Genomic DNA, 71,853 nt, shown 5'->3' on the forward strand with positions numbered 1-71,853 from the left:
CCTGGAATGTGCCATGCAGCAACACCTGGGCATCTTCGGGCGTCTCTGTCCAACCATACACAACACATGAAGAAAAATTGTCGGGTGGGGATTCAAGATGTGACCAAACTGCAGGTCTGACGTAGGGCCAGGGGTCCCTGACCCAATGAGCCACTGCTCCAGGTCAGTCACTTGTTATCAGAAAGCTTGAGGTAGTGTGGGCAGCTCTAGACAATTAGTGGCCACTACCTGGGACACACCTCACTAGGACCAGAGGGCTGGGTGTCTAAATGTTGCCGGGCACATCCTAAGCAAGATGGGGTGCAAGGGGCTCCAGGGAGATGCTGTTCAGGGGCATCATGGGGTTCTTTAACCAAGTGTGCTTGATGCCTGCTCCTTTGGATCTTTATGACCTCAGAGGGCATTCTCACTGGCAAATACTCGCTTGTGTAATTTTGCTAAAGATTTAGTAAAGAAACAACAAACTTTATACCTCGTCTTGCCATTTGGGAGTATGGAGTCATGCAAACATACCACTCTGTGAGCAGGAAGCTTGCACACACACTGCCTGCTTTCCAGGGTTCTCATCCAGATGTTTTGGGCCGAGGACCAAATTTAGAATGGGAATTGCTCATAGTTTTAGGATTTTCAAATGGTCCGTGGTCAGAAATCACTTGGGAAACATTAGGTGTGTCATCTCCAAAGGGGAGAAGATGCTCAAGTAGCACTTGTAGAAAAGTCAGCTTCTCATGCTTAAATGACATAGAAACTCTTACAAGTTAACGCCATACACTGCAGGTGGCAATGGGAATTGCTCTGCCCATGTGAACATTATCTAGTCACGTGGAGAAAAATTTAAATCACTCACAGTTTTGTTCCAGAAATTCTGCCTGTACAAATCTATTCCACAGAAATAAAAGTAACAGATTGCGAAGTCGTACGTATAAAGATGTTTATTGTTTGCAGTGGTGAAAAACTGGAAACAACCTGAAGGTCCATCAACAAGGAAATGATTAAGTTAACCAGGGTCCATCTGTACTGTGGAATATTACACAGCAATGTAAAAGGATGAGTTGGCTAACTAGCTAGCTGTTGAACTGGAGAGAGGTTCTTGAAGCAGGGTGAAGTTACAGAGGCAAATTGCAGAGAAAGAAATGTGATCTGTATGATTATAGTACTTTTAAAAGACTTAATCAAACAAAAAAACTCTTTCATATATCTGAGCACCAAGAAAGTGCAGGCGTCATCTCAGGCAGAAAGGAGGGGGATTAGGGAAAGTAGAGGGGGAGGCAAGACCAAAAAATCTTAGGAAAAAAAAGTTGAGGGAAAATTTAGTATATAAATGCTGACTTATATTATTATTGAAAATATGTATATGCAAATGAATAAAGGCTAGGAGGTTATAGAAAAAAAAGAAAAACACTGACTTAATCAGATGCTAGGATTGTGTTTTGTTTGAATTTCTGTTGTAATTTTAATGTCACAATAAATGTTTTTTAAAGTCAACACTAAGAAGGAACAAGAAAGCAATGGTTGGTGAAATTATTCTCATTTAAAAGGACTCTCAAGAATAATTCAGAAGCTTTTCACAGTGTCTAGTACATAGTAGGCACTCGGCAGTCCTTTGCTAAAATGAAGAACCAGGCTCACATAGCCTTGGCTTGACCTCATAATTCATAAACATGAGCAAGGATGTTCAAGCACATACAGTTTTGATTAAAAGCTCCATAAATAAAGATTGCATCTGAATCACCATGTACAAATTCATTTCACGCCCCGCTTAAATCTGAGTTCTGGGACTATTAAAGAAATGAGAAATGACAGCAATTTTAGAAAATGTGCTACATAAGGGCTAACTGTTTTCATATCAGAAATGAAGTCATTTTGCTTCTGTGGCTGTGTGTGCCCTTGTAATTAAACTCAGGAGAGCCTGGACCTGAAATTTCAACATCAGCTTATAAGTAATTGTTCTTTCTGTCTGGATTGTTATTGTTATTATTTAGAAAATAAAACTTTTGTGGTCAGTACTTCACTGTGAAAGGATTCAAGAGGACACGGGAAGCGGGTGGTGAGCGAGGTGCTGGCGGTATGAGAACCAAATCCACCTTGGAGGGCCTCTGCCGTTTCAGTGCAGGGTGGGCATCTCCCCGGGGCAGGCTGCTCCCCTGGAATGCCCCGCCCCCACGTCCTCCACCCCGTTTCTATGTTAAAAGCTTTCGAATGTATCTTTGAGAAGAACATAGATAACAGTGGGGGCTCAGAACAAGAGGTACCCTTATCAACATTCATGTCCTAAAAGACTGCATATAAACTGTCTGATAATGCACTGTTTTTTTCTCTTACAGACTCTCTTTATAGGAGAGTTGATAATATTCAGCAGCTGTTATCTCCAAATATGGTTCAACAACTCCCATGGGTCTCTGAGAGTATCCCAGAGGGCCTCTTAGAGCATTCGATTCATTATTTTTATTGAAGCTGTATTCATATTTTAAAATATATACTTTAAGCTAAAATTAACAAATAATATTTTATAATATATATATTTTAACTAATAAACAGATAAGAAGTGGTGGATCTATTCTTGCTTATGGCATGGGTTAATTATTTTTTAATTTTATTTTTCAATGACAGTTTACATCCAATATTATTTTGTATGAATTTCAGGTGTATAGTATAGTGGTTAGAGTCTAACCGTTAGACAATCATATACTTGACCAAGTGGTCCCCCCGATTTTTCAAGTGCCCACCTGGCACTGTGAAAGTTATTGCAATATTATTGACTATATTCCCTATGCTGTACAGCATGGATGAATTCTTTATTAGGTCTCCCTAAAGTTTCTTTTTAACCTTTTTGGCTAGGAGGAATTATTTTTTCGTAGCGATAAGTGGTTCACAAAAATGATGGCCTGTCCCCAAAGTGGTGGTGAAAATACTGCTAGAGATTGTGTGGAGTCCCTGGGTAAAGGAAGGATACTTAAAGACGCTCCTACACACGTCCCTAAAACCATGCACAGAGAGTCAGGAGGGTATTAGAAAGCAAGTATGTTACTTAAAAAATATTTTCTTAAATACATGGACTGTTTCAGAGATGGGAACAGCAAACATTGTTCCTTCTTGTGGGGAAAAAATCTTCATGTGACAGACAGATCCTGCCGTGGCTCTAGTCTGCTCTGGGAATCAGCCTGGCAATATTTCCTTACAAGATCATCTCTGGGCTTTTGTCTAGTTTTATTCCTATTTTAGTTTAATCCCTTTGTTACATTTTAGTATCATGAGAAGAATTAAATGAGACCTCCATGTAAGAAAGGTATCAAACCACATGACCATCAGCTCAGGTCTTCTCATATTTCTAAACCTGGAATCTCCAGTTTAATCAGAGATACATTTGGATGCGGCCTTGAGGGCCATCAGGGATCACAGGACAGCCCCGGGAGTGCCCAGAGCCCAGAGCCCAGTGGGCAGTCAGACAGGCCAGGGTTGAAGTCTGGTTCTACCACTTTCTGGCTACTTCACCTCTCAAAGCCTCAGTTTCCTCTCTGCTATGGGGATAACACTACCTCTGAGAATTGTTGGGAAGTATTGCGAAGTGCTTGGCACAGTCCCTGATGCGTTTTTTTTTTTTTTTTTACCAGTTCACCAAACACTTATTGTGTAATACGGTGTGCCAGGCACTGCGCCAGGAGCTGAGGATGCAGCGATGAGCGCGCGCCCTCGGACAGCCTGCAGGGGACTGAGACGCGAACACTCAAATGCAAGCAGACACCCGGGTGGACGCTGGGGAGAGCTATGGGAGCGCTGAGGAATCACTGCTCTTTGGTACCTTCAGATCATGGGGTGGAGACCGGGGGGGCAGAGGATCGGGGTAACTCTGTGGTTTGCTCGCCCGCTTAGCTCATCTCTGCGGCTGCCCGCCTGCCTGCAGGCTTATTTCACAACGAACCAAATGGCAACCAGCAGGCAGAGCATCGCGGGCTGGTCCACGGTGACCCAGAGACCCGCTCCGTTTTCCAACCAGAAATCGCAGTGCTTGACGGAGCAGAGCTCCCGGACCAGCCGCCACAGGATCCGCCGGTGCAGCCTGTTGTCCGGTCTCTCCTGCGACAGCTCCTCCTGGTTGGCGGCCTGGGTGGCGTTGATGCAGCCGCTGACGAACTTCTCCTTGGTCACGTTGGCCTCGGAGCAGCCGTTGTAGTGGATCTCGTCGGGGAACTGCCAGTAGTTGGCCTCGTAGTACCGGTTGGCCTCGGTGCCGAAGTCGATATCCAGCTTGCGGCCGTGCTTGACGAAGGCCCCCGGGCGCAGCTGCATCTCCACCCTCTGGGCCTCGGTGACCTGGGAGCTACTGGGCGGGGCCTTGCGGTTCCACTTGATCCGGTGCTTTATGCCTCTCGCCTGCACGGCGGCGAGCTGGCTGAAGAGCAGGGCGCAGGCCAGGGCCAGGCAGCATCCCCCCAGCTGCTTCCCCATCGCGTCAGACTCTGCAACGGCAAAGGATAGGCAGTCACTTCTCCCGCGCGGTCCCCGGCTCCCCTGGCCCCTCCCGCGTGGAGACTCTGAACAAGGGGCGACCTCCTTGCCCCATTTACATAATTGTTTTCCCACGCTTGGGCCGCGCAGGGTTAGGCCCATCCCAAGTTTTTTTGCTTTGGCCGGGAACCCTGGCTTTCCCAGACAAGATAAGAAGCGGCAACTGGCAATTACACAGCCTTTGAATGAGCATGGGAAAGTGAGTGAGTGCTGACTGAATACATACGGGTGTTCTCTGGCGCTCCCAAGTTTTTCAAATCAAGGGGTCCCTGGGAGGCAGACAGTGGAAGAGCGGGAATCAGAGGCTTCTGGGCACAGACTGTATTTTTTTTTTTTTAAAAAAAAACACTAAACTTTGTTAACCAATGTTAACACATAAAATGAATCTATACACTGCCAATCAGAGCAGCTTACATAATGAATAGGCTGTGTTTTTATTGTTGTTGTTATTTTATGGCTGACACTATTATATAGGCTGTGTTTTTTATCTTCCCTCTTTATTCTGTATTGCTCTGAGCTGGCACTGGCTTGGGCACTTTCTGCCATCTATTCTAAGAAAGTCACTGGCTGCTGATCCCGAAGGCCTTTAAGGTAGGGAGAGAGAGAGAGAGAGAGAGAGAGAGAGAGAGAGAGAGAGAGAGAGAGAGAGAGGAGATGAGTGTGGGGAGGGAGAGATGGGATGTGCGGGGGTCCCTGCCTCTCCCTGTGTCCAGGAGTAATCCTTTCATGTTTCGTCTCTAGGGACAGGGTGACCCCATCTGACTCTCCCAGCTAGCTTCTTTCACACCTACTATGTGTCAGCCTCTGACACTGCCTACCTAACTTTCCCCATGGGAAAGGTATAACATTATCCCCATGATATAAAAGTTGTTCCGGGAACTAGAGAAATTGGGTAATTTGCCAAGGCCGCACAGGTTTGAACGCAGCTCTGTCTGACACTGTTCCCACCATGCCCACTGCCCTTCTGGGCTGCCCGAGGGGCTGGTGCTCAGATTTTGTGCTTTTGACTAACTGGGCATGAAGAGCAGTCCAATGGGCCCTAAGCTGAGCAAAGAGCTTGGGAGGCATTTCAGAGGAAATGGGATGATGGAGAGGAGAGGAGAGGAGGGCCAGGGGAGCGCTGAGGTGACCCTAGGGCATCTGGAGGGCTGCTGATGACATCATGGAATGCCCCTCCCTTCCAGCCCCACAATCCGGGAGTCTGTGGCATCCAGCTCCTGAAACTACAATAGTTATTGTGGAAATCCACCTCCCAAGGTCAACCATTCGGGGCATTCCAGCACCTGGACCTTTGTCCGTGGGGAGCAGGGGCACGGGAAGTTACTACAGCGGAGCGTGCTTAGGCTGTCTCCTAGATAAGGCTTCTTGTAAGTTCGTGAGTGCCAGAGCTCGAGGAGGTTGGAAAGTTACCTTGCTTAGCTCCTAACACAGCCTCCACCATCCCCTTGCAGTATTCCTAACAGTGGTTAGTACACCTCTGTTAAAACATTCAAATCTAGTGAGACACTGATCCTTATGTAGAAAAACAGGGAAAATCAATCCAAGTGTTTTTCTAGCCTCTTCAGGGGCAAAGAGGCCTCTGCTAACATTTCTTAAAGTGCAGACATCACCTGGCTTCTGCCCCAGGGTGGGCATGAATGTGCCCGCAGCAGCCTATGCACCTGGCTCAGCACCCCACACAGTGAGTTCAGAGCAGCTTTCTCCAAAGAGTTTCAAGCAAACACCAATTAACCTCCGAAATAGGGGCCACACCCCATGTCATAGCCCTGACTCCTTGGGAAGAGAAATCTTAAATAAGAATAATAACATCAATTACAGGCACATTAAATTAAATAAAAGCATAGAGTTCTTGAGAAAGAAATTAGTCTTTCTAGGCAAGGGCTTAAAAGCAAGAGAAAATCCCAACCAGCCAACCCTACAATAGCATTTTATTATAGCACCGAAACATAGACATGCAGCACCTGATGACTAACCATTCTCACAAGTGTCCCCTGACTTGCGACCCATCCCTCCCAGGAGATGGAAGTCAAGTTACCATTGCGTGGTTTGCAGTCTGATTAGAAATGAGCAACCCTGACCACAGAAATGGAATCATGCACAAACTCTGCCTCCCCACCTACCTTGGACTCTCCCTGGGAACGTGCCTCTGGAGCGATGGCCACACTGTCCTGGAGCACACCCTCTTGGCAGCCAGGCCTTCCCAGCTAAGTAGGAGCTGGAGAGGGAGTGGCATTTTGCTTCTCTCCAAATATGGCAGCCTCCCCTCCCTGCAGGACCAATCGGGAGTCCCGGGAGCTCCTTTGTCTTGAGAAGGATGGAGCTTCTCATCACTTTCTACTAATACGCATCACAGGAAGATCTTGATGAAGTTCAGCAAAACTTGAGAGTTGCCTTTTATTGTATTTATTTACTTACTATTGCCAGTTTATTATAAAGGATACAGATTAACAGCCAGGTGAAGAGGTGTAGAGGGCAAGGGCTGGAAACATTCCAAATACAGGTGCCCCAAAGAGTTTGGGGCGCACCACCCTCCCAGAATGTGGATGAGTTCACCAACCTGGAGGTTCTCCGAACCCCGCTGTGCCAGGAAACCGGGGACAAAACTCAAGTATTATAACAAAAGCTGCTCCTTCCTATCACCCCTGCCACTCAGGAAGTTACAAGGTTGTAGAAGCTTTGTGCCAGGAACTGAGGACAAAGATCAAACATATAGTTCTCATTACATGAGAACGTCACAGCTGGACAGATGGGTGGATGCGTCTGTCCAGTTGAGGCTATTTTTAAGACTGGTATTTTTAGAGGTGCCCTTTAGAATGGAAATGAAAAGTGTCAGAAGGAAACTGCTTTCCCATCAATATCTACAACTGAGGGTGGCTTAAACAGGCCTTGCTGGATATGCATACTGTCCTGCACCTCTAGACCAGCCAGAGCAAAGGGGCGCCCTTTGTGGGAAGGGGCAGGTCAGGAAGAGGGCGAGTGTTCAGCTAGAACCCACCGGGAGTGAGGGGCCGGGCTTCCGTTGGGTAGCGGGTAAAACAGGACTAATGGTGGGTGGCAGGCCAAATCAGAGGACTTGCCTGCACTGTGGGCTGCTGGGGTCACGTGGGAAAGCTTGAGCCACTGAATTAGTCCAAATGTCAACGAGTTGAAGAGCTGTGACAACCCAGGGACAGAGAGAGATAGGTGGCGATGAAACAAACACAGTGTAAAGATGGTGGGGCTGAGAGCGGGTTTCTTCAGAGTGTCTCTGTCTCTACATGAGGCCCAGTGTAGCCGGGAGGGGAGCTAGGGAATCAGTCACTCCTTGCATAAGGGACGGTGCATAGATAGCTATTACCACCCCTTATACAAAGGGTCTTGTTCAGGTGTCCCTGCTATGGTCATTATCGCAACTTGAAATAAAAAGTGAATTGTGGATGCGTGCATGGAGTGAGATGTGCCTGTAAATAAAAGATGACGGTCAGCCCGAACATGACTCCATCTATGTTCTCTAGATTCACTTCAAAACCCTTTTGTGAACCAAATTAAGCGATTAATTCTAAATCGACCAGCAGATGGCGCTAGAAGAGTTTACAAAGACTTTTCACCCTGGAGGTAGGAAAGCCCCCAGCTAACGCTGCCCTTGTAGAAGCTTCTGTGCTCCAGTTGGATTTGGGGCCTCCAGTTGGACCTTCGTTTCTCCTCTGCCTTTTCTTTTTAAGTTTTATTTCATTTTCCTCTTCAAGAAAACACACCAATTTCCTGTTTTTATCTAGAGTCAGATAGTTGGTCTTGTGAACACAAACACAGTAGTGCAAACTTAGAATAATCTATTTGCAAAATGCAGAAGAAAAAGAAAAAAGATCTCAACATTTCACTATCCAGAGACAAGTGTCAGTACAATTTTGTTCATTGTGTAGATGTTTAGGGTTATAATTAGGGTTTGGGATGTTCAGAGCTGGAAAGAACTCAGAATCCTCTCGTCCAGCTTTCACGCTGTGTGAGGTCATGGGACCCAGATAGGCCCAAGGCCACCCAGCCAGGCAGGCTGTCCCTGCAGGCCCACTGCCCTGCTCTAAACTGTGTGTGCTGTTCACCCTGTCTGTCCCCATCTGGAACCATCACCTCCCGGCTGCCTCCATCCCTTCCTTTCCATCCCTTTCTGAGCAGGACTTTGCCCAGAGCACAGTGGGAGGTTGGTTTAGAGCTGATGAGGCTGCAGATTCTTCTTGTGGGGGAACAAAGAGCTGTTTTCGGAGGCACAGAGGAGTGAGGAAGACAGAAAATGTTCAGAAGAAGGGAGGAGCTCTGGGAGCTGCAAACGAGGCAAGAAAACTATTAAGCAGATGCAGAGAGTACAGAACTGCTCCAATCCGCCCTGCAAAGAAGAACAAACAGCCAAGGAATTAGTGGGAGAACATTAGTCTCTTTAAATGAGCTGAGCGGCCAGGGCCCACTGAATTGTGTCTTCTGGCACCAACGATTATATTAGGAATATATAATTTATTTATCTTGGTTAATACTTGCCCGAGGATATATTTACCATTGAGATTTAGAGAGAGTGGAAGTGAGGGGAAGAGACAGAGAGAGAAACATCCATGTGAGAGAGAGACATTGATTGGTTGCCTCCCACATGCATCCTGACTGGGGCCGGGGGTTGAGCCTGCAACTGAGGTACGTGGCCTTGATTGGAATCGAACCCATGGCCGTTCAGTCTGTGGGTCGACCGTCTAACCACTGAGCAAACCAGCTAGGGCTAAGAATATAACTTAATCTTGATCATGTTTATGAAAACAGGAAGAATGGGATTGATTCCACAGGGCTGGGTGCTCTATGATGCAAAGGACTATAATATATTTTGCACAAATGGAGAAACAATAGGAAATTATGTGGATTAACCAAAAAAGCAACAGGGAGAGGCTAAGTTCTAGAATGCACGAGAGGTTAAGTTCTAGAATCCCCTCCACAGAGCTCAGACCTTTGGAGAACATTTATAAATAAAATAAATATAGTGATTGTTAATACACAATGTCAAACTGTACCCAGAAGGGTTAGTGTGTGGGAAGATCACCCACCATATCTTGTTTTTTTTGAAGATTTATCAAGAGTCTGTTATGTGCTTGGGACCATGTTGTGCCAAAGAAGGCAGAGCATAGAGACAGATAAGGCAACTAATGGAGCTCCTGGTCTAACGATAGAGAAATAATTGAAATGGGTTTTGGAAAATAATACTTATTAGAAAGCTGTGTAGCTGTCCAAAGAGCCATACTTAATGTTTTTTTTCTCACAGAAAGCTACACATATCCTAACTGTACAGCATTATGTATTTTTACAAACTGAACACACCCATGTAACCTACACCCAGATTAAGAAACCAAACATGACAGTATCCCCAAAGGCTCCGTATGTCCCTGTTGGGTCATTGTCCCCTCCCCTATACTGTCCTGACTCCTCCCACCATAGGTTAGTTTCGCCTGTTTTTGTACTTCATATAAGTGGAGTTATTTAGAAAGTAATCTTTTGCGTCTGTCTTGCTCAAATGACATCTGTGAGATACCCCCACATTGTGTGTAGTTGTAGATTGTTCATTCGTTGTGAGACTACTAACATCTCCGTCACCCTGTTGGTGGGCCTTAGGGTGGTTTCTGGCACAAACAGTGCTGCTGTGAACATTCTTGCACGTGCCCTTCGGTGGATGTATGACCGCCTTTCTGTTGGATGTGCTCTCTGAGAGGTAGCCTTGCTGGGTCATAGAATATGGGCCACGTTCAGCTTTCATAGTCTGAGAAGATTGATTATTGCTTTGTGAAAATCTCAAATGCCATCCAGCATGCCCACACTTCTTTTTGGGTCCCACAGCATTTGACACATACTGTTCACACACCCAACTGAGCTCACAGAAGCTGAAGGACTGTGTTTCTTTTGCACCTGTTTGCCCATCACCTCACCCAGTGCCGAGAATCATCAAGACAGGCCCCAGTCAGTGTGGAAAGTGGTGAACAAGTCCCAGAGCCAACCGAACTAGAAATTGCCGGGTGAGGTCACTTCTTGATATTGATGGCTGCAGGAATGAGATCTGGCAGCTGATGGGAAAGGGGGACCCAACATTTTACATAAATGCTTTTATTGAAATACTAGAGGCCTGGTGCATGAATTCGTGCCCGGGTGGGGTCTCTTGACCTGGCCAACGATTGGGGCCAACTGAGGGGTCTGGCCTGCTGTATGGAGGAACTGAGGGAGGTTGGCCTGAGCAGCAAGCTAACCAATGACCAATTCTGCGAGGAATCGGGCTCCCTCCTCCCTCCTGTCTGAGTCCGGGGTGTGGGTGAACCAGATTTGGAGCTGGTAGGGCCCCAGAAACAAGTTCTGGGTCAGTGCAAGTCATAGCTACCAGCCGGTTGTCTGGTTGTTCTGGTCATTCAATCATAATGGTCACTTAGGCTTTTATATATATAGATAACTAACATGCACAAAAAAGTCCACTTTTACATGCACAATTCAATACGTTTTCACAAACTGAACAACCTTATGTAACCAGCAGAATATTCAAACCCTCATGCCTGATTCCCACCCACCTGAAGAATACCTACTGTTCTGACTTCTAATGCCAGTCCAGTTTCACCTGCTTTTGTATTTTATACAAACAGAATTATGCAATATGCGCTCTTTTGTGGCTGGCTTCTTTTGTTCACCATTATGTTTGTGAGATTCATCAATATTGTTGCCTGGAGATGCTCTTTTTTCAGTTCTCATTCCTGTACAAAGAGACCACATTTATGTATCGATTCATCACTTGATGAACCTTTGGGTTGTTTCCCATTTGAGGCTGTTATGAATGTAGTTGCTATGTAAATTCTTATGTACAACTCTTTGTGAATGTAAGCTCTCATTTCTGTTGGGCAAATCCTCAGGAGTGGAATTGCTGGTTCAGTGGATAGGTGACTGTTTAGCTATAGTAGAAATTGCTAAACAGTTCCCCATAGTTGTTCAACCAACTTAGATTCAGCTGAGTGAGAGGATGCCAGTGCTCCCCATGCACCTACTGTGTGCTGGCCCCTTTGTGTTGAAGACTTCTTTTTTTTTCTTTCACGATTTTCTTTTCTTTTCTTTTTTTTGAATAAATCTTTATTGTTCAGATTATTACAGTTGTTCCTCTTTTTCCCCCCCCATAGCTCACCTCCACCCGGTTCCCACCCCACCCCATGCCCTTACCCCCCTCATTGTCCTAGTCCATAGGTGTAAGATTTTTGTCCAATCTCTTCCTGCACCCCCCAAACCCCTTTTCTCCCAAGAATTGTCAGTCCACTCCCTTTCTATGCCCCTGATTCTATTATATTCACCAGTTTATTCTGTTCTTCAGATTTTTTATTGACTTGGTTTTTAGATTTACTTGTTGATAGATACATATTTGTTGTCACTTTGTTGTTCATAATTTTTATCTTTACCTTTTTCTTCCTCTTCTTAGAGAGTACCCTTCAGCATTTCATATAATACTGGTTTGGTGGTGATGAACTACTTTAGTTTTTTCTTGTCTGTGAAGCTCTTTATCTGACCTTCAATTCTGAATGATAGTTTTGCTGGGTAGAGTAATCTTGGTTGTAGGTTCTTGCTGTTCATCACTTTGTATATTTCTTGCCACTCCCTTCTGGCCTGCATAGTTTCTGTTGAGAAATCAGCTGACAGTCGTATGGGTATTCCCTTGTAGGTAACTAACTGTTTTTTTCTTGCTGCTTTCAAGATTCTCTCTTTGTCTTTTGCCCTTGGCATTTTAATTATGATGTGTCTTGGTGTGGTCCACTTTAGATTCCTCTTGTTTGGGGGTCTATGCACTTCCTGGACTTGTAAGTCTATTTCTTTCACCAGGTAGGGAAAGTTTTCTGTCATTATTTCTTCAATAGGTTTTCAATATCTTGCTCTCTCTCTTTTTCTGGCACCCCCATAATTCGGATGTTGGTACGCTTGAAGTTGTCCCAGAGGCTCCTTATACTATCTTCATATTTTTGGATTCCTTTTTCTTTTTGCTTTTCCAGTTGGGTGTTTTTTGCTTCCTCATATTTCAAATCTTTGACTTGATTCTTGAGATTCTCTAGTCTGCTGTTGGATCTCTGTATATTATTCTTTATTTCAGTCAGTGTATGCTTAATTTCTGATTGGTCCTTCTTCATATCTTTGAGGGTCTCACTAAATTTCTCAGAGGTTTCTAGAAGATTCTTGAGTAACCTTATAACCGTGGTTTTGAACTTTAAATCCAGTATTTTGCTTTCATCCATTTCTTTCATTTGTGACTTGTTTCTTTGTCTCCACATTTTGGCTGCTTCCCTGTGTTTGTTTGTATGTACTGAGTAGCTGCTAAGTCTCCTTGAGTTGTGTGGTTGGTGTCCTCTAGGGCCCAGTGGCTCAGCCTCCCCAGACACCTCAGGTGGACACTCTTGGTGTACCCCTTTGTGGGCTGTTTGCACTGTCTTGTTATAGTTAACCCTTGATTGCTGTTGGTATCACTGGGAGGAATTGACCTCCAGGCCAATTGGCTGTGGTGACCAGCTGTGTCTTCACTGGAAGATCTGTTGTGCAGGAGACACCCTTATGGGGCAGGACTTGCTTCAGTGGGGCTTTGGTGCTCACTGAGTCTGCCCCTTGAGTGTATCTCTTACAGATGTGAAGATTTGTAATCCGGTATGGTCTCACTCTGAGCACTGGGTACACTGGCTCTTGGATCTCCAAGGAGGTGCAAGGTCAGGCACAGTCTGGGGCCACCCAGCAGGAGCTACAGAGACATCTCCAGATTCCTCCTCTTTGTATGGGGTTTGGAAGTGCCTAGATGAGGCGCAGCTGTGAAGCAAGGCCGCTGCTGCTGCCAGGCCGTGGGCCTTCTTTTGGAATTGCTCAAGCTCTCTGACCCAGCTGCAGTTTATTTTAGGCAAAAGGACAGGCCATTCATATGCAAAAGCTGCTGCTCACAGCTTGGGTGGGGTTGTAAATTGGATGGGGCGGGGTCTCTGGGAATCACCAGGACAGAGCAAACAGCGATGGCTGCCCTGAACTGTTGAAGTCCCCGGTTCTCCATGTTCCCACCCTTGTGCAGGAACAATGATCGCTGCAAACACCTCTAAGAGTAAGCCGCCCTTGCGTTCCTGTCCCGATGCCAGACAGTCCAGTTTCTCCCCATATGTGCCTGGGTCCCCCAGTGTCTTGCCTGGAACTGGAGTTCAGAGCAAGCGGGAGCTTGTATCTCCCTCTGGGTTTAAAGAGCAGCACAGCCAGGTGCCAGCACTTTCCGCGCCTCTGCACCTCTTACCGGTCTCAATGAGTTTTCTTCACCTCTCCAGTTGTGGGAGTTCCTCTCAGCCAGCTTTCCTGCAGTTCTGGGTGGTAGTTGTCCTGCCATTTAGTTGTGTTTCTGATGTGGTTGTGAGAGGCAGCAAGTATAGGTGATTACCTATGCCGCCATCTTGGTTTCTCCAAGTGTCAAAACTTCTTTTAATTAAAAAAAAATTATCACCAAGGTTATGTTTATTGATTACTTGATTGATTGAGAGAGAGAGAGAGAGAGAGAGAGAGAGAGAGAGATTGATGTGAGAGAGAAACATCGATGGGTTGCCTCTGGTATGGGCTCTGACTGGAATCCTGGAATCAAACCTGAAACCTTCTTGGTGTATGGGATGATGCTCCAACCAACTGAGTCACCCAGCCAGGGCAAGACTTGTTTTAATTTTTAAATAAACAATGACAATGATTTGCTAAGTTATAATAAAGCTAAGAACAAATGATAAAGATTAGGGGCGATTAGGCCTAACTTTGTCCCCCTAATTGCAGGGATTCTTAACCTGGAAGGGGGCTATCCATGGATACAATTTGGGAGGTACATGAACTTGGATAGGAAAAAAAAAAAATCACATCTTTATTTCCACCAACCTCCACCTGAAATATAGCCCTTGCTCCATGAAGAGTGCCTGCGGCATTAGCTGTGCCTGCAGCATTAGCTGTGCCTGTGAGCATCACCCACTAGGATCACAGATGTTTTTGTCACGTTTCGGGCAAGTGGCCAGCAGTCCCAGTTTGCCAAGGAATGAGGGGGCTTCCAGAACACGGGATTTTTAGTGCTAAGATGGGAACGTAGGGGGCAAACCAGGACAAGTTGGACATCCCTATCCCAGGTGAAATCCCTTACACTAATTATTATGCAAATATGGTAGTAGGTCCACCAGATCTTAGTGCGTTTAAAAATATTTAATCGGTGTAAAGCTGTTTTGATAACTGTATTTTAGCATTTGTTTTCCTGTGTAACCGCTATTTATTTCATGTACTTAAAAACATTATTCTGAGCCCTGGGCGATGTCTGCGGGGCGAGCCAGCGAGAGGAGGGGGCGGCGGCGCGCCTGCAGCCTGAGCCTCGGGTGGCGGGGGAGCCAGTACGCTAGCGCGGCGGCCTCCTCCGCCACCCGCCACCCGGAGCGGACCGGCAGGACCGGGAGCGGACCGGCAAGCGGGGTGGGGCGCGAGGCGAGGCCCAGCCACGAGCGGGCGACAAGGGGACCTGGAGCAGCAGCTGCAGCGGGCGCGGCTGGCCAAGCAGGCGGAGTGCTACCACCCGGCCTCCTCCATGAAGGCAGTGACTGAGCTCCATGAACCTCTCTCCAGGAAGATGGAAACCTTCTCTCCGTGGCCTACAACAATGTGGTTGGCGCCAGGCGATCTTCCTGGAGGGTCGTCAGCAGCATTGAGCTGAAAACCATGGCCGATGGGAATGGAAAGAAGGTGGAGAAAGGTATCGCTTCCTGGGAGAGGACTGAGAAGGAGCGGGGAACGGTGTGCAATGAGGACAAGCTCCTCCTCAAGAACTGCAATGATTTCCAGGTATTTTACCTGAAAACGAGAGGCCATCACCGCCGCTACTTGGCAGAGGTAGCTTCTGGGGAGAAGAAAAACATGTAGTCGAAGCTTCTGAGGCGGCCTACAAGGAAGTTGTTGAAATCAGCAAAGAGCACGGGCAGCCGATGCACCCAATGGGACTGGCCTGGTCTTCATCTTCTTCATGTTACAAGATCCAGCATGCACCGGAGCGGGCCTGCCCCTTAGCCAAACAGGCCTTCCAGGATGCCATAGCTGAGCTGGACACACTAAACGAGGATTCCTATAGGGACTCTATGCTCATCATGCAGTTGCGAGACAACCCCACCCTGTGAGGGACCGGCTTACCGGATGAAGCAGCCCGAGAAGGCAACTGAAGAGCCTTTGGGTCCCTGGCTCTTCCTTCACCCACCAGCGCCCATCATCACTGATTCTTCCTTGCCACAATCACTAGGTATCTAGTGCTAAACCCATCTGTATTGGCAGCACAGCTACTCAGATCTGCTCCCATCCCAGCTTCTCTGAGCTCCTGACCCCCAGTGGAAGTGACACACAGGTGTGAGATGACACACGGGGAGGGAGGATCAGGTATACACACCTGAGGGAAAACCAGATGGAAGGAGAACCAATGGAGGGAAAGCCAGAACGTCACATGTGTGATTCAGATGGGGCATCCAGTTCTCAAAGGACCCAGCAAGGTCTCTGAACAGGGCAAGCAGGTCAAGGTGAGTAAGACAGAGACGTAATATGGGCAGTTCGGATCCTAAGGCTCAAATGAAGGTCTCCATTTTTCAAGGCCTGGTATTCACACTCCCCAGTCTTGCCAAAGACTTAGCTCATAGCAGGCAAGGGTGTGTCCTTACCCGTCTGCATAACTTGGCTGTGAGATGGGGGAAGGAACAGCTGGGGCTACCTCTGCTGGGCAGACTGAGAAATTAGGAGAAATGCCTTCTTTGGGCAAGGGGTCAAGTTTCCACCAGGTGGGTGAGAGTTGTTGAACTCGTCTGTATGGTGAGTCATTTGTAACCTAGTAGAAACGGTAATCACTAGACTTGTCACTAAGCCATTTGCCAGGACATTCATTCATCCATTCACCCAAGATCCATAGCTTTTGTTGAAGAACCTGTGGTATTTAATGTGAGTAAAGGGGGCTGAATTTCTGCCACATATGGGTAACAGGTCTGTTCACCTCGTTAAAATTCCATCAGCTCTTGATACCAGCTGGTCGTCTAGTATAACATATCACAGAACAGGCTAGCAGGTTTTAAACCCAATGAGTCTGTGGCTACGCAGTATTGCTGTGGTCACCTTTTTAAAGGCCAAGAGTGTCACGTTACATTTTTCAGCTTTCATAGACCGTGTGGCCAGGAAAGCCTTTGGGCCAAGTGTTTACAGACACGGTTGACCTGAGGCTATTAGTGCTTCTGTACATTTTCCAGGAACACCCGTCACAAAAACAAGTGGGCAGAAATGTTCTTATAACAAATTACATCTCAAACAATACCTAAACCTCCCCCTACTCTCTCATCATTTCTATTATTAGGTAGGTAGTTCTACACTTAAAAAAAAAAAAAAGCTTCACTGAGATATAATTTACATGCCATGAGATTCACCATTTCTAAGTTTACAATTCAGTGATATTAGCGTATTCATAAAGTTGTTCATTGATTACAAAATATCTTTACCACACCGGAAAGAAACCCCATACCCATTAGCAGCTGATTGTTGTTCCCACACCTCTCTCCAACTTCTGGCAACCAGGAGTCTACTTTCTGTCTGGATTCACCTAATCTGGATATTTCATTTAAAGCGAGTCATACAATATTTACCTCGTTGTGTCTGGTTTATTTTATTCAGCATCACATTTGTAAAGTCTACCCGTGTTGTAGCATGGATCAGAATGTCATCCAGCCTCATTATGGTTGGATACTATTGTGTAGTCTACACTCTTCACCCCGAAGGACACATATGCTCTTCCATTTGATGTTGTGGTTTTATCACACACTAGGAGATACTGAATGACATTGCTTCTGTTGTTCAGTTATTCTTCATGTGATTATGCCAAAGGCAAGATGGTGGTTTTCCGTGGGCATTTTCTATAACTTGGATGAACAGAGCCAAACAGCCTGTACTGATTTATTCTATTCATTGAGTTCATTTCCTAGCATGTTCTGGGGAAGGTAGCAGCCAAAGCTGGTGGGTATTAGATGTGTAAGCAGAGTTACAGTGGGCCTCTTCTATGGGTGGGAGAGAAAAATCTTGCTCCTAAAATCCTCAAAGCTAAGAATGATCTCTGACAGACTTTATGGGGGTGTGGTGGGGATCTGGGCTTGGCTGAGTGTGTAACTATTTATTCATTGTTTTCTTCCTTCAGCGGGTGGAATAAAAGGAGATTCAGAGACATGCAAGAGAACGGGGGAAACCGGCATTGGCTAGAAAAAGAAATCTCCTTCCTTATTGGGTTCTCCGGTCTGTGAGTCTCCACCATGGGCAAGGCCACCTGGCACACAGCTGGGAGAGCCTGGAATCTGTGAGGCTCTCCCTATACGTTAGAGTTGGCACCTTGGGAAGGTGAACCAGGGCCGTAGAGAAACCTGAGTGGACACATTCCATGTGTGGGCAGCTACTGAGCAGGGTGTTAGGCATGCCTAGCATTCGGAATTTGGCAGCATGATAGGATCTTGCCAGCTTTCTATAGCAACCATGGAATTACAGCTAACACTCAATTTTATGTTAATTAACTCAATCAGTGTAACTCAAATGCCAGGTGTGTTTGCAGAGTATTGTGTGTAGGAGGCACATTATCTGGCTTAGGGTTTTAGATCTTCCTTAGTAGGAGCCAAAATAAACAAATTTGCTCATGAAACTCTTCATTTTGTGCCAGGCATGGGGGTGATGGCTAGATTTCAGGTGCTGGACCCAGAATGAATCATTTCTGTTTGCTCTACAATGGGCATTGAGTAGGCACCCTTGACAATCCTAATTGGAGTGATGATGGGCAGTAGTCCAGTCTGTTGAGGACACAGTAATCCAGATGGCATTTTTATTAGGAGAATCCTGTCAGAGTGTGTGAATATGGGGCCCCCACAAGGCATTCACAGTTCTGGTAATACCTTTGAACTTGGTTGAAAGTGACACTGCCACACCATTGCTGGACAGATGGTATTATGGGCTGAATTGTGTTTCTACACAATTCCTATGTTGAAGTCCAGTTCCCAATACCTCAAAATGACTATTTGGAGATAGGACCTTTAATGAGTTAAAGTTAAAATAAGGCTATTAGGGTGGGCCTTAACACACTATGATGGGTGATGTTCTTATAAAAAGACTAGAGGCCCATTACATATATTTGTGTAAGAATAGGCCTTCCTTCCCCTGGCTTCACTCCCAGCAGCCCCCGGAGCCGGCAAGTCCTTGCTTCTGACCAGAGCACCGCTCCTGTAGCTCCCTCCACTGCCCCCCAAGTCCCTCATGGCAGGTGGCCCGCCCCTCCCGGCCGCTCTGCGCCTGCATATGCAAATTAACCCACCATGTTTGTTGGGTTAATTTGCATACTCACTGATTGGCTGTGGGTGTTGTGGAGGTACAGTCAATTTACATGTTTGTCTATTATTAGGTAAGATTAGGACATAGAGACACAGAGGGAAGATCATGTGAAGACACAGGGAAGAAAACGGCCATCCACAAGCGCAGGAGAGAGGCCTCAGAAGACACCAATCCCGCTGACACCTTGATCTCAGACTTCCAGCCTCCAGAATGGTGAGAAAATAAACCTGTTGTTTAAGCCACCCACTCCGTGGAACTTTGTTATGGCAGCCGTAATGAACTACTAGAGATGGTATAATCAGCAAGGAAGGCAATGAAGATGGGGTCCTGTAAGTTTTCCTGAAGTCATGGGGTCATATAAGGGTGTTAAGGGTTGGAGTTACTGAAATTGGTATCTTGGCCCAATACAAAATCTAAGATAATGACTGTGTTTGCTTATTGTTAGTTTTTAGAGAGGGGGAGGGGGGAGAGAGGGGCAGATCTGCCAGGAGAGTTAGGGAGAAAGGGCCCCAGCCCCAAGCACCCTGGTGGCCTCCAGTAGCAGGTGGGCCACACTCTAGTGACTATACCTGTGCACGCCACAGAGAGGCTCATTTCAGCTCCTGTTTAATTATAGCCAGATATTAAACATTTATAAATTTTTATACAACAAATCAAGTACATGCAAAGTTACAAATATAGAAAATATAAAGTACATGCATATTTCAAAGACCACTTTGGATCCTTATACAAAATTATTCAGTGCACATGGTAAGCCTAAGGACCACGCAAAAGGGTTTCCCACATATTTAGTACCTTACAAAACAGGTAATGCATTAGATACTTCAGATGTTAACTGCTCTAACCAAAATTTCTCATATGCAATATATATGCACATATATATATTACATAGAATACCCGCATAGTAAGCCAATAACATTGCAGAATAGTAATATAGATCTGCTAGGCGACAATATTGAATGATCCAGGGAATAATTTTACCTTACTTAAATAACAGGAACAGAATTTCTTTCTCCACTCAGAATAGATATTTCTGTCATCTCCAACCTAAGATTTCTTTCTTTGTGGATTGATTTCTTATTTTTCAACTCAAAAGCCAATTACAGAGATGAAGGATTCAATCTAATTCTGGTTTTTGACAACTATGAGACAGCAATGAAGAAATGCAAGCATTTCTTTGTACACTAATCATTTTCTTCATTACATCATCTTCTGTGATAATGGTGTTTTTACAGCTATAGTTGCCTCTATATTAATATCTCCTGGCTTCACCCAATGTCAAAATCATTCCTATTTTCAGATAAATGAACAAAGGAGATTTGTTCTTACTTAGTGTCCAGAAGGTAATCTAATTCTTAATTGCCTTAATTTTCTAGTTGATGTTGCTAATGGAAAGGAATGCCACATGTAGGTACCCTCCAAAGGCACCACTCCCAAATGTTGTATTTTTTAGTCCCAGAAGCCTTTCGTATCATGTTAGTTATGATCATTTCCTAGGAAATGTCCTCTGTCCAGAGATCTAATGTTGCATGAATATTTACTCTTGATGCAATAGCTGCTGTGTAGCCTATATTGTGAAATGCAAAAGAATGTCACAGTTCTCTGCAGACACAGGGCTGAGCCTGGGCCCAAGAGCTAAGTATTTCTAGTCCTGTTTTTTCAATGAGTATCCTTCCAAATTTGGCAGAAATACTATTTAAACAGGCAAATGCAGTCAGGTTTGCTTAAAAAGAATGAGAAAATGTGTCCAAACTGCTACAGAAAACACTGGTAACTAAGACAGGGCATTAGTGTGCTGAGCTATAGTGGGGCAAGGAGCCGGAGGAATCTAGGCAAAAGTATTTGAGGACTGTTTTAAGAATATGTTAGCCTCAGTGTTGCACTAGGCAAAAAATAAGCCTAGATCATGGAATGATTATTTGCTGTCATACTTTCACCAGCCTGGCACTTGCACTAGCCCATGAAGGACTCAATCAAAAGGGGCTTGAATACATAGCGTGCCAGGCCTGCTCTACATTTCCCTGTGCCATCAATGCCAAGGGTATTAGACTACGGGTGACAAAGGTAGAAGCAAGAACGTGACACCACCACTAAAGGGCTGCAGGTAGATACCCCTCCCCCCGAAACAAAAAGCTGCCCTCATCCCACTATTAGGAAAATGAGGAAAGAGATGAGGAGGATCACAGGAGGGGAGGAGAAGAGGATCACGCTCGCCCCTCTTTGGTAAGCAGCCTGGTACTCCTTCTGGTACTGGGTGGTGCACATCTCCTCCACCACACGCTCCATAATCTTGACGTCTGTCTCGGTGAAGTTGTCCCCCTTGGTGGTGGTGGTGACCGTGTGCTGCTTGACCGTGATGTTGACGCAGTCACGCACAAAGTTGTTCTGGTTGTTGTACTCATCCACAGGCTTGTAGTACACACGTTCAGGGAAACGGTTCATGTTTTCACGATAGTAACGGTCCTCATACTCATTGCCAAAATGCATGGCCGGCCTGCTCATGGCACTTCCCAGCATGTAGCCACCCAGGCCCCCCACCACTGCCCCGGCCGCGGCAGCTCCTGCCATATGCTTCATGTTGGTTTTAGGCTTATTTGGCTTGTTCCACTGATTGTGGCTGCCACCACCATGTGGCTGTCCCCAGCCTCCTCCACCACCATGTGGCTGTCCCCAGCCTCCTCCACCACCATGGGGCTGACCCCAGCCTCCACCGCCCTGGGGCTGACCCCAGCCGCCACCGCCCTGGGGTGGGTATCGGTTGCCTCCGGGACTTCCCTGCCCTGGGTATCGGCTCCCCCCGGTGTTGCCTCCAGGCTTCGGTCGCTTCTTGCAGAGGCCCACGTCACTCCATGTGGCCACAAAGAGAACCAGGATCCAGCCGCCTACGAGGCTTTTCACCATGATGACTTATCTGCAAAATGAAGAGGGTGTCAGAGTATTAGGTCTGTTGAAAGCACTAACATTTGCTGCCTAACAAATGACTGCCCAGCGGTGACATCAGCACCTCCGGCACATGCTCTTCACTCTCTGTACTCCTTCAGAGCACCTCTGACAAAAGTAACTGTCAAGTAAAGGGTTAACACAACACTTTCTCCTTCCAGGGACGATTCTGACCTTAAGATCATTTCGGCTGTTTCCGGGAAATGTGATAAAGGTGGAGTGTCAGCAACATTGCTTATGAAAAAAATAACCTCTGATTTAGAAATGCAACCGGACTGGGAAAACCTCTGAACACCTGGTGGGGTTGCCATCCGTTTGGGCTTTCGAGCAGTGAGCCTTGCACCTAGCACATCCTTGTGGGGACCCTGGAAGCTGTGCCCATTGGGCTGTTATAAGGGACATTGGCTCCTGTGGGGCCTGGGGCTTCCACGCCAAGGAGACCCTGCTATCCACCAATATGGGTCCATGCCCTTAAACCTGAGCAGTCACTGTGGGGTCTGGAGGTGGAGGCAAGTCCCGGGCTGCTGGGTGGACCACTGTACAACCCTGGTGCGGCCCCTACAGAAGTCCTGTGAGTCCAATGTCTCGTTAGGAAGCCCCCAGGGGGGTGCTGCTGTAGTGAAACGCAGTTGATTTCTGCCTTTTCTCCCCTGTAGGAATGTAAGCAGGAAAGAAGTCTCTTGTTTGCTGCTATTTCCTCCGGGGCCAGGGCAGTGCCTGGCACAGAGCAGGCACACAATAGATACTTGTTAAGTACAGGAATTAATATCCCCTGAACATATAAATGCCAACAAGAATTTCCTTAAAGGAAAACTTTTTATTTTTTGAAACAGGAAACAAGCCCACTTGTAAATTCATCTTTCTCTCTATATATGGACAGATAGATGGAGCTGCTTAAAGTGGGGTAAAGACGGCTGTGCTCACAAGATCTGCAATCACTCACTGGCTGAATAAGTTTAGTTCAGCAGGTAATGGTTTATGAGTGACCTATTTTCTTCTAATTTTTGGTACAAGAGAAACATGTCTTATATAAAAGGGCTTAAGAAAAAACAAATAACCCAAATATCCTGGGTGATAATTTATGCCCCTTTGAAGAATGTATAGTTATCCAATTAAAAAAATCTCCTTTCAGACAAAAGATCTCATTTATCCTGGGTGCTCAGGTCCAAGGGCAGAGCTCTAAAGCACACAGTAGAATGATTATTAAGCAATTTCTACTGTACCCCACGTCAAACCATATGCTCTTTAATATCATTAGGTGCCATAAAACCAAAAGTGGCATATGCTGTAATGCTGCTGTTACTCTTCTCTCCAGCACTGTTTATCTTCAAATAAAAGTGGCATCAAGGACTAGAAAATGATTTTTCATAACCTTCAGAGAAGAAGGATGAAACAAATAAATGAATTAACATCCTGTTTATGTTTTTACTATCATTGAAATATCTTGGAGGTCAAAAGTAAACAAAAGTATGTTTGGAAAGTTATGAGCCAAGTTAAACTGCTTAGATCATGGCAATGTAGGATTTTTGGAGGCTCTTGGGTAAGGATTTGAGGGGAAGGATTCTGGCACAGGATCTGCTCTCCACTTGCTCATGCACCCAGCTCCAGGCCTCCATGCTGTCTGTCCTTCTGCACAAATACCTCGGGGAACTAAACTAGGGAATTATCACCCTCAGTCAATAATGCCCAACAAACAGGAGTTTTGTGTCAATGTCAACAACTATTTCATTCATTCCCATGAGCCAAACTCAGACAACACCCTAGAGCTATTCTTGAATTTTCTCTTTCTCAGAGCACACACTGACTCTATCAGCAAATCTTATTAGTCTATCTTGAAAACAAATCCTAATTCCTGAAACCTGTCACACTTTCCAACACTACCATCCTAGTTGAAGTCTTTTCCATCTCTTCTGGCCGGAGTCTTTACAGCCTCCAACCAGCTCCCCACTTCTGCCCAGGTCCCCATTGAGTGTTCTCCACTCAGTGGCCTGAGAGAGCCTTTTCATACTCAGGTCACACCAGGCTACTCCTCAGTACTCAGGATAAAACCCAAATCCTGACCATGCCAGGCAGGCCCCACACAACCTTTCCACTTTCTCACACCTGGCAATACTTTCCTATCTCGGGACGTTTGTACCTGCTGCTCCCAGGGCCTGGTAGCTTCTTCCTCCAGTTCCTCTTATGGCTCTGGTGTGCTCTGACGGCACCTCAACAGGGTGTCCACGCCACCCTACATAAGTCAGCACCCCGTCATATCCCTCACTCTGCTTCACTTTTTTCCAGGGCAGCAATGCTACTTAACATCTATTATTTACTGTTTGCTTATTGTTCATCTTCTCCAGGACAGGAGTTTTGTTTTGTGCACAGCAATATCCCTAGTGCCTAGATGTCGTGTCTAACTCATAGACATACAAAATAAATGCTGAATGAATGAATGAGTGTGAAAACATCTATGATAGAGCATACAAGATAAGCTAAAAATTAAATTGCTACCTACAGTGAACCATATTTATGAATTTACAAAACATATTCTTTTCTGCAATGGCCAACTGTCTACCATCTTCAACTCAGTTAAATGAACATTTAGTTCATGTACCAGCCACCATGGAAGACTGGCTGGGTGGAGATGTCACTTGAAATGATTGAGGTGGGAGGCAGAGGAGACTGCAAGGGGAGTAACACAGTCTGGTGTTGATCATGCCTTGTTCAAGGTTGTAAGAGTTGCGGCTCTGTAAGCTCAACTACACAGATAAGCAGGTGATGACATCACATAGTAAAGGAGGCACAAAGAGGGACTTGGTCCTTAGGGAGCCAGACACAGGAGGTGGATGGGGCCACAAAGCATTCAGAGTGCAGACAGGTGGTGAGAGAGAAGACTGGCAGGTCTGGAGATGACAGGGTTTTATGGAAGTGAAGCTTCAACGTGCAGTGGAGAGGCAGGCAGAGGTCAGGTAACAGAGGGCCTCCTAGGCCAGGTGAGCAGCATCCTGACTTGCCTGGGAGAGTTTACACCTGTTGTTCCTGCACTAATATTAATAGTGCCCCTTTCATTCTCAAGAGTGTCCCAGTTCAGATGCTAGGTTATACAGTCAGCCCAATTACAAGGCATGTCAAGTAGTCGGGACTTGATCCTGAAGGCAATGGGGAACCACTGAAGAGTTTGGGGTTTTCTTTTAGAAAGAACATTGTGGAGAATAAAATGGGGATTGTGTGTGTGTGCGCGCGCACGCACACAGAAACTAGTTAGAAGGGTACTGCAATGACTCAATGACTGAGGTAGAAGAAGATGATGGCCTTGGCCAGGGAGTGTAGGGTAATGGATGGTTTTACTTAGACGGAAGCTTTTGGAGAGCTTGGTGTTGGATGTGGAAGGTGAGAGAGACTGGAAGAATTGAGGTTTCTGGATTGGGCAGCTATGTGGACAGAATGCAGAAGGCAGAGCAGCTCTGGAGGGAGATTACTGAAGGGCTTGGCTTTGGCAATGCTGTCATCAAGCTACATGGGACAAGAGATATCAGTTTGGTGAGTCTAGAGTAGAAGAGTGACCATGGACTGGAGATAAAGGCAATAGGGAACCAGAGACATGGCATGTGTTGCTGATTAGTACTTTAAAATTGAATGCTGAATAAAGTTGGGTAGAATATAATATTCAGTATGTTATTATGTTCACATTATTGAATCATTCATCCTATATAATAAAAGCCTAATATGCTAAGTGTCTGGTGGTCCGTTCAACCAATCAAAGTGTAATATGCTAATGATATGCTAAGACCTCTCAACTGCTTGCTAAGATGTGCACTGACCACCAAGGGGCAGATAGTTGACCGGTCAACAGGTTGCTATGACGTGCACTAACCACTAGGGGGTAGACAGTTGACTGGTCAACCAATCGCTATGATGTGCACTGACCACCAGGGGGCAGATACTCTGACTGCTCGGTTAGCTTGCTGCTGGGGTCTGCCTAATTGGGACTGAGTGAAATGGGACGGACACACCCTGGAGCCCTCCCACGGTCCCTCCCTGGCTGACCAACCTCACATGTCCCTCTCCAGCCCTGATTGTGCACTGATGAGGTCCCTCAACCTGGCCTGCACCCTCTCGCAATCCAGGACCCCTCAGGGGATATCAGAGAGCCGGTTTCAGCCCGATCCTGCAAGCCAGGCCGAGGGACCCCACTGGTGCACAAATTCGTGCACTGGGCCTCTAATAGAATATATTAAGACTAGATCATTTTAAAACCAGTTGAGAACAAAAGTAACATTTAATTATGAAAAGCATTAAAAATAACTACAATGTGAAGTAGAGAATTATTTCTAAGGACAAAAGGGACTCAAAATTTACTTAAACCTTGAAAAAAATCTCTATTTGTGCTAAAATAAGAAAGATCTTATAGTATTTAACCCAAACCTCTTATTCTACAAATTAGACCACCAAGATACAGAAAGGTCAAGAGTTGGCTAGTGAACTTACTGGGAATGAAGACTAGGTTTCTGAATCCCTGGCTGTACTATGACACTAATCATCTAAGATACTCTCTGTGAAGGGTCAGGTTGTGGCCTAATCCTCTGGTACATTTAAGACATTAAGTATTTGATAAAAGTCAATACCTATTTATCACTAAGAAAATTCCTACTCAGCAGAGTAGGAATAGGAGGGAACTCCCCTAACTTGATAAAGGTTATTTAACAAAAACAGCAAACATAATGGATAACCTCTGAGTATATTCACTTTAAATCGGAAACAAGACAAGGATGTCCATTATCTTAGGACACATGCAAAGACAAAGAAGTAACCAGTGTTAAGAAATGCAAAACAAACAAATAAACAAAAAAAAAACCCAAAAAACTCCAGCTGTCATTATTTGCAATTAATGTAATCATATACATAGAAAATCCACCAGATTCAACAGAGGTAACGAGACCCACACAAGATCTCAGCAAGGTTATGGGATACAAGATTGCATATAAAAATCAACAGAATTTCTCTACACCAGCAATAGTTGACTAGAAAAAAAATTTAGGAAGTAAGACATTCACAATAGCAACCCAAACTGTAAAGTATCTAGATACTGACTTAATAAGAGAAAATAAGACTAGGAAAAAAAATTTTAAACTCTAATAAAGAACAGAGAAGATAATCTATAAGAATGGAAAGGTTTTTCCATAGTCTTGATCAAGATAACTTAGTATTAAAAAGATGTCAATTATCCCTAGATGAACCTATAATTTCAATAAAATGTCAATAAAAATTCCAATTGGATTTTTCTGAGGAGCTCAGTAAATTTACACGTGGGAAGAAATGCCCATAAATGTCAAACTCAACCTTAAAATAAAGAGGAAAGAGAAAGGAATGTGCCATATCAGACATTAAATTATACTAAGGCCTAGTAAATAAAGACCATATGGTAAAAGTCAAAGAACAGACCAACAGAACAAAAAAAGCAGACTAGCAGAAGTTTAGAGATTAAACCCAAGTATGTATACTTTAGTGGGGACTTAATATATAATAAATGAACACTATAAATCAATGGAGAAAGGAAAGTTTGTTTAGTAGATGCTTCCAGGGAACGAGGGAAAATTTAAACAGGATCCCTACCACTACATGTAAAAGTGGACTCTAGGTGGATTGCAGACCTGCCTGTGGAAAGTAAAAGTATGTTAGAAGAAGAAAATACAGGAGAATGTCTTTGTGACCTAGGGGAGTAGGGGAAGGACTTTTTAAACAAAAAGCACAAACAGTGAGGCAAATAATTTAAGAGTTTTATTACATAAAAATTAAGTCTTGTTCAGTGCTATGAAGAACACAATGGACAAAGTTAACAGAGAGAATACACAATGTTAAAAAATGTAGTATTTAAAACCAACAGAGAATTTATTTCTAGAACCAATAAGGAATTCATACAAAGTAAGGGACAGAAATTCCAATAGAAAAATGGCCAAGAGATATAAAATGATAATTTACAGAAGATGGAAAACTGAAGAGTATAACAAGATGTTAAAAAAAATTAAGAATCAGATAAAATTAGACAAAAAATAATAATACATCAGCCAAAAGAAAAAAGAAAAAAAGAAAGAGAGGGCAGGCATGTGAGAATAAAGGAACCCACATGACTATCAAAGGAGTATGTGTGGCCCGGCCAGTGTGGCTCAGTGGTTGAGATTCAACCTATGAATCAGGAGGTCACGGTTTGATTCCTGGTCAGGGTACATGCCCAGGTTGTGGGCTCGATCCCCAGTGAGGGGTGTGCAGGAGGCAGCCTATATTAATGATTCTCATCATTGATGTTTCTCTCTCTCTCTTTTTGACTTCCTCTGTAAAATCAATCCTACCTAATAAAAGAGTAATATGCAAATTGCCCATAACTCTGCTACCTCCACAAGCCATGCCCACCAGCCATGCCCACCAGCCAATCAGGAGCAAATATACAAATAAACTCAACCAAGATGGCTACAGCCACAGAGAGCAGGAGGGAGGCTTGGGTTTCCCCGGTAACAAAGGAAGCCAAGCTTTCCGCCTGCAGGCCTAAGCCTCCACTCAAGGCTACAAAGTTTCAATTATAGAAGGTAAACAAATCCAAATAGAAATGGCGGCAGCTATGGAGCTGGAAAGAACAGGAGGCAAGGGTTGCCCCCAGCAATGGAGGAAGCTAAGCTTTCTGCACACCCTGGCCGGCCCAGGCCTCTGCTTAAGGCTACAAAGTTTCAATTATACAAACTCCAACAGAAATGGCTGCCGGCCACGGCCATGGAGCAAGCAGGAAGCTTGGCTCTGCTCCAAGCTACAAAGTTTCAATTGTAGAAGATACATAAATCCCAGATAACAGGGCCTCTGCTTGGGCCGCCAGGGGGCATGGCCAGCCTGCAAACCACCACAGGCCCTTCACCCAGGCCGCCCCACACCCCAAGGAACCCCCACCCTGATTCGGGATACCTTTCAGGGCAAACCAGCTGGCCCTCACCCATGCACCAGGCCTCTATCCTATCTAATAAAAGAGTAATATGCAGATTGACCATCACTCCAACACACAAGATGGCTGCCCCCATGTGGTCAAAGATCCTGCCCCCATGTGGACACAAGATGGCCAGCAGGGGACGGCACTTGGGAGGGACCAGGCTTGCAAGGGGAGGGCAGTTAGGGGTGACCAGGCCAGCAGAGGAGGGAAGTTGGGGGTGACCGGGCCTGCAGGGAAGGGCAGTTGGGTGGGACCCAGGTCTGCAGGGGAGAGCAGTTGGGGAGGACCAGGCCTGCAGGGGAGGGCAGTTAGGGGTGACCAAGCCTAAAGGGGAGGACAGTTAGGGGCAACCACGCTGGCAGGGGAGCAGTTAGACATCAATCAGGCTGGCAGGGGAGTGGTTAGGGGGTGATCAGGCTGTCAGGCAGAAGCGGTTAGGGGCAATCAGGAAGGCAGGCAGCTGAGCAGTTGGGAGCCAGCAGTCCTGGATTGTGAGAGGGATGTCCGACTGCCCGTTTAGGCCCGATCCTGGTGGGATCGGGCCTAAACGGGCAGTCGGACATCCCTCGAGGGGTCCCAGATTGGAGAGGGTGCAGGCTGGCCTGAGGGACAGCCCCCCCCCCCACCCCTCCGTGCATGAATTTCGTGCACTGGGCCTCTAGTACAAATATATTTTAAAATGATGGATTGCCTTTCTATTAAAAAATAAGTTACAAATATCGACTATAGAATTAACTCATTCAATAAGTATTTATGGAATAACTAGTATGTGCCAGTTTTAAAAGAAATAGAAAACTTGAATTGATCAATAATCATAGAAAAAATGGAGAAAAAATGTCAAAAATTAAATATGATTACTTAATGATTCTTTCAATAAATATGTCTTATAAGGATATTCTAAAGTACTAGCATTGTGCGAGGAGCTGAGGACAGAATGGTGCATAAGATATTTAGCTTAGTGGGTTCAAGTACCAAAAAGGAGGTGTATCTGGAGCTGATGGGACTGGAGTGGGTGAGAGCCAGCTCACCAAGATCTCATACGCCATAGAAAAAATTTCCATTTCATTTTGAATGCAGTGGGGAACCATTGAAGGGCCTTAGAAGAGTAACATAATAGGGCTGTTTTATAAAAGATTACCCTGATTGTTGTGTAAAAAAATTTAGGGGGCAAGCAAGGAAATAGTGAGACCAGCTAGGAAACAATTAAAGGAAGATGGCAGTGTGGCCTGGGATGGTAACCATGTTGCTGAGGAGCTACAAGTAAATGAGACACATTTTGAACCAGTTAAGACTTGTTGATAGAGTGGATGAAGGAGTGAGAGTTAACTAGGTTTGTGCTTTTGTGTCCAGGCCCATGGTGGCAATGAATTAGGGGAAACTGGTGGAGGGCCATGTTTGGGAGAGAAAACCAATAATTTTAGTTGGGACACATTAATTCTGCTCCATCTACGAGACACTCAAGTGGAAGTATGAATTGGGGCAATTGTTAAAAGAATCTGGAACTTAGTAGAGATAAGCATTTGGGCATCTTCACCTGAGAAGCAGTGTTAATAGAAAACATGAATTGATCAATAATGAAGCCAAAGGGATAAAGGTCAAGATTCAAACCCCAGTATTTCGAGTGGATCTTGCTCTCAGTAACCCAGCCTCCCGCAATATGGGTGACAAATCCTAAAAGAAAATACCACCAAACTGATTTCAACATTTTAGTAAAAGAAGAATACACTGTGACCAATAAGGTTTATTTAAGGAATACAAGGATGGTTCAAAACCAGGAAATCTATTACTAGGTTAAGAGAAAAACAAAAGATTCTCTGCAAATTGTTGAAAAGTTTTCAATTAAAATCAACATTCATTCCTGATTTTTAAAGTTGAAGTTGTTAAAATAGTTTCTACAGAACTAGAAGGTAGTACCTTTCCATCATCAAGAATCACTATAACGACATACAGCCTATCTTAATTAAAAAGGAAAAGCATTCTCATTAATGTAGTGAACAAGATAAAAATGCAAGCAATCACTGTTGTTATAGAAGTTTTAACCAGGCATGATTTTCTACCTGGAAAATCAACCCAAAACATCTCATAATACACAAGTGAGCCTATTAGGGTGGCAGTTTTTGAAATCAATATATAACAAAAGAGTCCCCAAATTAATTGGAATTAAGTTAGAAGATTTAGCATGGAAAAAACAATCCACCCATAATGGCAATATATATATATATATATATATATGTGAATTAATCTAATAAATAGTACTTTTATGAGGAATGTGATAAAATTTTAATTAAAGACATAAAGGAAGACTAGAAAAAAAGAGAAAGACATGAAGTCTTTGGTTAGGAAAAGCAATACTGAAAGATACCACTTCATTTCAAAATAATCCAGAAAGAAAAAAAAAAAAATCCAGAAAGTTAACATAGTTTTAGTCAGAATTCAAAGGATATTTCAAAGAACATGAGGAAATGATAAATAAGATCACAAGGCACATGAGCAGAATGGCAGAGCAATGGAACTACAGAAGGTCAAAAAAAAAAAAAAAAAAGATCCATAGATTACCCCAATCATCCTATTCCCATGTGTACAAGGAGTCAGAGCCGTGGGAACTTGCCCAACGGTTGTATGCCAGGGGCCAAATTTCTGATACTCACAACGTGTTACAACTTGAAACTTAGTTAAATTGGGAAGTGGCACCAAACAGCACCCCCATCACTCCCCACCGCCCTGAGGAAATTTCCTGAGCTAAGTAGAACTCATTTGTCATACAGTAGTCCCTCCTTATCTGTGGGGAATACATTCTAAGATTCCTAGTGGATGCCTGAAACCATGGATCGTACTGAAACTTATATATACTATTTTTTTTCTATATAGTATACTTATCTATGGTAAGTTTGATTTATAAAATAGGCACACTAAGAGACCAATAACAGCTGATAATAAAATAGAACAATTATAACAATACTAGTAGCCCATTTGCAGGAAGAATCCTGCAAGCGGCCGCTGCAGCCATGTGCACTGCCGCTGCTGCCGCCTTTGCAGCCGCTGTGCCTGCACCCACGTGCCGCTGCCGCCCGCCCCGCCCCCGCTCCGCTCCGCCCCTCCGGAGTTTTCCCTCTGGCAGCCTCCTTGCTTTCCGCTTTTCCTCCCTCTTCCTTCTAAGTTGTCTTCAGTCTTCACTCCTCCCTCCCTCAGCGTATGCAAATTAACCGCCATCTTTGTTGGGCAATTTGCATACTTGCCCTGATTGGCTGGTGGGCATGGCTTTGGCTGGTGGGCGTGGCTTGGGCGTAGCGAAGATGTGGTCAATTTGCATATTACTATTTTATTAGGTAGGATACTGTAATAGAAGTTATATAAATGTGGTCTCTCTCTTCTCTCAAAATATCATCCTTGCCCTAGCTGGTTTGACTCAGTGGTTACAGCATCAGCCAGAGGACTGAAGGGTCCAGGGCTTGATTCCAGTCAAGGGCATGTACCTTGGGTGCAGACTCCATCCCCAGTGCTGGTCAGGGTACGTGTTTCTCTCACACTGATGTTTTTCTCTCTCTGTCTCTCCCCCTCACTTCTACTCTCTCTAAAAATCAATGGAAAAAAAAAATCCTCGGGTGAGGATTAACAACAACAAAAAAATATATATTTCACCCTTCATGACGTGAGATGATACAATGCCTATGTGACAAGATGAAGTGAGGTACTCAGACCTGTGTTCCATTTAAAACTCACGACTTGCTTATTTCTGGGATTTTTCCATGTAATATTTTCAAACTGAGGTTTACCATGGGTAACTCAAACTGCAGAAGGCAAAACCATGGATAAAAAGGGACTACTGTATTTTAATTTTTTTGAGGTCATTGCCCTTTACAGAATCTGATGCAAGCTATACCAAATTTTGCAAATTATTTTGGGCTTTTCACTACTCTGAAGCCCAATTCTGGATTGAACAGGGCAAAGGACCCCAACCTGATCTATCTCAGAATTACTTCAAGAGCTTTTAAAAAGCAACATTGCTAGAGCCTATCCCAGGCCAGCAGCCAGGGAGTTTCTAGCGATGGGATTTGGGACTTTATAAAAAAAAACTTCCCTGGGAATTGCACTCCTAGCCAGGCTTCGTAGCTAGGTCCTCAGAAGCCCAACACTTATTATAATGCGTTTCATAAAAGGGCACACCTCCCTTGATGTGATCACACAATACAATGACAGTAGTAAGTAGAAAACCAGAAGTAAAAAGATGAACAAATTGAGAAAAAAATTCTCCCACTGTAGGAACTGCTGCACACACTATTTACTCAAGGATGACTTTATAATGCTGTAGCCATCACCTCATTAGATATAGGCATGCTCTGAATGTTTAATACGTGGCAGTTCACAGCTGATATAGTTATCTTGGAAGAGGAAATAAGATCCGAAAAGGGAGAACGGGATGGGTAAATTAAAACTACAGCTTAGCAAAACTTTCCCCTCAAAACTTTTCATCAGTTGGTTGATAGTCACCTTCAGAGTTAATTTGGTGCAGAAATGTTTATGTTATTGTTTTATTTTTATATTTTCAGTTTTTTAAAGTTTATCTTTATTGTTCAAAGTATTACAGATGTCCCTCTTCTCCCCCGCTGCCTCCCATTGACCCTCTCCCCGCCCCCCCCCCCCCCAGGCCTTCACAGCACTATAATTTTTTGGAGAAAATTCCATACTGTTTTCCATTGGCTGCACCAATCTGCATTCCCATTATCTACTTTCATCTATTTCTTTAGCCCCAGGAAAGTTACTTTTGTGGCCCTCTTTCTAATGACTTGACAATTTCTTCAAAATAAGTTTTCTGACTTGTAACCAGAAGATTATCAATTCAGTGCTTTTATTATTACTTTTAAATGGTTGCTGCCTTATATAATTCAGCATGATTCTAGAGAAAACTGTGGCCTTTTCTCTGCAAAATCAAGCTGATTTTATAAGAAAGGATGATGTAATAGGTGTGAGGTACACATACAGGTCTCCAGAGCAGGAGCTTGTGATCACAGCCTTTCTAGACCCTATTTTCCGAGACAATTGGGGACTTTCAACCATCACAAGACCAAAGACATTCCACAGGGTACGTACATCTGTTGTGGCTCAGCTAAGTTGGATCTGTGCCTCCAGGAAGACAATGCTTCTTCGGCTTGGCTGAGATTGTTCAGTTTTCAAATATACTCAGGAGACCTTAAAAACAAAAAGAAAAAAACTGGAATTGGTAAATAAATCTAAAATATGATCCCTTAAAAGAAAAGCTTAATATATAAATTTCCAAATCACCAATAAATCTACACTGAGTGGCCAGATTATTATGATCTCTGAACGCATAAAAATCTGGCCACTCAGTGTGTGTGTGTGTGTGTGTGTGTGTGTGTGTATTAGAAGCCTGGTGCATGAATTCATGCATGGGTGGGGGTCCGGCCAGCCTGGCCAGGGGGAGGGGACATGGGCGGTTGGCTGGCCTGACTGCTAGTCGAAATCCTGGTGAAGGGGACAATTTGCATATTAGCCTTTAATTATATAGGATATACACTGAGTGGCCAGATTATTATGCGTTCAGAGATCATAATAATCTGGCCACTCAGTGTATTCCAGAAAAGAAAGGGAAAATATCTGATAAGAGAAATGAGGTCAGCTAAAAAAGTAAACATGACACTGAGCTCGTTCTTTCACACGTAAAAAGCAGAGTCTATTTCACTGAAAAAATTATTTAGAAAAGCAATACATCAACAAAATTAAATCACCTATAATTACTAAATCGTTCTTGTTTTCGCTTTTCCTTTCAGATTTTGCACATAGGCATTCATTATGAGTAACCTGAACTTGGACCTGTCAGTTTCTTCCCATGTACCATGGGCTCTAAATTACGACTTTCGATAATTGCATAAGTTCCTTTCCGTTAATATGCCATGATTTCTTAGCTACTGCTCTGCTGTTACACATTTCGATTGTTTCCCATTTGGTTCTAATTTTGTATCATTCTGCCCCAAATATATGCTTGTTATTTTCTTTTCTTGTTTGGCTTTCCATTGCCAAGTACATTCCCAGGAATGGGAGTTCTGGGTCATAGCTTTTAACTTCTTAATGGATGACCTGATTACTTTACAAAAAGTTTAACATACTGATTCACAATGTCCCCAGTGGGCTGTGAGTAAGAAAATAAATCTATATATACCATTGGGTCTACTTTACATAGATGGTTAATCGTTAACAGACTCTGGAAGTAGGTATCCTTTCCTCTATTTTATGAACAGACAAAAAAAGGATTAGGGAATTAGGTAACTGGCCCAGTCATGAAGGTAGTTGCAGAGCTATCTTTCTAACCTCAGAGCCCTCCCCCTCCCCAGATAACTGGAATATGCAAATTTCAGGGGTTGCTGTTAACATGTAAAATGAAAATCCAGACTTGCTTTACTTTGTGTTTAATTCTGTAAGGGATTCATCGTCTCACCATTTATCTGTTAAAATCTTGACATTTTCCTTTCACGAGGATGAAAAACTTGTGTCAGGTACAAATAATACACAAATCACATCCTAGCTCTGCTTTCTGTCACTTTCCAGTTAGTTCTTGTTTTATTACAAGAGCCCCTCAGTGTTTGTGTAGGTAAAAATGTTCCTTTTCACTGTTTTTATCCCCCTTCAAATTGGAGCGAGTCGTCAATTTTTCCAGAAGTCTGACACTTTAATTCAATTTTCTGTTCCTACATTTTCTGATAATTTGGTTTGTAAAAATCGTTAATCCTACGCTACCTGGAGTTTTTTTTTTTTTTTTTTTTTTGCAAGGAAAGGGCAACATCTCAAACGCTCAGCTTGGGAGAACTGCGTATTACACCTTGGTGCTCTGAGTACAGGGAGGGTAAAAGCATGATCAGGGGGTGAAACTGCATTCTGCTGTGTCTGAACCTGGAGATGAGGAAATGAAACACAGAAAGCAGCGGCTTTGAGATGGTTAGGGTGGATGTGATGGCGGTGGGCTTACGATGTCAAAAAAATCTGCTATAGCTTCCACAAAGAGTAAATGGAAAAAAACAACACAAAAGGGGCAGTGATGCCAGATTTCTCCCCATTATCTAATACACAAACGTGAAGGCACCTCCCGCACAGATGGAGGAGGATGGCTCCGCGAGGGGCGCCGCCGGGCCCGACCCCCCCCCTCCCTCCTTCCCTCCCTCGGAGCCCCTCCAAAGGTTGCGTCCCCTCCTTCCAGAGGAGCAGGAAAGAAAGAGAAAAGCGAAGGCTGCGGGTGTGCCGCGCTAGGGGCGCCGGAGACCCTCTGTCCCCGAGGGCCGCCCCGAGCCCCCGCCCCTCCGGGGCCCGAGGCGGTGTCGGCGGCCAGAGCCCTAACCGCAGCCGGCTCCCCAGGGACCGCCCTGGCCGGGTGGATGGCGGGCCCCGCCGCCTCGCGGGAGGAGCTCGGCGGCGGCTGGGGTTCCCCAGGAGCCCCCGCCCCGGCCCAGGCGGCAGGCGGGCCCCTCCCCCACGCTGCGCACCCCTGGACATCTGGGAGGGCGGCGCCTGGCCCAGGGGCGCCCCACTCCGCGCCCGGCCTCTGCCCGCCGCCAGCTCGGAAGGGCGGTCGGGTGGCGCGGAGCCCGGAGCCCCGAGGACCCCAGCGCCTCTCCGGGTTCTCCTCGCCCAGGGTCCCGGGAGCCTCGGGCTCCCCGGCCACGTTAGCGCGCGGTGATTGCCCCCACTTTCCCGGGCCCGCAGCCCCTCGAGTCCCGCGACTCGCCATCCCGCTCCCGCCGTGGACACGCGTGTGTGTGGGGGAATGGGGGGGGGGAATGGGGGGGGGTAGCGGTCAGACACCTCGGTACCACCTACATCCCCGCTGGGTATCTGGCTAGCGCGCCCCCCACCCCACCCCACCCCGAAGCAAAGGGGCTGTCCTAACCAGAAAGCCACAACCAGCTGCGTCATCGACCACCACCGCGCCGCCGGCAGGCCCCCCACCCTCCCCGCCGTCAGGGTCGGCCTCGGGGGCCGGGTCCTCACTCCCGGATCCGCCGCGCGCCCGCGCACCCCGTTCTCCGGCCCCCGGCCCCCGGCCCCGCGCTGGGAGCCCCCAGGATGACAGAGCTGTTTACCTGCCTCGGAGGGAGAAGCCGCTCGCTGCGCCGCGGCTGTCAGCGACTGGCGCGGGGCGGGGGCGCGCGGGCCGAGGCGGCCGCGCCGGGGGCGGGGGCGGGCGGCGGCGGGCCAATCGCCGCGCGGCTCGCTCGCACGCGGGCGCAGCCGGGGGCCGGCCGCCGGGCTACCGACGAGGTGTTGTTCTGCCGCGCGGGGCCGGGGGATCTGAGTCACCGGGAGAAAACGGGTTGAGATTCGTTTAAACACTTCTGTCAGCTGACCCCTCTCCCGGTGTCATCCCTGCCCGACGTTGCTCATTGACTATGAAAGTCACATTTAAAGGGGAATTCGGCCCAAAGCTCCAACTCCCCCGTTACATAATGGAATACTCGAGAAAAATGGAACGTTGGGGGAACGAGAAAGGATTTTCTGGAACTTGGGCCACCAGGAATTTCTGAGGAGGAAAAATGTTTGCTGCCCTGATTGGGCCCAATGTTTACTACACATCTCCATATAAATCATTAAAATGTGAGGCCTAGGAAGGAGGCCTCTAGCCATCCCCTGCTCCTTCCTTTAGTCAGTTTCTGCTCCTTATTATACGTAAAAGAGGTGATTTAGATGATGATATTCACGGATGAGAAAAATGCACTCCATTTAGCAAGTCCATTCTGCACACTACAGAATGGTGTATTCTTGTTCATTATTCCGGCCAAGAAATTAGGGGTTTGTTTCACGAAAGGGGTGGTCAGAGATGAAGTGATAGAGGACGGGTGGTAGGGTTAGGGGGACCATATAAATTATTATCCAAAATTGGGGTGCCTTTGAGAGTGAAAGGAGCACCAAATTAAGCCGGGTCAAGCAAGGGACATAAACCAGCACTGTCCTAGGGAAAAAATGGGACATCTGGCCCCCTCTTGATGGGCAAAAGTTTCCAAACAGGATTTGGATTAAATCCTTGTATCCCCGGGCCATCACTCAAGTAGGAGGCGATGAGTGGTGAGGGTAGGGAGAAGCCGGGAGAACTGTACTGAGTGGAGTGCTGTGAAACAGCTGAGGGTGATATTGTCATGAGTGTGGGTGGGGCCCTGAAGGATCTGCTGGGAAGGGGAAATGAATGGCCTGGAAGATGTGGCCACTGGAGGGAGATCATTCAGTAACAGAGAACTGGATTTTGGCCAGTTAGAAATGAGCGTTGGGCAGCAATGCCAGCCTGTTTTCTATCCCAGTCTTATGCAATGAGTATGTTGACAGTACTAATAGAGCCTTACCTTCTTTCCTCAGAGATGGCTTATTGGGGAGGTGAGATGGGGCAGTCTGGGGCTGGAGTGGGTGACCAGATCAGATTAGGTAAGGGGCTGGCTTCCCCCTGCCTCGAGGGACTCTGGAAAGCTTGGTTAGAAGATGCGTGAACTCAGCTTTTTGTCATAGGAATCCTATGTCTACTGGCTGAATGCTCTGCTTCCTTCCCCTTGCCCCCGCCCCCCACTGGAAAAGGCTCAAAAAGCAGAGAGGATTTTAAAAAGGCAGGGATGAAGGAACCAAAAGGGGTTGCCTTATGTCCTATTCTGGCTATGTAACAACCACCCCAAAACAACCAACATTTCCCTTTGCCTGTGGATTGTGTAGGCCAGGGTGTCCGACAGGCACAGAGGGGTCTTGGATCTGCCCGGTGATATCTGAAGACTCAAAATCTGAGGGTGACTTGAGAGCTGAGGGTCAGAATCACTTAAAGGCTCTTTCACTGGCATGACTGACAGCTGGACTTGAGGATTGGCTGTGCAGATCAGAGCGCCTCCACATGGCTTCTCTACGAGGCCTGGCTTCTTCCCTGCGTGGCTGTCTCAGGTTTGATGGATTTCTTACATGGCTTCTTAGGACTCCAAGTGTGTGTTTCAGCAGACAAGATGGAAGCTGCATTGCCACTTCCCACCTAGTCTGAGAAATCACATAAATCTCACTTCCATTGTATACTATTGACCAAAGTAGTCATCTGTCCACCCAGAATCAAGAGTAGGAGATATAGACCACATCTCTCAGTGGGAGGAGTACCAGAGAATTTGTGATTAAAAAACAAACAAACCCTGCCATAATAGGGTTTAGTGGTCTGGCCTGTAGATTCTTAGGGCCTTTCATTGACCTTATGGACAACACCAGGGTGGGCAACCCACAGAAGGAAGCTTTTGCTAATGGCCCTACATTGTTCCTCATCCCAAGCCCATTTACAATCTCCTCTCCTGCTACCACACCACCATATCCCAGAATAAACAAGGAAGGCCATTTTCTAGACTTTTAGAATATGGTTGAGGGTTTGTCCTCTGGGGCTTGTCTGGTGTCCTTATGGACCCCTGCTGTGCTACGTTTCACATCAAGCCATTCTGTGGAAGACTCCCTTCACATCTCCTGTGTCCTGGCTCAAAGTTATTTGTCAATGTTACTTAGATCCTCCTCAGCAAATATGAAGAAGCTAAAGAAGTCAAACTCTAAATTTATCTTATTCACAAAAGGAGAACTGTTTCATTCAACAAATAATTTATTGAGCACCAAGTGTGAATTAGATAGCTCAGTTCTGACCTCAGACATCAGAGGGAATGTAGGAAACCATATAGAAAGTGGCCAAGTCACGAGGTCCTAACAGCTATGACAAGGTGTTTAGATTTTAATTAAATGTGATAGGAAACCCTTGAAGCTTTAAGCAGGGGAGGGACTGATTTGTCTAAAAGACCACTCTCATTGCTGTATGTGGCACAAGTGGAAGCAGGAACTCGTGGATGGCTTTTGCAGTGGTCCTGGGAGAGAAAATCGTGGCTTGAACTGGGGTGGTGGTGGGCGGGGGGTGGATTCTAAAATGGTCAAAAATAGAGGAAGACCAAGTTTTAGAGGGATCACATTTTAGAGAAGTTCCTTCCCTTTTGGTTATGTTGAGTTTGAGATGTCTGTGTAACTCCCCCAATTGGTGAAACTGTGGTTTCTGGAACTCAACGTGGAGGGTTTAGGGAGGGAGGATTGGTGCTGAAGATGTGCATTCAGAAGTTGTCAGTATATAGATGGTTTGCAAAGTCATGGGCTTGGATGATAACAACAAAGAAGAGAGTGTAGTCAGACAAAAGAATTGGAATCAGGACCGAATCCTGAGGAACGCTAACGGTTTAGATCAGCAGTTCGCAGTCTTACTGGTGTCACCTGAAGGACTGGCTAAAACACAGATTGCTGGGCCCCACCCCAGAGAGTCTGACTCAGTAGGTTTGGGATGGGGTCTGAGAATCTCCATTTCTAACAGGTTCCTAGATGCTGCTGAGCCACACTTGGAAATGGAGGAAGAGCAGCTGGCAAGACAGACGGAGAAGTGACAGCCAGTGAGGTAGGAGGGAAACCAAGAGGGTTCCAGAAGCTGAGAAGAGTGTTTCAAGAAAGCAGGAGTCAACTGGGGAGAGACCGAATAAACAGAGAAGAGCCCACTGGATTTGGTGACATGGAGGTCTTTATGGGGACTTGATGGGAGTAGCTTCAGTAGAGTGATGGGGACAGAAGTAAATTAAAGAGGGAATGGAAAGTGAGGGGATAGAGACAACTCTTCTGAGTTTTATCCTGAGGGGAGCAGAGTATTGGGCAGTAGTTGGAGGAGAGTGTAGGCGAAAGGGAGGGTATTTTGAACTCTAACAATGAGGGATCTCTTCAGGGATATTCATGTCCTTAAAGACCCGATTCCTTCCCTCTCTCCACTCTGCCCTCCCAGGCTGGAGTCTGATGGCTGCAGCAATTTGAGGTAGCACTTCAGAAATCCCTACAGACAGAGGAAGAAGACAGCCATCTTGTTTTTGCGGTCTCCTCTTAGCAGTGAGGAACATTTTCTCTAAAGATGTGTGCTCATGAATTGAAAGAGAATGAATACACTGGAGTCAATACACAGTACAGGACAGCTCATGTCTGTGCACCCTTTTTAAAAATATATATACTTTTATTGATTTCAGAGAGGAAAGGAGAGGGGGTGAGAGACAGATAGAAACATCAACGATGAGAATTATTTATCGGCTGACTCCTGCACGCCCCCTACTGGAGATCGAGGTTGCAACCTGGGCATGTGCCCTGACCAGGAATCAGACCGTGACTCTGGTTCATAGGTGTTGTGACGCTCAACCACTGAGCTGCACTGGCCAGGCTGTCCACTCTTTAATGTTTCCTTGATGGCTAGACTCCAAGGTCTGGGATGAAGGTTGTGTGAAAGGGCCCTGATCACGTTTCCGGGCTGCAGTCCTGCCCAGCCACTTGTCCCTTCTTTAACTGCAATGTTGAAACTCCACTCAAGCTGTTTCCTCAGCCCTGAATTTCTTCACCCTACCTCTTCTCTGCGAGGTTCTAGTTCAGATGGGTCCCCCTCTGAAATCTTTCCTATTGTCCCATCCAACCCAACCATCTTATTCCTGCTCTGGTAGCAACTGGCTTGTACCATCCAGCCCCGGTTTGGTCAGCCCCATTATTTCTCTCTCAGTCATAGGCGAGGTTGTAAATGCTGGGAGGAGAGCTCCGGGCTTTGCAGATGGCAGGTGCCCAGGAAAATCAGTTGAATATGTCCTAAGTGTGGTTGCCTCCCCCAGCCATTCGTTTTACTCTTGTTCCTATTTTCCCCTTGGCTCCAGCAGTATTTTTCCTTTTTTTCTGTCTCTCTAGCTATGTGTGAGGTCATCTAGAACCTTTGCCACACTGGGGTCCTTCACTTGCTTTCTTCTGCATCACAGGTTTTATGGAACAAACTGTTCGATTTTGTCAGCATTCCTTCGTCTCTCTCTACCCGCCCCCTAGGCCCCCCCCCCCCCCCCCCCAGATTTGGCTTCTGACTTGTTCTATTGTTCTGGAAACTGGAGCTTTCCTGTATTTAGAGGGCAGTTCCTGCAACATCAGTAATCTTTCTTGTCATCAACCAAAATGATTCTAACACCCTATTCCAACATGGGTGTGTGTGGTTTCCGCCACCATTAAGTCATGCTCTGACGAGAGGTGGGTGTCCTATAATTCAGCTCAATTCCGACCTCAGATCCCACAGGTTAAGGGTTCAGTCTCGCAAGAGTGGCTCACACAACTCATAGAAACATGAAACTTACTGGATCAATGGTTTATTTAAAAAGAAATAACTCAGGAACACCCAGACGGAAGAGATGCATAGGGCCAGGCATGGGGAGAGGATATGGAGCTCCCATGCCCTCTCCAGACACGCCATCCTCTCCAAACCTCCATGCATTCACCAACCCAGGAGCTCTCTGAACCAGCCTCCAGTCCCCTCCCTGGAAATCAGGGGGTGGAACTGAAAGTTCCAAATCTCTATTCATAGTTGGTTTCCTTGGCAACTAGCTCCCATCCTTAGGTGCTTTCTAAAAGCCATCTCACTAATATAAACCCAGTTGAATCCACCGAAAGGAGCTTGTTATGAATAAGGAAACACCCATTTCACTTTTATGGCTCTGAAATGATTTGAGGACAAGAGACCAAGTATTATGATGAAAGATGCTCCCATTGCCCTATCACACAGGAAATCCCAATAGTTGTGGGATCTGTGAGCCAGGAACCATAGATGAAGGCCAAATATATATAAGAAGCTATTTTGGTCATCTGAATGACAAAATATATATTTCTTATAAATCGTAATATCACACGGGTGAAGTCAGCTGCCACCCCGGCCCCCACTTGGTGTGTACAGTTACCTTCCTTTCACATTGATTCTGCATAAGGCAAATCAGAGCAAATGGATACAGCCTAGGGAAGGGTGCTACTGGGGAGAGGCTTTTCCTCTCATGCTTTATTAACCCCAAATTAATACTAATACACGAGGTAGGTAACGGTTTTATCATATTCTTCAACACCTGACAGGAGTAATAGCACCCATTATCCTCTCTGCTTCAGAATCTGATATTCTTACTGTCAGTGTAAGAAATACCCAAACCCGTGGAGAATCTTTATGAGTTTATTTGAGCCAAACTGATGACAACTGCCAGGAAGCAAAATCTCAATGGATTGAGAAAATGCTCCAGAGAATGGCAGATTTGAAGTGATTTTCAATCATTTTCATCTCATGGCACACATAAACTAATTACTAAAATTCTGCAGCACACCAAATATATATTTTTTGCCAATCTGACTAAAAAATAGGTATACTTTTATTTATTTCTTATTTTATTTTTTTCAGAATCATATATACTTTTATTTTATAAAGTTGAAAAGATGATGCCTCTATGGGACTACCCTTTTCAACACAAGAGTACCAAAGGCATATTAAAGTACATGGTTAAATATGCTTTACAGCTGCTTTATCTATGGACACATAGCTTCTGTCATAACAAAACAGTTCTTACATAAGAATTAATCCCAGATTTTCAGAGATGTGATTGAAAAGAACACAGAAGTTGTAAAAAAGTCAGGGCTTATGGCCCAGAAAATTACATGTCTGAATTCTTTGGAAATAATAATAATAAAAAAATCCCTGCACTTATTCTGTTATCTTTTAGAAAACGTAGAAAGGAACTACCAACGGCAATGGTAAAATGACCTCCTGCGTGTATACGTCCTATATTTAATGATTTTGTCTGTGACCTGTACTAACTTTGATAGGATACCATAAATGCTCTTTATTCAGCTTTTGTTAAAAATTTACAAAAAATATTAAAGAACTATTTTTCTGCTACAGAAATTGGCACTTAAATTACCTAAATGACATTCACAAATAAAGATCTGGACAATCCTGTATGGTTTCTTCTACATTTTGACTGAGGGAAGAACAACAGGGGTGACTGAGAATTTAAAGTAGTTATCTTCCACATTCACATATGGTTAAAGACTGTTTGGGCCAGAGTTGTCCTTGTAAGTCATTACAAGTAGTCACCAATAAATAAGAGATCACTTCGAATCTGTACCTACCTAAAAAAAGGTATACTTTTTAAAAATATGTTTTTATTGGTTTCAGAGAGAGGAAGGGAGAGGGAGAGAGAGATAGAAGCATCAATGATGAGAGAGAATCATTGATTAGCTGCCTCTTGCATGCCCCCTACTGGTGATCAAACTGTGACCTCTTGGTTCATGAGTTGATGCTCAACCACTGAACCACACCAGCTGGGCAGGTATAATTTTGATTCATTCACACCAGATGAGTATTGTGTTGGGTGTTTCATTTTTTTTTAATCTAAGGGAAAAGAGGTTAATCCCCTGACTAAATAATCAGGTATTACATCTTTTAAAATGTTTTGCAGCACACTGATTGAAAATAGCTGCATTAGAATAAAAGGAGAAGAGGGAAGGAGGGTTACACAAAATCCATTAGTGGTAGATTAAGGAGGCAGGACAGAGCAAAGTGGGAAATCTCTGGTGCTGGGTAAAAAGGCAAAATAGAGAAATCTTCTTTCACCTTGGTGGATACAGTTAATGAACATTTACAGCACATGTAGATGGTATGCCGGGAACAAGGTAACAATGAGCGGTTCCGTGATCTCCTGCTCTGGCGCAGGCAGTTGTGCCTTGATGGGTCTGGAAAAGGTTCCTCTGACATTTCAAAGGTATGCTCCCTTAGTGTGAAAAGACAATAGACAGGCTCATTAAGGTAAAGATCCACTTTTGTCCAGGAAGCTACAGCCTTAGGATATGACTACCCACCATGAATGTTCAGACCATCCTATGTGGTTACTTTTGGTCTCTGAGTTTATAAGGCCCACCACCCAGGACTCCCCCGAGCTTGTCACGTTTAGTATGTGGTCCCTTTTTATCCACATGACTCACTTCACCTTCCAGATTAATTTTATAATTGTGTTGAATTTCAAGAAACTCATGGTTAGGATTTTTTATTGGAATAGCATTGCATTTATGAATAAAGGCGTGAAGGATTGACATCTTTATGTGCTATGGACTGAATGTGTTCATATGTTCAAGCCCCAGTCCCCAATGTGATGGTATGTGGAAGTGGGGCCTTTGGGAGGTGATTAGGTCACAATGACGGAGCCCTCGTGAGTGGGATTAGTGACCAGAGAAGAAGAGACCAGAGATTGATGATCACCTCCCCAGGCAAGTTAGCACACAGCAAGAAGACAAACCAGGAAGACAGCTCTCACCAGGAACTGGATTGGCAAGCATTTTGATCTTGGACTTCCCAGCCTCCAGGACTATGACAAATAAATTTCTGTCATTTAAGCCACCCAGTCTGTGGTGTTTTATTATAGTAGCTCAAGCTGACTAAGACACTCTGTAACATATATTGCTCCCAAATCAGGAAAACACGAATCTGTTTACACAGGTGGTTTTGCGTACCTTCCAATAGAGTCATGGCAGACACTGTGGATGCTTCATCCTACGTCCACCTGAGTTCACCTGTACGGGTTTTCAGAATACTCACACCTCCCCATCTCAATCAAGGCCTGCATCTCTCTTGTCCGCCTAAGGTCTTTCTCTGGCACCATGTCAGCTTGTCTTCACTTTAAGAGGAGCACCCCCAAAATGTGGGGAGTCAGGGCCCCTGGGGCAATCCTCATTACTGGAAGATGTGAGTTGGTGGCCGGATGCTTCAGCTGCCCCATCTTGTGTATCGATGACCTGAGCTGTGCTTCCACATTCTCCCAAAAGGCCCCCCATCGGATGTAGCCTCAGTAGCCCACGTGGTAACTACCCAACTTTTCTTGGCTTTTCTCCCTTCTCTGTCTCATGGTTCCCACTTCCTCATTATGCTTCTTGAAATTACCACCTGAGTCTCAGTGTCGACTTTTGGTGAACCCCAAACTAAGACTACAAGTTTTGTAATTTGCCTCTGTTCTTAAGAGTTGCTATTTTGAATGCCCATGTTGCTTCAACAGTACATATACAGTCAGATATTTGGCTGCTGACAGCTTTGAACTAGGCAAGACTGTTGTATTCCTGGGAAGGATGCAGTTAAAATTTGCATAAATAATGGACTTGTAAAAAAAATTGACTTGTACAAATAACACATTGCAGAAAAAAATCCCCTGACAGTGCACAAGTAGAATTAGAAGCATGATAAAATATTGAACTGCTTTCCTCCCCCCTCCATATTTTTGTTTTATTTCTGCCTCATAAATGTCTGACACGTGCAGAAGGAAGGAAGAAAGGCTAAAAACTCTGAATGAGTAACATGAAAGCAAGCCCTGGTAAAGGAGAACGTCGGTTGAGCGTTCCCCAGGAAATACTCAAATAGTAATTAAAGGAGAAAGGTACTGTAGCAGTAGTTGGGATAAATGGTGTGGCCATCTGGGATACAGTATGTATGTGATAGGGAGGCACACGGGGTCATGGTCAATAGGAGCAGAGTGTGGCCCCCAGATTGGTGACCTGGATATTGGTGGGGAGGGTTTACTTCTAAGACTGCAAGTGGTTGTGAAAGGCTTGTTATGGATGTTTGCATGGTCCTAAGATGGGCTTCGCAAGTGCAAGACATCCTTTGCTCCAGGGTGGTAAGGTGGGTGGCACGGGCCTGGCCCCTGAACTGACCCTCCGGGTTTCCTGGCTCTGGCTGCTCAGAGTCACTCTGGTGGAAAGCACCTGACAACCAGAATGGGGCTGGCGAACCTGCTGCAAGAGTGAAAGGATTTGGACGTCTCCCTGCTTTTCTGAGGCTGCTCTGGGAATTGGTACAGAGCAGGGAGTCTGGCATTTTGTTTCTAATCTGATTGCCTTTGCCAAAAACGCCCTTGCCTTGTTTTTAAAACATTCTGTACTGGTGTCACTCTTCTCTGGGAGCAACACTTTCTTGTCAGCTGCAGTCCAGGAAGCTGGCCCTCTGACCCCACGCTTGCTTCTTTCCTCGGGGATCTATGGGTTCTCATGGCCGTGGGTTTAGCATGTGTGAGGCTGTCCAGCTGGGGGAGGGGAGGGCTTGCGTGGGGGTGCCTCAGCTTTAGCATGAGCTGTGTCCCTCTCTGGACCACAGCCGAGTCCATCAGGGGCCTGACACCCTGGCGGTGGGGTGCCTGCCAGGAGCCCTGAGGGAGAAGGTTTGTCTGAGGGGAGAAATGTCAACCAGACAAGCTTGGCCTAGTAGCACAGAGAATTTGTCCCTTGTGTTTGTCTGTTTTGGCCCTGTTTAGGGGTGCCACGAATGGTAAAATGGAACGTGTTTTTACCACAGGAACCTTGAAACTCTCTGAGGAGGAGGAACAGGTGTTCTTGCTTCTGTTTGGGACACTGTGGGCCACAGGGTTGGAAGGCCCTCAGGCATCCTGCGGTTCCAGAACCTCCGCAGTGGTGACTGGAGTGGCCTTGGAGGAGCCCGGCTCCCACAGCCGTGCAGCCTGAGAAAGGAACTCGATCTTCGCGAATACACATAAACATACGTCTCGTGTTCCTGAAATCCAGGCAAAAGGTGCTTCGTAGGGGACTAGTCCTACATTAGTAGACAAGGAACACAGCTGTTTTTCAAATCTGTCTTGAGTGCTGAACTTTTAACTCACATTCTAGACCTTCAGCTCTTTATTTGTCTCATGGAGACAATAAAAACAAAGAAGCATTTATAAAGGAAGCTTATTTCCTCTTCGGTTCTCCCCGCTGTTTCTGACGATAACACGACTTGCTTGTGTTGACATCATGCCGAGGTTATTTCCAGTGACATTATGAATGGACCTTGCTTTTGACGGGTTTCTGAAAATTTGCATTGTAATTCAAGATTAAAAAAAAAATAGAAGTGTGAAAATACGTCAAAGCGGTATTAACCTTTCAAACGATCATTTTGTAGGGCCCCTCATTCCTTGATGTGTTTTGCAGGGCCATATTCTCCGATGTTGGGTTTGCAAGGCACATCTGCAAGCACCGTGCATGTCACCCTGTGGGTCGCCAGCACCTGGCAGCCCCTCTGTGGCCTCCCCTCAGCTGGAACTTTCCTTTTGCTTTGAGTATTGGCAGCCAGGGTCAGCTTCCGGGCCTGCTGCTCCGAGCACAATGTTCTTTCCCTCAAAGGCCTTGGTGTGACTTACTGTCGGTGTCTCACACATTAAAATTCTAACTCTCCCAACGTCTATTCTCTACTGTGTTTTCAGAAATGTTGTGTACTCATCCTGTGGGATTTTCTTGAGAGGCAATAAAGAGTTTAATTGTTTTCATCTTCGGATGGACTGTTATTCCTTTGACTGTGATTTTATGCCACGATTGAACTGAGAACAGGAACTGGCTTTCTTTCTTTCTTTCTTTCTTTCTTTCTTTCTTTCTTTCTTTCTTTCTTTCTTTCAAAAAAGAACTTTACATTTTATTTTTAATTACAGTTTATATTCAATATTATTTTGCATGAGTTTCCAGTATACAGAATAGTGGTTACACAACCATATACATCACAAAGTGTTTCCCCTGATATTTCCAGTACCCACCTGGCACCATACATAGTTATTACAGTATTATTGGCTATATTCCCTGTGCTGTTCTTTACATCCTGTTCTTTACATTCTGTGGTGTTTTGTAATTGCCAATCTGTACTTCTCAATCCCTTACTTTTTTCACCCAGTTCTCCAACCCCCTCTCCTCTGGCAACTATCAGTCTGTTCTGTGTGTCTATGAGTCTGTTATGACTGGTTTTATGTCAGTTGTAAATTGCTTGACTGGGACAACAATGGAAAATGCCAGAAAATTTAAAAATGAATGATATCTGAACCATCCCCCCCACCCCCACACCAAATAGTTAATGACATACAGTGGAAGCAAAAATGGTTGGAGGTTATGTCAGAGTTCCTACTCAGTTCGTTCTTTTGAATAAACGAAATGAGACAAACCAGGATCGGAAATGCTACATTTAAAGCAATCTAAAAATCATTCTGAAGACTCTGGCTTTTGCTTCTGATTATTCTGACGGGGAGAATTATCTTGAGACTGAAAGCGGGGAGTGAGCCTTGGGGTAGTAGGGACGGGGAGGCTCAAGGGTTAGGACAGAGTCAGAAACCCTCATTTGTGTTAAGTGCAGTCAGGTCTCCAGATTGATTTAAATCCTATCTTGGGAAAGTAAAGACTTGTGCATGAGAGTGGAGTGTCATCCCTGTGGCTCCAAACCCAAACCCAACCTCCGCTTTCTTGGCAATGGTCCAAGATGGGAAGGAGGCCCTATTTAACCCTACTGTACCAACACTAAAAGATGGTCTTAACCATTCCAAATGTTGAAAATTTGAGTTTGTCCCCACAAGTCTTAAAGCTTTGGGTGGTGGAGGTAGAGGTTCTGGAATACTACAAGTGAACCTTTGGTTTAGTCTTTGGCCAGTACCTCCAGATGATACCAAGTTGAGAGAGAGTAATAGAGAAGAAGGAAAAGAAACCCAACTCAGCCCAACTCCAGCAAAAGGCAGTTGGTTATAATGCAGCAATAGATGGCAACACCCACACAGGAGGCAGCCAGGCCTCATGTAGCGGCATTTAGAACAATTACTTCTCCCTCTTCCTTTTTTATGATCATAAACTTTAAAGTAGTTTTTAATACTTAATTTTTTTTCACAAAAGCAATGCTGTTCTCTATATATTATATCCACAGAAAATAAAAATTTTATAGGAGATATAGACAAGCATAAAGAAAATAAAAATATTAATAATTCTACTGCTTCCAAATTATGTTTACATATCTTACTTACCCAAATGTAATCATAATTTTTGAACCAGTAACTTCCCCCTGCCCCATATAACAATACATTATGCAACACCATTTGGCAGAACATCTCATTATGTGGCGTGTAGAACATTCTTGCAGCTAAGTAAGTTGCTAGGGGTAGGACATTCACAAAGGATGGGCACATCTTTTTAAGTGAGCTCTTGAAGCATGCAGCCAGAGTGGTTGCACACATTTATACTCCCAATAGGTTCTGAATCTCCTTGCATAGTATTCATTTTTTCTAATCCTTGCAATTTTTTTCTAATCATTATGAAATCAGTGAAATGGTATTTAATTATTTTTAATGAATGACTAAAGCTTGTTGATTGCTATAAAATCAAAATGTGAAATCCTGGCTTTTACACAGAACCTCAAGAGACCAAGTGAGGAGGAAGCATTTCCTAACACTCTTTCAAGTCATTGCCTGTTGGGTTCCTTGGTCTCTTTTCTCTTGCTTACTTGCATAAGGAATCCAGCTAGTCGTAGTATTGATTTTACTCCCTTTGTTTCTGGTAATCTTTGTGAATGCTGTTGTAAGTCACCTGGAATATTCTAAAGATATTTTCCTTTGTAAATGAGATAGAAACATGTGGAATTATGATAGAAAGAGTGGAAAATGTAGAAAGTTGAGAATTTTTTTCTGATCAGACCTTTGTGAGAAATTATTTTCATTCTGTGGACCCTCAGAAAGAAAATACCTACTAAGAAAGACTCCTGGTAGTTAACTGAGCTCAAATTAAAAAACAGAGCCTAGCAGTCATTTCTATATAGGGGGCCTTGCACGCAAGCCGCACTTCATGGGGACGCCTGCACTAAGCTGCCTACCTAAATGTGTTCCTGCCTCTGAGTGAGCCCTTATTGCCAGAGGTCTTAATCCAGCATCTAGAAGGGTTCAGGAATCTGGAGAAGGGGCTGCTAAAAATGATTAAAGAGTCCAGAGATGAAACATAATTTTGGAAGGCATTTTGGGGAGCCAGAGAAAACTTAGCTAAAGAAACCAAGTTCTCTTGTCTCTCTGGACCCCTTGCTTTTTATTAGCACAAATTGTCCTAAGGCAAAGTAGATATACATCAAAGGCAAGGTTTAGTATACAGAGGCATTGTTGGATTGGAGGAACTGCCTACAGCTGTTCAGGTGTTTGGCCAGCAAGCAATCATTTACGCATCCTTTTCAGGTTTGGGGAAATGCCCTCAGCCATTCCAGATGATTCAGCCCCGCTGACATGCTGGAATTAGCTTCCAGCACTTATAAAGAAGTTACTGGTATTGGATTTCAACCAATAGGACTGAGGCTTTCCCTGTCTAAACAAAGTTGTGCAGCTATATCCCCATCAGCATCTTCACCAACAAATCAGAGAGGCTCCATTCTGATCAGTCAGGACAAGTACCTTTTTAAACCAATCAAACTATGAAGATTTGGAGTCCTTATTGGCAGAGCAAACTAGCACAGTGCAGAGCAGAGCCTACTGGCATGGAGCAGAGGAGAAGAACGGAGCTGAGTGGGATGAAGCAGAGCTGTGAGGCTGGAGTGGGTCCTTGCTCCAAGGCCTCCTCTCACCAGGACTGCCTCGCCCCAGGGCCACCTCCCAGCCATGTTGGTCCATAGCTGTGCTGCTTTATAATTGCTCTGTAACAGTATTGATCTGTTCCACAGTCACCCTGTTCTCATAGTCGTGGTGTATCACAATTAAGCTGTTTGCATTGAATAATTTTCTGTCTTCACTGCACCCCAAATTGGAAATCCCTGTTGGTGTTGAATGGACACCAATGACCATCGGTTGACAATTACATTTTTCTTTTACATCCCAAACTCCACAAAGATAAGAATCATATTATTCATCTTTCTGCCCTCAGGAATGTATTAGCCAACATCGTAAATTTTTAAAAGTTCTTTTGTTTATAATTTAACTTCTCATTTCTACCAAAGTTATACATACTGGCTTACAGAGTCAGTGCCACAGAATTTGTGAGGAACTTAGCAGGCCTCTTCCTCTGCCAACTTCTCTTTCCTAGAAACAAATACTTTTATATCTTTTTTTTTTTTTACTTTTATATCTTTTAGCTAACTGTTTTTGTTATTTATCCCTTTATTCCTGATAAAGGGATAAATAACACTTCCATTGCTACTCCCTGATTTTTCAGTTATGAACATTACCTTCTGACATCTCATTATAGAAGATGAACATTTATGTCTTTGTCCTTCCTGCTTGTCAACACCCCCCACATTCACCCTTCCTCTTCCTGACACCACCCCATCATCCTCATGAAGATATAGTATAATTTTATATAGAACAATATGTAGAGTTCAAATTGCCATGAACTGAAAATGCTATTTACAACTGAGTCATGTAAAAAACTATGATTTTCATTTCCTGCTCAACTTTTTGTTTTCTTAGAGTTAATAATTGCTTTGTTATTGTGCTAGGGTCTTTCTGCAGCTGCAAGGGTTCAGGAATCTGGAGAAGGGCTGGGTATAAATGGATAAACTAGACAAGATATATAAATTTGGGAGGCATGGGTGAGGCAGGGGAGGCTCCACTTTCTAGTGAAGTGGGCTCTCCGAATCTCCAGACCCAGGGCTTTTTATTCACACATTTTGCCCTTTAGCAAAGCAGATATTCATAGCAAAAGCCTGGTAAACAATAAAGGACCATCAGGTTGGGGGAATTGCCTTAGGCTGTTCCAGCAGCAGGTAATAACATGCAGATTTTCAGCCCTGCTGAAAGAGTCCATTCAATCTTTTGAGGACTTCTTGCATTTATTATGACCCGCTGGACTTAGCCTCCAGCATTATTGATTGCATATATTTCTTGTATTCTCATCAGTCCAACCCCAAACTATTCTGCAGTTGTCTAAATTTGTCAATGTATTCAGGTACATCTAGAACTCATTTCCTTCTTCCTAAAAAAGACTCTCCTGCAGTTTTCTGATTGCTCTCTCTTCCACCATCCTGAGGATTCCCTAGGTCTCTCCCATGCTGGGTCTCCTCTTTTTGGTGCCCCTTGTCTTCCTCTTCCTTGGTTTATGCTCTCATTTTGGTGGAGTACATTATAAGGACAAATAAAAATAAAAAATTAAGGTCCAATACTGTCTATTAAAAATAAGAAACTTACTCCTTTTTCTTTAATTTATTACTAGAAGCCCGGTGCACAAAATTTGTGCACGGGTGTGTGTGTGTGTGTGTGTGTGTGTGTGTGTGTGTGTGTGTCCCTCAGCCCAGCCTGCACTCTCTCCAATCTGGGCCCCTTCGAGGGATGTCCGACTGCCTGTTTAGGCAGTCGGACATCCCTCTCACAATCCAGGACTTCTGGCTCCCAACTGCTCACCTGCCTGCCTGCCTGATTGCCCCTAACCACTTCTGCCTGCCAGCCTGATCACCCCCTAACCATTCCCCTGCCAGCCTGATTGATGCCTAACTGCTCCCCTGCCGGCCCAATTGCCCCTAACTGTCCTCCCCTGCAGGCCTGGCCACCCCCAACTGCCCTCCCCTGCTGGCACGTCACCCCTAACTTCCCTTCTTTGCAAGCCTGGTCACCCCCAACTGCCTTCCCCTGCCAGCCCGATTGCCCCTAACTGCCCTCCCCTGACGGCCTGGTCACCCCTAACTGTCCTCCCCTGCAGGCCTGGTCACCCCCAACTGCCCTCCCCTGCTGGCACGTCACCCCTAACTTCCCTTCTTTGCAAGCCTGGTCACCCCCAACTGCCTTCCCCTGCCAGCCCGATTGCCCCTAACTGCCCTCCTCTGATGGCCTGGTCACCCCTAACTGTCCTCCCCTGCAGGCCTGGTCCCCCCCAACTGCCCTCCCCTGCTGGCCTGATGGCCCATAACTGCCCTCCCCTGCCAGCCATCTTGTGTGTTGGAGTAATGGTCAATTTGCATATTACCTCTTTATTATATAGGATATGTATGTAAATCTCTTTATAAACTAAACAAACCTCTTGGCAGCTTTATGACCCAGAAATGTCTTCACAAATACATGAGAGCCATCTTTTGAGACATAAATGTCAAGGGAGATAGAATCTCTATCTCTCAGTTTCTGTGGGAGGGGACGAGCCTACTTCCTGTGGGTGTCTGCAAAACTAGCTCTTGTCAGAAAAACAGGACAATTTAGTTTTTCCTTTGGCTAAATTAATTAGCAAGCATAGATGGCCAGCCCAGTTACCAAGTGAATTTCAGATAAACAATGTGTGACCAGTGGTGCTGTCAAGTGCTTTTACTTGAGGACCAATTATTGTTTATCTTGAAAGCATATAAATAACAGCCTGTATCTCCTTAGCTACATAAAAGGGTAAATTTTTTTCTGTCTTTGCAGTCTCTTAGTGGATTGCCTGTGATGTGCATTGCATACCGGTTTAATGCTTATTCAGTACTACCTTTGTGGAGAGGTTTTCTAGGTGGGGAGAAGATTTTGTTTTTTGTGTTTTTTAAAAAATATACTTTATTGATTTTAGAGAGGAAAGGAGAGGGAGAGAGAGATAGAAACATCAATGATGAGAGAGAACCATTGATTGGCTGCCTTTTGCACACCCCCTACTGGGGATCAAGCCCGAAACCCAGGCATCTGCCCCTGGCTGGAATCGAACCTGGGACCCTTCAGTCCGCAGGCTGACGCTCCATCCATTGAGCCAAACCAGCTAGGGCAAAGATTTTGTTTTTAATGATATTTCCCCAACAACATTCATGAACCTTGGAGGTAATTTCCTGAGTTATTGCATTTCTGAAAATCTTTATTCTAACTTCAAACTTAATTTTTAGAATTCTAGGTTAGATATATTTTTCCCTTCAGAATCTGATAGCCATTGATTGCTATATTGTCTCTGGTTTCCAGAGTTGCTGTTGGGAAGTCCGAAACGCTTCCGATTCATGGCCTCCTGTGTTATGTGACCTGTTCTGTCCTCTGGAAACTTGTAGAAAATTCTCTGTCTCCAGTGTTCTTAAATTCCACAGTGATGTGCTTTGGGGTCGGTCAATTTCTTTCTTTGAGCTGAGTACTCGCAATCTCAAAATTCATGTTATTTTAATTCTGAAAAATCTGCATAAATTGTTTATTTGATAAGTTTTCCGCTCTAGTTCCTTTGTTTGTTTATTTATTTATTTTAGTGGAGTACCTATTACTGGGCCTCCTCCCCATGCTTTCCATTTGTGTTTTCTCCTCTACTTTCTGGGAACTTCTTTAGCTTCATCTTACATTTTTTCTCTTTTGTGCCTTTATTATCATGATTCTAATTTCTAAGTATTCTTTTTGTTCTCTGGACCAATGCTCTTCACAGCATTCTGTTACCGCTTCATGGGTAATATTACTGTAAAGTGGTTTTTTCTCCTTGCACAGTTTCAGGCTCCTCCAATAGATTATTTTGAGTCTGTTTTGGATTTGTCTTTGTGGTTGATGCTTTGCTCAGATGTCTGGCTGCCTGCTCACATTGAAGAGGGAGCGCCTAGCAGCTGGCTGGCGGCTCTTGAATGCCAAGTGGGGCCTGCTGGCCTCAGCTGTCCGAGTCCTTTCACTGGAAACCTGTCTCGGTTTCATGTTTGGATGGTGGCTGGCATTCTGGGAACTGAATGAGGAATAAGGCTGCCTGAGGGCTGTCTCAGCATTCAGAACGCCCACATTCTCATAATTCCTTTGTTTTCAGTGTGGCAACCCTGCTTTCCACTGAGTTTGCGGTCCCCTTACTGACCCTCTAGTCATCCTCTTCAGGAAATAAATGCCCACCTTCTGCAGCGGAGAGGTCAGTGACCTGGCTACACAGAATGGGGAGATCTCGGGATCTGACCACTTCTTCAACAGGATTTCAACCAGTCCTCTTTACTTCCGGCTTTTCCTTCATCTCCTCGCCCAGAGGGGCTAGGTGTCACCAATTTCTCAGCTTTGGGGATTCAACGGAACAGGGTAGGCTTTCCGCTTTCCCAATGTGAGCTGAGGATTCGACTTAGGATCAAAGACTTTATTTACTTCTCATCCACCTGCTTTTTAGTTTCCAAAATGTTGTTCTGTGGTCTCCTCTCCCAGTCATCCTGTGTCTGCCTGTTTGTGCTTTTGAGCTGCCATTTTCACCTGAATGTGCTGATCACTCCGTTCTTCTCCAGCCATGCTCCTCCCTGGCTTCTGGAGCACCACATTCACAGTTCTCTTGCCCTCACAGGCCCCTTTCCTCCCTGCTGTATGTGGATGCATGCCCAGGACTACAGCCAAGGCCTCTGTTTACTCTCTCCAAGTTACCTCATTTAGCCTCATGGCTTTAAACAATATCTGCATTTGCCAGTGACACCCAAATGTACATCCCTAGCCATGACTGTCTCTAGATGCTGTGGGGCTGTGTTTGCAGCCTTGCTCTGGAGGGGAGCCCATACCTATGAACATTGGCCAAGCAGGCACAAGAGGTGGCTTGAAGGCGGCATATTTCCCCTGATGTATGTGAGGTCTCATAAAATTGTTGTGCTCGACAGAGGTTTTAAGAAAATCCTCATTCCTTGGGGCTCTTTCCTCCACCCTCCACATGATTATGACTCAGTTTCTGGTCAAGACCTGCCAGAGTGCTGGAGAGATGGGTGGGGAAGCCACACCCTGGGTGCTGTTCTAACATCTGAGGAGAAGGTCTGGCCCCTGGATTCTTGTCATATGAGACGATCCCTGGTTGAGGAGACAAATGGCCCAAAGGGACAAATCTGTGGCCCATGAACCTGGGGGTGGTCAGGGCGGAGGACTCCAGCTCATCCCCACTTCTGACCAGGTGTGGGGTTGTCTCTTCATCTGGGGGGCCCTCTTGGGCCCTCTTTTTTCTCCTCCCCAGCCCTTTCACACAACTTTTCACCTGCCTTTTACTCTTGGTCTCTGAGTAGTCTTGTAGCAAAATCAACTGCTACAGCCCGCTGGCGTGGCTCAGTGGTTGAACATCGACCTATGAACCAGGGGGGTCATGGTTCAATTCCCAATCAGGGCACATGTCCCAGTTGTGGGCTCAGCCCCCAGTGTGGGGCATGCAGGAGGAAGCCAATCAATAGTTATTTCTCATCATTGATGTTTCTCTCTCTCTCTCTCCTCTCTGAAATCCATAAAAATACATTTAAAAATTTAACTGCCACAAAGGAAATAATTAAGAACCTGAAATTCAAACCCAACAGAGCTATCTACTTTTGACTTAGTATTATTTTCACTTTTGCCAAAGGAATCCTTTAAAGCACAGATTTATATGTAGTGACAGTGGTTGATAGTTAGGTCAAAGGGAAGAGGAAGGGGGAATACAGGAGAGGAAATTCCTTGGGAATTAAGGAATAATTTTATATAGCATAGCTAGGGTTAGAGACATTAGATCTCAAGATGAAAACAATAAATATTTATCAAACCCGAATTGCAATCTGAGACCCTTTCTGCCACCAAAGCACCAGGTTTCTACAGTTTGAGCTGAGAAGTTAGAGGGCAACCTGCAGCAGCAGCAGCCACCTCTTAGTAGCCTGCACTGTGGGAGCCCTGATGGTGAAAGCAGTGAAATTGGGTGCAAGGATATAAGAGGTCACGCTAAGGGCGTGACAAGGCTGTGGGGCCTAGCTGTAGGATAGGAGAGTAAAGGAGTACTGCCTACAGGTTCAGTGGAGAAGCCATGTCTGCAAAACACCAAACCACAGGTAAAAAGTAGAGTGTGATGGCCTGCTATTCAAACTGTGGCCCATGGACCAGCAACATCAGCATTACCTAGGACCTGGTTGAAAATGCAGAGTCTCAGGCCCATCCCAGACCACATCCGCATTTGCATTGTATCAAGATCCTCAAATGACTCATGTGGACATTGAAGTTTGAAAAATGAAGTGCTGTTGGGCTCTCAGAGGAGAGTAGGTGTCCAATATTTGTAAGTTTCTGAAGATATTCTACTCATGCTTTGAAAAGTCTATATGTCACTAGATTATACAATTGCTAATCATGGAGATCTAAGGAACACTCAAGCAGAGTGTCAGGGATGTGTTGCTGGGCCTTGTGCTAGGGTGGACCTCAAAGTTTGGACCAGATGTCTCTCAAGTTCTTCTTCAACATCAAGGTTTTACACTTCTATACAATAACCCTCCTCATATCTTTGCCTACTTGTGCTAGTGTTTCTCTTGGACAAATTCTTACAAGTGAGCACACTTAAAATTTTAGTAGATATTGCCAAATTTCTGAACAAAAAAGAATACCCATTTGTATTTCTGCTACCGGTATTGAGAATACATGTTCTCCACCCGTTTGCCAACATTACTTGTTATTAACCGTTTAAATTTTGGCATTTGGACACACACAGAATTATATTTAGTAGCTTACACTTACATTATTGAAAGATTAAACTCCTTTAAATTGCAGTCATTAGTATTTTTTTCAGTAATTAACCTCTTCATATACCTATCTAATTTTTCAATGGAGTATTTTCTCCCATTATTGGTTTGCATCAAATTTTATAAGTTAAGAAGTTAATTTTGGTCTCTTTTATGTGTTACAGGTATTTTCTTTTAATTTATTTTGACATATATACCTTTGCTGTATAGATACATAAAACTGTTATGTAGTCATATCTATCTTGTCCTTTGTGGCTTCCAGATTTCAGGTTCATATTTAGGAAAGCTTTTTCTCTGTTCCAAACTTGTAAAAATATGTGCACCTATAAAAACAGTGCTTTTCTTCCCATTTTAAAGAACTAAATCTTTGCTTCATGTAAAATAAATTTTGATTAAAAGTAAAGAAGTTAAGAATTCATTCTATTTTGTTTTCTCCAAATGGTTAACAGATTATGCCTACAGATTTTCTTATATAACATTTTCCTCATTGGTTTGAAATGCCACTTTTAAATAATGTGCTGAATTCTCATATGTACTTGAGTTTAGTTCTGTACTCTTTGTTCCATTTACCTCTCTGCTAATTCCATGTTGTTTCCTTTTAAACAACTACTGTCATAGCTTTATGGTTTAATATCTGAGAGGACTAGCCCATTTACATTGCCCTTTTCTCCTCCATTCCATCCCAGAATTCCCTTGGTTCTTCTCATATGTTTATTTTTGTAGGCAAGAATAATAATAAAGCTAACATTTACACACCTACTCTATGCCAGGTGCTATTATAAATATTTTACATGTGTTAACTAATTTAAACTTTTTATTATTAGAACTTTTATGATTTTTATTTTTAATTTTTAATAATTCTTTATTGTTGAAAGTATTACATATGTCCCCCCTTATTTCCCCATTGACCCCCTCCAGCCCGCCCCTGCCCCCCAGGCCTTCAGCACCCTATTATCTGTGTCCATGGGTTATGCATATATGCATACAAGGTCTTTGGTCGATTACCTCCGATTTCCATTTTACATGTGAGGAAACAGGTGCAGAATGGTGAGCGACTTGCTGTTTTGGTTGAGGTTGCGTTTAAGACAGTCTGTATTAGGAAGGATTGACTTTTTTTTTTATAACATTATGTCTTCCCATGATGAGCGGGATAAAGCTGCTTCATTGGCTTAATAGGAGGATTACCTTAGACAACCCAGAGCCTAGCAAGTGCCTGGACCATAATTACAAAAAAGAGGAGGTGGTTAGACTGATGCGATCTAGTGGCAGTGGCGACCTATATTAGCAAACCAAAGTCTAAGCCCGTAAATGCCTCAAGGTAATGAAATCAAAAGCTAAGGACAACAAATCACAAAGAGCCAACTGTGCCTTAAGCTACAGCCAATCAATAATTCCCTTACTTTGATTTCGCCTTTTCTCTAGAACTCTCTCCCCTAGCTCCGGACATTTGACAGCTCCTAACAACTTCGGTTTGGCATTGCCTGATTCCAACAGATTTTTGTGCAAATAAACTTAAATATTTTTTAATATGTCTCAGCTTATCTTTTAATAATTATTAATACTATTATTTATTCAACTATTTTATGTTTCTCTGATTTTTATCCTTTTCTCATCAAGAATTTGCCCATATATGGATGTGAGGGCGATCTGGCTGCGACATCTGTCACCCCATTGATCGCCAGGGTTGATTCGGCTGATCTGGCTGGCTAGGCGGGTGTCCCCCTCCTCCCTCACCGATCCATGTGCGTCCCTCCCGAAGCTGCGCGCTCGGTCGAAGAGGACGACCTTCCCCCCAGAGGAGAGGACCGGTCTTCGGTCAAGGGTATACGAGTAGCTGCGCTCCCCTGCTAGAACCTCCAAACAAGCTCTCAAGAATTTGCCCATATAAATGATGGCTGTTTTTATTGCTCTTGTATGTGGGATATTTTCTTTCATTGTATTTTAAACTGGTTTCTCTTTGAGTGTAGAAAAGCCTTTGGTTTTTGTAGGTTAAATTCATAACCTGTCACCTTACTAAGTTCTCTAATTGTTTCTGAAACATTTTCCCGTTGATTCTTTCAAATTCCAGGAATGCCATCATAGCATCCACAAATTATGATAAGGGCCTTCTTCTTTGTGTTTGTCATTTTGGTCTTTCCTCTAATTGGATTGAGTCAATTAGGCTTTTAGAACCCTGGTGAATAAAGTGGTGATAATGGCCACCCTTGCCTTTTCTTACTTCTAATTGGGGCTGTTTCTAGGGCAGCATCATGAAGCCTGGTGCAGTGGGAAATTCTATCTTTTACCATTACTAAAGATTAAAAAAGACTAAACAGGAATAGATATTGGATTCCATCAAATACTATTTTGTTGTTTATCCCCTTATTAACACTTGCTTTATAATACATTTTCAAAATTGAGGCAATTAACAAATATTGGTAATGTACTATTATCTTAATGGCTGCTGGATGACATTTGCTAATATTTAACTTGGAAATGTGCTTCAATATTGCTAAGAGTGCCTGAGTTGCATATTTCTTTTCCTGAACTGTGTTTGACAGGTTTCAAGAAGCAATTTTGCTGCAAGAGACTAATTAGCGTGCAAAAGGAATGAATTCCCTGCTGGTGCTGGCAGGGCTGGCATTTCTTTGTGGGTATGTCTCTGACAACTTTCTACCCTTCTGAGGTTCTTGGTCTGGTTTCAATCTTGAGTCAATTCTGATCATCTATGTTTTCATAGAAAACTATTCATTTTAAAGAAGATTCAAAATAGTTGTATAGAGTTGTGCAGTCTTCTAATTTTTTGTTTATAGTTTATTTCTCCTCATTATTCTAATTTTGTATTTGTGCTTCCATATCTTCTTTCAAATTAAAGTCTAACTTTTATTATTTTAATGACTTTCTCCAGATTTTATAGTTGTTTTCTCTTGTCACCCTTAAGCTTATTGCCTAATTTATTTTTATTCTTTCTGTTAGAAATGCAAGCTTTAGATGTAGTCCATTAATATTTAGAGAGAGTGGAAGGGAGGGGGGAGGAGGAGGAGGAGAGAGAAACATCGATATGAGACACATCGATTGATTGCCTCCCGCATTCACCCCCACCAGGATGGGGAGCTATCCTACAACCCAGGTGCATGCCCTTGGCCAGGAATCAACCACTGAGCTTACTGGCCAGGAGTCTCTGGTCTATATTTTATTTTACCATTTGCCTTCTCCCATTATTTAGTCTGGTTTTAGCTCCACTAATGGTTGTTTATAAATTTTTAAGAATTATCTTAAATCTCTCTCAGTTTATCAAGTGTAGTGAAGGGGAACAGAATACGCCAGTCCCAAATGTGCATGTGGATTATTTGAGCCAAGGCAATCAAGACCCAGCCGACTCGGGAAAACCTTTTCACCTCCCCTTTAACTGCCTCAATGAGTTTAGCTAGGGTGCCTCTCCCAGAAAGAAAGCTATTTCCAGAGATAACTTCTTTCTGTCTGAGAGACCTAGCTGCCAACAGGGTGAACATTTGATTACCAAACATCTGTTCTTAGCTGCCTGTGAGTGGCCCTCCTCCCCTTTGCAGCCCATGTCCCATTCCTTAGCTCAGGATGGCGTATAAGCCTCAATTGCCTAGCTGCCTTTGAGTTGCATGTCTTTGTGGGACTCCCATATACAGCCTATGAAATTAAATCTGTTTTTCTCCTGTTAATCTGACTTATGTCAATTTAATAGAACAGCCAAAGAACCTGCTTTATACGTTCAAGGAATAACATAGAGGACAATGAGCTGAGGCAGGGAGTCAAAGGTGAGGTCAAAGATTAAGGGGTGAGGGAAAGCGTTGGGTCTGAGTTCAGGGGCCAGACCAAGTAGAGCTATTGTAAGGATTGTTTGGCTTCAACTCCAAAAGAGAAAGGAAACGACTGGGGGATTTGAATAGAGTAGCAGCATGATATGACTTTGTTTAAAAAGAGCAGAATGATTTCTGTGTGGTGAATAGGCTGTGGGTGGCAAGGGAAGCAAAGGAGGTGAGAAATGATGGTGGGTTGAATTAGGGTGAAAGTGGAAGATGTGGAGTGAAGTTGTGGGATTCTGGGTATAACTTCAAAGTAGAACCAACAGGAATGGCAGAGGCATTAGATTTAGTGTTAAAGAAAACAGTGAGTCAAGAAGACCACAAGACACTTGTGGAAGATTGCCTTTTTTTTTTTTAATCTCAGAGACACTGAGGAAGGAGCATACTTTAGGGTGGGAGGGGGTGATGATTCAGTTCAGGTTTGGAGCTTACATTAGAAATGCATATTAGACAACTGGGTAGAGGTAATGTCTGGAGTTCAGAGGGCATTGCCAGCATGTAGATAAATGGTACTTATAGTCATGAGACTGGATGAGGCCACCAAGGGAGTGAGTTCTGGATTGAGCCTGGGGGAAGATTGGGGGTCAGGGAGCTGAGTAGCAGCCTGAAAAGGAGTGGCTGATGAGTAGGAGAAAAACAGGAGGCTGACCCCAAAGGGAAGAACGTGTTTCAGGAAGCTGGGAGAGATCAGCTGTGCCTCATGCCACTGAGTAGAGTGAATGAGGTCTGAGAAATGGCTGCTGGACAGTTGATTCCAGCTAACAGGAAAGGAGACAAAGCCCAGGCCAGGTGAAAACAGGCTGGCAGATGGGGGGAGGAGCAGATGGAAGGGGGGAGCATATGGAATGACTGTCCCGTTTGCTTCTACTTTATCTCAGAAGTGGACACAAGGCCCTCAGCTGCCAGTGCAGAGGGAAGACTTGACTCTCAGTGAATTGGTTTCTGGCAAATTGACCCAGAGCCCAGGGACCAGCTCTTGGGTGGATTTATTAGTTCACGTATTTTCGTTTTATTACTCATGAGTTGCTACTTTTATCTTTACTAATTTCTCCTATCAATCTCCTCCTCCTCCTCCTCCTCCTCCTCCTCCTCCTCCTCCTCCTCCTCCTCCTCCTCCTCCTCCTCCTCCTTCTCCTTCTCCTTCTCCTTCTCCTTCTTGGTAATCCTCAACCGAGAATATTTTTTCATTGATTTTTAGGAAGAGTGGAAGAGATGGAAAGACAGAAATATTGATGTGAGAGAAACACATCGATTGGTTGCCTCCTGCACCAGCCTCAACCAGGGCCTGGGCCAGGGAGGAGCCTGCAACCAAGGTACGTGCCCTTGACCCGAATCGAACCCGGGACCCTTTGGTCCCCAGGCCGACGCTCTATCCACTGAGCTAAACCGGCTAGGGCTCCCTTCAATCTCCTTTATGTTATTTTGCTGAGTACGTGGGTGATTTTTCCATTTCTTCTCATGGAACAATGGGAGCATTTAAGGCTATTACTTTTCCTTTGTGCACAGCTCCCATTGGCCTCTCTCCCCCCAATAAGGATGTCGCAGTACAAAAGAACTTATTCAGCCTGGACCCCAAAGTCCAAATTCTTACTGGATAACCTGAGGTCTGCTGCAGTAATAAGGCCTGGACCTCCGGTTTCCTCCTTTTCTACTTCTGAGGCTTTCCCAGAACCAGGAAATGTGTCACACAAGCACTGCTACGCCATAGAAGTCAAAACAATAGTGTGTCTGTTGCATTCCAGTGTGGTGTATAGTGGCCAAACTATTCAAACCTTAGGGGCAAATGGAAGAATGGCTATGTATTTTCCATGGGCTTTAACACTTTAAAACTCATCCCAAACGATCTGAGTATTTGGGTTTTATGGATTAGGAAAGACTACTGAAATCACTATGTGTAAACCATCTGTAAGCCTCTGTATCATTTAGTATCTAAATCTCCAAAAAGATTGATGTTCACTATGTTTAAGAATTAGATTAGATTGTGTAGTTACAACTACGTAAAAAAGCGTAGATAAAAAGGCTAAGAGGACATAATCTCAATATTAATTGTGGTTAGTTCTGGGTAAGTAGATTCTGGGTAAAGTTTTTCCTTCTTCATCATTTCCCTCTCATTTTCAACCTTTCTGCCATTACTATGTATTCATTTATTAATTTAAAAAAAGTCTTTTAAAATATAGAAAATATAAATTTGTGTATTTCATATAAATCACAATTATATAAAAATAATATGCACATTAACAGAACTATAAATAACTGTATCAAAATGTTAACAGTTTTTCTCAGGGTAGTGGTACAGTAGATTTTTATTCTCTTTCTTTAGCTAATCTGTATTTTCCAAGAATCTGTTTGTATATTCTTTATTCTTTTAATAATGGAAAAGTTAATTTTAAAAAAATAAAGTAACCAAAATTCTGGTAGGATATCCTAGGTATGGAGCTCCTTTTTCATGGTTGTTTCCTGTGATGTAGAGAGTTCTTTAATCCAAATATTCACATTAATTTTTCCTGTTGTGGGACACTTTCCCTCTGCTATGCCTTTGCTTATTCATTCTAATCTTATTGTTCTTGCTTCCTGTCAGGAACCCTCTATTCTTGGGTTTGACCTCTGGTCTCTTTCCTTTAAAACTATCATCTTTTTTATCTTTTTCACCTCTTTGGTGTTTTGGTTTGTTTTAAAAATTCAACTCTCTTTGCAAGTTTATCCTCCAGGTCAGTACCTAAAGGAGAACTCTCATCTGAGAAATAGGATGATGAGAAACTCACACCTGTTTAGAAGGATTGAGGAATAGTCTTTGAGTGCAGCTCAATTGTAAGATATAAAATAAGTGTGGGGTTTTAATGATATTCAAGAATTCTGGTAGCTGTTGGACTCAAATCATGAATATGACCTGTCGGTGTAGCAGGGTGGGGCAGGTCAACACCAGTGTCCATATGGGAAGAGCCAGGAGCCTGTCTGCTCCGTGATTCAGAAGACAGAGCTGCAGGGACCAGCTCTGTTACAGAGAAGCTAATACAAAGTGAAGGAGCTGTTTCTCCAGAGCACAAGCATCTCTGCTTCTCCCTCCAGTGTCCTGAACAGTACACGTACCTCATAACATCATATTCCCAATTCCTGTGACACTGATGTCATTCATTTCACGTAGCCTGTGTTATAAGCACACAATGTATTGTTACTATTATTGTTTTAAACAGTTTTCTTGTAGAACATCCTATATAATAAAGATGTAATATGCAAATGGTCGTTACGCCGTGAAGCATAACAACCGACTGAGTAACAACCGGATCACAGATCAGCAGGAGGGTGGGGCAGCAAGCTACAAGTGGGCTGCAGAGAGCTACAGGAGGGGGAAGGGCAGCAAGCTATGAAGGGGAGGGGGGGAGCTGCAGGAGGGCAGGGCAGTGGGTGGAGAGCTACTGGAGGGTAGTGAGCTACTGGCACACAGATTCATGTGCAGGGCTACTAGTTTAAAAATAAAAAAGTAAGATATTTTATCTTACCTTCATGTATCCCTCTTTGATCCTCTTCCTTTCTTTGTGTAGATTCAACTTTCTGAAACAAATAATTTTCTTCCTGAAAAGCTTCTTTAACATTTCTTACTGCATTGAATCTCACCAGTTTCTGTTTGTCTGAGGAAATATTTATTTCTCCTTTACTTTGGAAGGTAATTTCTCTGGATATGAATTTCTAGGTTGGCAATTTCTTTTTAACACTCTACATTCTTTTTCCTCGTTTGGCTTCAGACAAGTTTGCTGTAATCTTTGTTGTTCCATAGGCAAGGTGTTTTTTGCCCCTATAGACTAGGCCTTTGTTAGGGATAAGAGCTGGGCAAGTTTGGAGATGCTTACTCTTCTCTTCTCCCATCCACACTAGAGGGGACCTTCCTCAGATTTCTGGAGTGACAACCCACGTAAGTGTGGTTCCCCCACTCTGTGACTGCAGGTACCCACTAGAGTGTCTTACTCTCACACAGATGTGCACTCAAATGCCTGCAATTGATTTAAGTGCTCCTACCAGCTTATTGATTCTAATGACTTCTGTTCCATATAAGCAAATCTCGGGAGCTATATTTCTGGATGTATCAGTCTCTCCAGAGTTCAAGATAATGCATTGCCTGTGACCTCAGTCCTCTGATGGTTCCAAGAAGAGTCAATTATCTTCCATTTGTTTAGCTTTTGCTTGTACAGATGGGTATGACCTTTAAGCTCTGTACATGTTGGAGCTTGGTGTTTGTTTTTTCTTTTATTGCCTGAATAGATGACTAATTGTTTAGCAGGAGGCTGGAGAGCTTTGTGTGTATGTTTCTCAGGCTAAAATCCCTGCGGGTGGTGAGTGAGTTTACCCAACCCCTAACCTGAGTTTTTTCAGCCGTGGACTCTGTCTTCTTTTTTCTCTCACATAAGCATCCACACTACACTTGATTGTAGCCAAAAGGCAGAGAAGCAATCTCTCATGTAAGCATTGAAATGCTAATCAGCGGGTGAGAATTGGATTAAACCAGGGTTGGGTTTTTGCCAACTGTGAGAGGGACAGACAGTTGGAGATGTATGCAAGGGAGTGATTATAATGGTGAATCTCAAAATCTAAGCTTAGTAAATAGGGGAGTGAGAGATGGTGAAAAGACAATATAACCTGTTGTAGATCCTGGTTTCCCTATGTAACTATTTCTCCGCTCAGAATCTATTAGTGACTTCTCATTATCTATTTAATAATTTCAATAGAAATCAACAACGATTTTGGGACCATCACAGGGCAAAGCACTGTATTAGATGATGTGGCACAAAAAGACCATCTGTGCCATCCAGGGAAAGTAGGCATGTAACTCAACGAGACAGAGCATCTTAATACTATATTGAAAAACAGTTGATTCTGAAATGAGTCTGATTCTTCAGTAAAAGTCTCCACAATGGGATGCTAAACCACTTAAAAATATATATGTTTACTCATTTCAGATAAGAAGAGAGAGAGAGAGAGAGAGAGAGAGAGAGAGAGAGAGAGAGAGAGAAACATCAGTGATGAGAAGCATGCCCCATCATGGGGACTGAACCCACAACCTGGGCATGTGCCCTGACTGGGAATCAAACCATGAACTCCTGATTCATAGGTCGACACTTAACCACTGAGCAGCACTGGCTGGGTGCTAAGCCACTTTTTGGTCTTAAATCCAATTTGAGTCCATTATCATTCCATGAACATGCTTTCCCTTCTCCCTCCTCCGCACCTTTGCAAACTGGTGATATTCTCCCTGGAATGCTTACCTGTGTGACTTTCTCCAACAAAACCCAGTCATCATCCTGAAAGCTGAGCTCAGATGGGGACTACAGGGAGCCTTCCTGGTTTCTTTAGCAGGAAGTAGGTCTCTTATCTTCTCAGCTGTTCAGAGGGCATCTATCACACACTGATACTTGTCTCACCTCTTTCAGTAGGCAGCATGGATATTTTCCTGTCTGCCTGTGTAGCAGTGAGCCTGCCCTTTATATAAAGCAATAAGTGAAGCCCTTGAGAAAGAAAGGAATTTAAAGAACAAAGTTGGGACCAGATGGTTAAAATCAGCCATTGCCTTGGGTTTTCTGGTTGTCATGGACACGGTATTTTCTATTGTTGGTAACTCCAGTCTCTATGGTGAGCTTACCCTTGGAGCTAGTGGAAACGTACATGGAAATGCATGCCACATTCATGGATTGGAAGTCTTAATATTATTAAAATGTCAATAGTTCTTAGAGCTAGAACCTTAGAAAGGCTAGAGATGGGATTGAATGTGACTCATTTTATATTTCACTGAAGCGGGGAGGGCAGGTACAGGGAGGACAGATAAATGGGGAAAAGACAAAAATTGACTTCCCTCCTCTAACAAATATTACATTTTAAGTTAGTTTAAATCTTGCTTTAGATTTATTTCATCCATTCCTGTTAAGATTGCAATTGAATTCTCTCTACCATGTGGTACCCTCCTCACCACCCTGCAATCCATGGTGTCTCTTAAAATGACCAGTTGAATACTAAAAGTGAGGGGAAATAAACTCAACAATAAGAGGTTAGAATCCCATGCCAGAAATTTCAAGGGATGTGTGCAACATCTGGTACATCTAGTATAACACAGAAGAAGATATTGAGGCTAGGCTCTCTGACCACCTTCCTGGTAAGTGGGTGAGACTCAGATGGAACCCTCTAGCTCCTATGGTGAGGCATGGAGGCAAGGGTGTTGGAGACAAATGAGAGGCTTTCAACACCTGGGGTGTCTTTTTCTTAGTATTCATGGAATTGGCTTTAGCCAATAAAACAGTGGCCTCAGGAAAGAGGTAGGGTATGGTCTCAGCTGGAACCTGGCATAGTAAACTACCTGGATTAACCAACTGCACCGTGTAAAAACACAGTCTTCACATAAGATTACTCTCACTTCTGACACCTATTGTAAATTTGAGGATTCTACTAAACTACCCTCAAGTTCCATAATTTATTAGAAAGACTCATAGAACTCACTGAAAGCTTCTAGACACATGGTTATAGTTTATTACAGGGAAAGGCTATAGACTGAAATCAGCCAAAGGAAGAAACACATAGGACAGAATCTGAGAGGATTCCAAATGTGAACCCTCATCCCATAGAGTCATGTTACCCTCCCCATATCAATGTATGACAGTACAGAGTATTTCTAATCAGAGAAGCTCACCAGAGCTTCAATGACCAGAGTTTTTATTGAGACTTAATTACATAGGCAGAATTGATAGATAGAATGCCCGTGTGCTTTGGGGTACACAGTATTAGTTGACCTGAAGACTGTTTAATGAACTTGGGTTTCAGTAACACTGAGAACAGGCTGGCCTGAGGTAAAATATTATCTGATCTACTGTCTAATCACACCACTCCCCTTCATCCCATGTTCCCCTGTCCCAACACCTGGTTCTTTATAGTGTGGTTTATGTTTCCTTAAAACAACAGTCCTTTTTGTTTTTACTTGACACCAGATAAACATGAAAGAAAATAAAACAAAACTAAATGTCCAAATTTCACTCAGATGTAAGGATGGGAGTCCACCCACAAAAAGGAGTCCGTGAACCCAACGTTTTGTTGAAAACCAGACACCTCCATGGGTGAAACCAGTAACAGGGTGGAGAGATAGGGGATGTGGGATAAAAAGCGCTATATTGCAGAGCTAAAATGAACAGGGTGTCATATCCACAAACCCAGTTCTAATTACTGTCAGGAAAGAGGATGAAGCAGGGTGAATAAAAAAAGGGTTAATTCTATATAAGTTAAATCTAGAAAAAATAATTAATTTTGTTCTAGGAGACGAGCTTTGTTGTTGCAAAATTTGTGAACAATGTTTTTTGTTTTGTTTTTCAAGTATATTTTCTTCCAGCTCACATTTTAAGCTCATGGTGTTCTGGTGAACAAAGGCAAGACTCTAACTTGATTTGACACTGATGTAGAGCAGAGAATGTCAGCTCTCTGGAAAAACGGATGTTCCACCCGTAGGAGGATTATTAAAAGGCATAAAACTTTATAAGCATTAAGAAAAAACAGGCTGATAGTTATACTTATTAAGGATAATTATGGCATTTAACCTTAAGGGCATAAATTGGTGAAGTGGATAATTTAATCTGGCAGACATCAAAATTATATTTAAGTATCAGAAGAAGGAGACAAAACACAGAGATGATTGTTGGATGGGCTCAAAAACGTTCTGAACACCTTCCCAAGACTTGTAGATATTTCCTTTCATTTCTTACTTCCCTCCCTGCCTTGAGTCAGGTTCATCTGGGGCTTGTGGCTTTTGGGGAAATTGAGGACTGTTTTTTACTCAAGTGTAATTATAGTCACTTTGGTTTATTGTCATCCACTGTGACTATCTGAGCTTCATAGCCTCTCAGATTCTGTGTGTGTGTTCTTCCTATAGATGAGGAAAGTGGGGAGGAATTAAGTGACTACAGTTATTTCCTTGGTCTCTGGGTAATAGAGCTTGTGTTTCTGAAAATTGATCAAATAAAGGACTCCTCATCTTAGTAGTCCTGACATTTTCTTTGAGAAACAAGCTGCAAGACTTTACAGGAGCTGGTCCTCATTTTTCTCATATGGAACACAAAGAGTTTGAATTAGAGATTTGTTTAGGACAGAGAATTCCTAAGCAATAATGGAAGACCTTGAGCTAGAATCAACAAATATTATAGCAATTCGACTTAGCCATGATCAAGCTCTTCCCTTCTGGTCTTAGGTTAGTTAACATCCACCCATGTCTCTGATCTCAGCATGTGTCATTTTCTCAGAGTTGCAATTTTACAAACAGTTATTTGTTTGTTTTATTAATGTGTGGGTTCCTCATGAGCCTTTGAACTCCACAATGGTAGGGTTATTGCTGGGTTTTACTTCCCTTACCTCCCCTACTAGCACATGTTTGGCCTATAGTATGTGCTCAATAAACATATGTTGAATGCTGAATGAATGAGAAGATGAGGGATCCCCAGGAGGATGATTGATAAAGAAGTTTCCTAATGGTGCAAACACAGGAACAACCAGACTGGAGGACCTGTTACTAGAGTTTTTTTGGTTCTTCCCACTCAATGGGTATAGTAAGAAGGGCTTTTCCTTAGCTCTGTCCCACACTCCTCATGCCTCACTCTTCAAGGCCAGTAACCCAGAGTGTGCTCATTGACATCAGGATAACTCTGGCGGTGATTTAGGACACATAATCTTACTCAAGAATCTCTAAGCTTTAGAACATCTCCAACTTCAAGAACAAACATTCACCATTTTTTCCAAGTATATCCCTTAAGAATTAAGATGCTGTTTTCTTTCCTCAACTTTTTATTATAAAAATTTTCAAACCTACAAGGAAGTTGAAGAAATAGTGCCAGGAATATTACTCAGCTAAATTCAATAATTAAAAACATTTTGTCCATTTGTTTATACTCCTCTTATATATGTATATTTTCTTTCATTCTTTTCCTGAGCCAATTGAAAATAAGTTATAGACTTGGGATATTGTCTCCTAAGAACAAAAAAAAAGCACATTCTCTTTACACAATGCTGTTATCACAGCCAAGACACTTAACATCAATACCAAAGTCTAATATACATGCATATTTAAATTTATTTATCTCAACAATGTCCATTAGAGTGTGTTTTTCTCTTCTGTTTTGTAGTCCAGAATCTAATAAAGGATCATGCATTGCATTTAGTTGTCATGTCTATTTATTCTCCCTTAATCTAGAACCTGTTGCTTTGGTCTCTGTTAAAGACTTGAACATATTTGGAGGGTCCAAACTATCTGTCTTGTAGAATGCCTAAGCCCATACTGATGGTTATATTAGCAGTTGAAAAATGGCAATTTTTCAAATTCTTCTATTCCTTCTATATTATTTAACTGTCATTCTTCTGTAAGGAATTGCTTTCCTTAGTACCTTTTGTATTCCCCTCCTTCTGTCAACTTTTGATAATTGCTGTTTTTAATGTTTTTAAAAATCCTCACCCGAGGGTATGCTTTTATTGATTTTAGAGAGGGGAAGGGGGAGAGAGGGAAATATCGATGTGAGAGTGAAATATTGATCAGTTGTTTCTTGTAGACTCCCTGACTCAGGATCAAACCCACAACCTGGGTATGTGCCCTGACAGGCAATTAAACCCATGCCCTTTGGCCCACAGGATGGTGCTCCAACTTAGTCACTCAGCCAGGGTGCTATGGTTTCTTGTTTAATTCAGTGTTTTAGGACATATTACTGTCCACTTTTATTTATTTATTGTTGATGCTCAAATGGTCCCAAATTTGCCTGGTTGGAGCCTCTTTTAATCGGATCCCATGTCCTTTTGGTAGGACCTTATTTATATCCCTTCCTCACTTTCTGGTCCAAGTTGGTCCAAGATTACCTTGATCTTGCCCACCCCCAGCCCTGGAATTGGGCCATTTCTCCATGCATCCCTGGCTCCTTTTAGTGAAGAATGACATTTAGAAACCAAGATCTGTGTGTTAGGTGTGCTCATTGGCCTGTATTTGTTTTGATATAGAATGTATATGAAACAATTCATTTATTAAGTTATTTCAAAATATGAGCAGTGTCTATTTATATGTGGGATTTTGTAACTTAAGTTACAGACAGAAAAATAGAAAATATGAAAATATTTTGCTCTGCTTTTTCCTTTCTCTTTTCATGGTTAACTATTCTTCTAGTTCACTATTACAATCTAATAATCTTGATCACATTAAGTTATGAATCATTGATAAGACTGAACATGTTACATACATTTGTATATTATATTTCCACTTGAATGCGCTTTTCATGGTTATATGTACATCTGTTGTTAGGGGC

The 71,853-nt window shown here is 43.9% G+C and overlaps 2 protein-coding genes and 1 pseudogene across 4 annotated transcripts; 1 reads left to right on the forward strand and 2 right to left on the reverse strand.

Moving 5' to 3' along the window:
• Nucleotides 1-917: 917 nt before the first annotated feature.
• On the reverse strand, nt 918-6,817 carry PRND (prion like protein doppel). Its single transcript, XM_079784190.1, has 2 exons — nt 6,627-6,817; nt 918-4,457 (listed from the first exon to the last, which is right to left on the reverse strand). The coding sequence occupies exon 2, from the start codon at nt 4,444-4,446 to the stop codon at nt 3,904-3,906; it is 543 nt and encodes a 180-aa protein (XP_079640316.1). The 5' UTR covers nt 4,447-4,457; nt 6,627-6,817; the 3' UTR covers nt 918-3,903.
• A 7,773-nt stretch (nt 6,818-14,590) lies between these two features.
• On the forward strand, nt 14,591-15,668 carry LOC307107458 (14-3-3 protein eta-like; annotated as a pseudogene). The gene is made up of 2 exons: nt 14,591-14,598; nt 14,938-15,668. The product of its transcript is annotated as a 14-3-3 protein eta-like (transcript).
• Nucleotides 15,669-19,468: 3,800 nt separating this feature from the next.
• On the reverse strand, nt 19,469-36,945 carry PRNP (prion protein (Kanno blood group)). Of its 2 annotated transcripts, none has more exons than XM_079785307.1 (3): nt 36,859-36,945; nt 33,860-33,958; nt 19,469-21,790 (listed from the first exon to the last, which is right to left on the reverse strand). In XM_079785307.1, exon 3 carries the CDS (start codon nt 21,778-21,780, stop codon nt 21,019-21,021), a length of 762 nt encoding a protein of 253 aa, XP_079641433.1. In that variant the 5' UTR covers nt 21,781-21,790; nt 33,860-33,958; nt 36,859-36,945; the 3' UTR covers nt 19,469-21,018. The 2 variants fall into 2 exon arrangements, with proteins under 2 accessions (XP_079641433.1, XP_079641434.1); XM_079785308.1 differs by having other exon boundaries at nt 36,863-36,901.
• Between the last annotated feature and the right edge of the window lie 34,908 nt (nt 36,946-71,853).

The sequence above is a fragment of the Cnephaeus nilssonii genome, assembly GCF_951640355.1.
Source record: "Cnephaeus nilssonii genome assembly, chromosome: 11".
NCBI classification, from domain to species: domain Eukaryota; kingdom Metazoa; phylum Chordata; class Mammalia; order Chiroptera; family Vespertilionidae; genus Cnephaeus; species Cnephaeus nilssonii.

Excerpts from the sequence above, each read along its gene's own strand:
- PRND (XM_079784190.1), bottom strand. The coding sequence starts at position 4,446 with ATGGGGAAGCAGCTGGGGGGATGCTGCCTGGCCCTGGCCTGCGCCCTG.
- PRNP (XM_079785307.1), bottom strand. The coding sequence starts at position 21,780 with ATGGTGAAAAGCCTCGTAGGCGGCTGGATCCTGGTTCTCTTTGTGGCC.